The 70596-nt window shown below is 47.5% G+C and overlaps 1 protein-coding gene and 1 long non-coding RNA gene across 2 annotated transcripts; one reads left to right on the plus strand and one right to left on the minus strand.

Moving 5' to 3' along the window:
* Positions 1 to 32805: 32805 nt before the first annotated feature.
* Positions 32806 to 42320, plus strand: LOC126518194 (uncharacterized). Its single transcript, XM_055064730.2, has 4 exons — positions 32806 to 32959; positions 37256 to 37376; positions 39767 to 40063; positions 42089 to 42320. Exons 1-4 carry the CDS (start codon positions 32847 to 32849, stop codon positions 42263 to 42265), a joined length of 708 nt encoding a protein of 235 aa, XP_054920705.1. The 5' UTR covers positions 32806 to 32846; the 3' UTR covers positions 42266 to 42320.
* A 13541-nt stretch (positions 42321 to 55861) lies between these two features.
* LOC129381516 (uncharacterized) lies at positions 55862 to 60429 on the minus strand. The gene is made up of 2 exons (XR_008609691.1): positions 59962 to 60429; positions 55862 to 58591 (listed from the first exon to the last, which is right to left on the minus strand). It is a non-coding gene; the product is annotated as an uncharacterized lncRNA (long non-coding RNA).
* Between the last annotated feature and the right edge of the window lie 10167 nt (positions 60430 to 70596).

Raw genomic sequence — 70596 nt, forward strand, 5'->3', positions numbered from 1 at the left:
ATCTCTAAAAAGAAAAAAAAAACTACTTGCGTCCTCGTTACCGGATCACCGTTTGCAATGTAACGGGTTACTCCCTCGGCTCACGTTGGCGACCCTAATGGATGTCGACTCAAAACAGAGGTAGAAGTTGGCGGGCAGAATGCTATATCTGGACTTAATTGTAATTGGTTTATTTAATGTAAATGAGATATACGCCGGGCGAACGAAACCGCAGGCCAGTGCTATAGACATCAGGAGGACCGACTGTTGGGCTATATGGTTTGTCTTGTATTATAGTTAGGGTAAATTAGCGCAAATTAACAACGGACGCAAAGAACAAAGTGTACAAGGACGGGCGCTGGACACGGAAGCGCCCGTCCTTGTCCTCTTCGTTCATTGCGTTCGTTATTATAGTTTGCGCTAATTTACCGTCACTACAGTGCTATAGACACTGCCAGATTACTTGAAGCGCAAGTGTAATACAAGCGCATGCATGCTTCATTCGCAAACGTTGACGGAAAAGGATGACCACCGAAATTGACTCCTGGAGAGAGAGAGAGCACAATGATGTGGACTGTAGACTGAAAGTTACAGTATATTTGCTTCGTAGGCCGCAGTATTTCAGCCGGCTAAGTAGAATTATTAAGAAGGTAGCGGGCTCGAATGCCGGCGTGCGTAAATTCCGATGCGCGTAGACAGCTACAACCGTTCTAGGTCTTGCCAAGTGCTACGAAAGAAGTTGTAGCCGCATACCGCTGCTTCTTGTAGCGCGTGTGCGCTACAAAAACGTTTTTTTCTTTCTTTTTGCACGTGCTTCGTGACCAAGGCCACTTGCCTAATCACAGTACTGAACTGCTTGTTTCTTTCACGCAAACCAGCCACGGATGGCTTCATGCTAAAAATGAGTAAGTGACCCCCTCCCCACTCACGTCTTTCAACATTTCGAAGTTGCTAAGGTCTTACAGTGACAAGTGACGGTAAACGTGCGTTCAGCATGAAACTATGTAAGGCGTATTTGGTGGGCTGTCAACGTACGGTGGACGTCTTGTATGGTCACCTCCAGCAGCCCAAGTTGAAGCGAGTGCATGATGTTCGACTATCTGTCCGGAATAAAATTTCTCAAGTGCGCTTCCCAAGCCATTGGCAGAGGATAATTGCCGCCCAAAGAAGGACGGTAATGCTTGAGATTCAAGTGGGTACGTCTGGATAACTCACCGGCTATGATTCGTAAATGCAACGTCTGCCGTAAAGTAACTAATTAGGAAGTCAATTAGTGACTTTTTATTTAGATAAATATGTGTTTCCATTTCTTGTGCTGTTGATGTCCGTCTCCTCGAATAATCCAGCTCAGGGAAAAGAACTACGCTACTCGACACAAGCGATTTTTTTTTTAAATTCCGGCAAGCTTAAAATTGATCACCCCGTACTATATGTATACACAGCAATAAATAGGCTTTCTGATCGCTTTTTTTTTTATTAAAGTTCAGGAAGCAATTGTAACTGTGACACTCTGGTCATTCGTATTAATTAATGTATTCCCGATTTTGCATGTTGTGCTTCTTTATTGCAGTGCTAAAAGAGCAAATCAATAAAGTAAAGACAACTGCTATTGACTTAAAGGGGTTCCGAACCACCCCTCGGACTTGGTAAAAAAAAAAAAAAAGCATGCTCTGACCATCTCGGCCCAGTTTTTGGAGTCTTGCGCGGCTCCTGGAGCCCCGAAAGCGGAGCGCAAAGTCTGATTTCTCTCAAACGCTCTCTTTTCAACAGAAGCCTGCTCCTCACTCTATTCTGGACGCTTTATTTCGTCATGAAGCGTCGGGAAAAGGCGGCTGCTGCTGGCCAATAGCTGACATCAATCAAAAAGGCCTCGTGCTTGGAGCAGTGCGTTTCTTCCTACTGTTACTGAGCATAACTATTGACGCAGTTTAATAAACAGTCTGAAGTAAGTGAAAATCTGCTTTCGAATTTTCGATAACATAATTACGCACTTCTGGAAGAAACCGACGATCGTCTGCTCACGCTCGGCCGCGGCCGCCCGCGTGAGAATCAAAACTTTGGCCACCCTACTTATCGGTGTCGTAGCGGTCGGATCCCGCTAGTTTTGGCCTATAGCTTTGGACGCTCAACCAGCCCATAGCAAATTATGGCTATACGCTGGAAGTTGCTACGTGTTCTCTTGCGAGCGTTCTGCCGCAAAAATTTTTCAAATCGGCTCAATAATAACCGAGATAGAAATATTTCACTGCCGCGAACCCATGATTTCAGCAGGCGGGCTCCACTGCCAGCCGACACACTCTCTCCACTTGCCCCGTCTAGCCTCCGCAAGCGAAATTCCTTCCCTGCGTTCTCCCATACCGGACCTCGAGGACCGCGTGACGCATACGTCACAAGCCACGCCTGAATTTTTTTCTCCTCGCTTTTTTTTTCGGCGCTATGCACTTCCGCTGAAGGCGCCGCGTGCGAGCTGTTGTCTCGTTCGCGCAGCGCCCAATTTTGCGCGCTGTGAACAAGGAAACATGACTAGCGGTATAATTCAGTGCTACACGAATAGTGAGGCCGAACAAGCGGATCGCAGAGCATGATCACGCACTGGAACACGTTAGAAAATGGCATAGTTTCGGTACCTGCGCGCGTGACCGCACGACCGTGGGAACAAGCAGACGAAGCGGAAGTACATCTCTCTTGCTTCGGTGCGAAGTAAAACAAAAGAACACGCAAACATTCCGTTTGTGTGTTTTATTATTTCTCTAAACTTCAATTCGTCAATTCACGCAACAGATCGCACAGATAACAGCTGATGTCTTGAATAATTCTCGAGGGCACGTGCCACCGCGAGTGACATCACACTGCGGACACGACTACGTAGGCGCAGGCACACGAGTACGTCATCGTCCGGCTTGGAGCGCGGCGGCCGCGAGAAGGAAAAACGGCGTTCGGTTTGAAATTTCAGATCTTACCGCGGCGGGTAGCGAGGTAATATTTAACAGACACGATCGTTATCGCGCAATGAATGCTCTGCGCTTGTCAGCTCAAGATGGCCAGACCTGGTGAGGGGCCCATTAAGGCCAGACCACGCCTCGGCAGACTTATTGATAGCGCTTCAATGTGCACAAGTTGAATGCGGCTAATATCCTTCGTTCAAACTGGTGAAGGAATAAAGCCGGTCGGCACCACGTTAGCACGGTCAAACTGGAGCACTGAGCGTGAGTACGCACTCACGCCCTGTCGTACACAAAGCAAACGCTGCAGTTGCGCGTAGCTGCCGTCTGCTACGAAGCGTATATAACACGGCCGTCGCGGGGTGCCGCCACGAGTCCACTGGCTAAGCGCACTGCGGCTCTCTGAGAACAATCGCGTTCGGTTTACGTTTTGTTTCGTTTTGGCGTGTCGTAAGCGTCAAAATCAGACAGTGGTGGTGTCTACGTTAACATACAAAATCAAACTTGTACTGGGCATCACAATGATGTTCAGTAGGTGGAGCGTTGTGGGCACGACCCGGTCCGCGGATGCCTTCGCAGTGAAAATCATTGAAGGAGTGGAAGTACCGCGAACGTTGTGTTTGATTACAAACAACCCCGCTTCTGCTGAACGCATTGAACTAGTTTTTGCGGCAAATTATTTCTGAAATAGCGTATTTTAACTTCAAATGCATTTCTCCACTTCGATAAAAAGTAGTTCGGGACCCCTTTAAACAGAGTTTCTTCAAACGAAAGTAATTGCAGATCCAACCAGCTTTCTTCTACCGTGTGTTAATACAAAGTAAAATTATGTAAAATTTTAATAATGTTGACAGAAAGTTGAAAAGAGCTTTAAAGGAAGCAAGGGTGTATTTTTCATGTGCTCGGTGTAACCCATATAACCTGTGCCTGCTGTGTAACGTAAATTTGTGCTCTCTTTTGCTCACCAGTGAAGGCTGCCGTGCGTAAGTAAATAAAGAAGTTCGTTTCAGTCACTATGTGCATCCCTTGTTCAGCAGCTGCGCCGGGTGTCCTTTGTGGTTTACAAAATTCAAAAGATAATCGCCTGTTTCACAGACGCTGCCACATAGTTCCGATTATTTGAAGACGTGGACTTCGTTGATCTAGTAATTTCGCAATAACTCCGTAAGTTAGCAAACCTTTGTCGCTTGCCCAAGTTTTTACGACTCCCATCTAAGGTCATCATCAGGCCGCTTCACTGGCTCATCGTACGCCGAGCCTCATCAGCCATCAACGTGCAGTTTGCCCTCCTCCGGCGCGAATGTCTTCCGATGTATCGTCATGTTTTCGACAAGTGAACAAGAACCATGTGCCGAAAAAGCCCGTCGATCGAATAGCCAGCCGTCGTCCCTGTAGACCATTTTCACGGCGATCCCGTGGGCGCCGCCATGTTTGATCACGTGGTGACGCGTCCATTGCTTGTCTCAACTGGCTCCGTTGCCTCCGTGTTTAGAACGGATGTGAACGACGCCTGGTACGGCTCAGCAGACCTTTCCATTTCGGCGGATATCGTGGACTGTGACTGGGTTGGACGACACGAAGCTTTGGCCACAGCTTCACAGGACATGTGAGCGCTTTTGAAGCTCAGTATGCCTTGTCCAAGCGGTGTGGGCAGCGTATACGGTGCTTGTATACTAGAAGGGGGGCTAGAAATATATTGTAGGCTGTCCAAACTTTACGTTTATGAATTAGTTTAGGACCAGTGTCTTTAGCTCTTCGCTCTGATTTGTCTGACCCAATGAATCAGTGGCTTGCCATGTTGCTGACTCAGTAAGTTTCCTCGGTGTGGTCACCATCTGATAGTCAATTTTCTGCAAGATTACTCGAGGGTGTGCTCAGTTGCGATAATCAATTCTTGCTGCGCACAATGCTTGGACGGCCGATGTTTTTTTTTTTTTTCATTTTGTAATAGCTCGTAGCAAAGACGTATTATCACAAGTCACTCGCTTCCTTTACGTGCCCTCACGAAACGTTGAGCTTCGAACATTCGTTCGCTGTCGGTGTAGTCACCGTCACCCATGCTTCGGCGCATTGATTCAAGTGTGCGTCCTTTCAGGTATCCTCGATGCGTTGGCAATGTAGTGGACGTAAGCTTGCGTGTGCGTTGAGGTCGGTGTGCGTAGATAACGTTCAAGAGACTTACTATACCAGGAAGCGGCGCTCCTCTCTTTCTCGCTGTGTAATTAACAAGGGGTACTCACTCTCGCCGACGTTCCGGAAATCCGTGCATCCCGAAAGGCTTCTCAACACAGGCAGTCCTCGTGTAGCAGCGTTCCGTGGACGTGGTCACACAGGTTCATTTAATTTTATTCATTGATATGTGAGTCACTATACTTTTGCAACCAACACGTCATCCCTCTACCATATTTTGCAGCATGAATACGAGCGCAGTGCGTTCGCGAACATCAAGTTGCATTTTAGACAGCTGATCGCACAGCAGCGAGGCAGAAGCGGTGATTCTTTCGTATTCGTGCGCTTTCGCTGAGGCAACGCCTGGCGCGCTGCCGAAAGCGCCATCTCACTTCTCTAGAGCAAACTGCTCCGCGAAAAGAGCCTACAGCGTCGCAACCTCGCTCAAAAGAGCTGTTGACATGTTACAAAGCTTTCTCTTTCGCTATTTTTTTTTCAATACTGCTGATCTCATTCGAGAGCGTAGCACGTGGACAATACATGGTTACAAGGCAAATAATTAAAACAATAAAGAAAGTAAAGAAAGCGTGTCGGCCAAACCGATTTGGTGCTCTTTTGGATCCGGGACTCAATCACGCCAGTGCCGAAAGTATCCGCCGTTATCGACCGTTTGCATGACCTCACACCTTAACAAGAAAGCGCCAACAAACAAGTGACGTAGAAGGAACCTTGGCAAGCTTGATGACACTGCATTCTTTTTTTTTTCCGCTGAAAGCGGTAAGCCGTACGAGAAGTAATCGAAGCCACAGGCTTACAAAGGTTGACGAATTCGTTAGCTGCATTTTTGTACCGTTGGCGTCCAGAGAGGAATTTCGTTGAAGGGTTTGATGACGTTGCTATGAATCCAGTACCTTGTGTGTTCTATTTAATTTTGATCTGTTTAAGAGAGGTTGTGGTGTCAGCGCAAGCATCGTTGTACCTGTATACTCTCGTTAAACGGAAGCTCAGGGTACCAGGTAAAGGACTTTCGTTTATCACAAGTTCCATTTACCGAGAGAGTGAACTCAAGGGCACACAAGGTGCTCTTTTGAGAGGTGGAGATACTTTGTTTTCAACAGCAGATCATAGGTATAGCAGATCTGATTACAAAGCTTCTTCTTGCAAACTTTCTGTTTGCTCGCAGCCGCTGACTAAAGCTAGCAGCACAAAACATAACTACAAATATAAAAAAGTAATTTAGTAAAAAAAAATCACCGATGCTCCCTAATGTGAAATTCGAGCGCAGTTCTGTAAGTGTTTCGAATTCGCGATATATTGAGGCAAATTGAATCTCAACGGAAGGGTCCTCTCGGTGGTGGCGCTGGGCCTCTGCTCGGGCTAAAGCCCCTTAAACTTCGTAAAGTACTGCCACGCTTTGAAGAATGCCTCCTCCTCCTCGCGCACTCTGGCCTAGGCCGACACCGCGTCGCTATTGGCCTAATAGCATCACGTGGGCCCTCGCGCCGTGCATCAGCGCCATTTTTGCTCGAGAAGCGCCTACGGGGTGGCAAGGAGCGCATGTTGGCGCCGGTGCTACGCTCGAGCAGTGTAGGCGGCGCCACGGTCGAGGAGAGAGCGTGAAAGAGAGGAGAAACGAGGAGTGAAAGCGGAGGAGGAGAGTGTCGCTACTTTACGAAGTTTAAGGGGCTTTAGCTCGGGCAGCTGTCGCGCGGAGCGTATTCTCCAGCGGCGGAGGCGAAGTAGCGCATGCGCAGTGGGTCCGAAGCCCACGCAAGCACTTTGATTCCATATACGGTATCGGTGGTCGCGCTTGCCGCATGCCTGTGTAATGACGTCATCGGCGACCCGGTGACCGTGCACGCTACCACGGCGCGATCTTGTAGCGGGTCGCCAACGTAGAGCACGCCTCGTGCGGCACTCCGCATTCCTCCTCACGCTTTCGCCATACTCTCCTCCGATTTTCTCCTCGCGCTCTCTTCGCTATATCCACGTCTTTCATCCTCCGATGCTCTCCGCGTTCGTTCTCTTTTTTTTTCATCTTTCGGTGGGCTCGTTCGTTCTGCCGTTACGACGCTCAAGGCAGTAACGGGCGGCTAAGAGCTGCGCTCTAAAAATGACGTTTAAGTGAAACACCGATTTTCAAGTCATAATCAACTTTAATATTCGTCTCCAGCGTGAGCGCACTGTGCGGGCGTTTCTGTGCCGCCATCGGAAACGCTAAGCAAACTCTCAACTCACTAGCATAGCCAACACAAAGAAACCGCTTTAGTGACCATGGTAGGTTCGTAACCATGGTAACCATGGTAGGTTCGTAACCACAGCACCAACAAAAGCCAGGAAAAAATCGCCTTGGCGATAACGTAGAGAATGGGTGGGGATAACTTGCAAGGGAAAGGCGCAGGGAGGGACGCCTGTCGCCGTGCCGCTGAAATTGGGCGCTCAGCTTCATTTTCAGTGACATCTTTAGCTACGTTTAAGCGGAGTTGCAAAAAATAAATGTGGTTCCATTTAATAACTTTTGTTTGCCTTATTGCCATAACGCAAAAGGAACCAGACATAAGGCTGCTCTTCTGTTTAATAAGCGGTAATTATGTTTAATCGCTTCCCGTTTAACGAGATTGCACTGCATATGCACAACCGCGTATACAATACGAGCCGCAACACAGTATACCCGCGATTAAAAGGGCTCCAAGACTGCACAGCGGCGCCGACATAGGAAATGAGTCATTATAACGTTATTTCGTGCATGTCGGCGCCGTCGTGCAGTCTTGGAGCCCCTTTGAAGACGGGTACCGTGCTGCGGCTCGTATTGCACGGGACATGCATACGCGTTTTTTTTTCGTTTTTTTTTTTGTGTGTGTGTGTGGCCGTGACAGTCATCTCTAGGCGCGTTCGCACCGCCGGTGTCGCCGCCGCCGCCGTCATGCTGTAACAGTATCCGGCGCATGCCCGGCTCGCCCGAGGATGCATGGCTAGAAGGGAGCCCGGATAAGAGTGTACTGTCTGTTCACTGTTCTAATTGAATACACCATAACACCTGAGTTTTTAACGTTAAATTTGAGACCTAGATTCTCGCCTTCCTGCCCACAGATATTAGCCAGACATTGCATGTGACTTTGCTTGTTAGCTAGCAACACAATGCCGTACCTGCCTGTTCGTATGAGAGATTAAAGCCGATATTACTGCCTTCTAGCACCCTCTCCATCTTCACCATATACATCATAAACAGCAGTGAGGATAAAGGGCACCCCTACCTCAGTCCCTTAATTCTGGATAGCAACTTTCTCCTCGCTCCTCATTCCTTCCCATTCAACGCAAACGGTATTTTCTAGGCAAATCTCTCTCAGCTGTACACTCTCATTGCCCAAGCCTTCCCGTTCCAGAATATCCCACAAAATTTTGGTGTCTACGTCGTCATACGCTCCTGTAATCTCTGAAAAAGGCCACATGTAACGGTCTCCTTTCTACTCTGGATATTTCAACAGACTGAGTAAGGACAAATAAGTTACGATCCAGACGCCTACGTAATCTGAAGCCATTCTGATTTCTGATGAAGAGCGCCGGCAGCAACATCTGCGGGCGCCGCGCCCCTCACCGGTGCACCAGACGGAACAGAAGGAATGCCGTCGGCGTTCGCAGCTCGAAGTGCGTACGGTCCATTCCGTTCAAACCGCACAGCGCACCGCGATGTGGTACATAGTATATGCACGCGGCTGCCTCAGCAGGAGTGATGATGCCAGTGCGCACAGCGCCCGTTAGGGCAGCGGAATGCAGAACGCTGCCCCGTGGGCTTCACCGCAGGGACGATTGTGCGGCGGAGAGTGACGGGTGCTTCCACTTCGCTTTGCCGTTTTTTTTCCTCGTTTTTTTTTCAGCCGGACGCGCTTCTCTCGCGTCTCTGGGGCACAAAAAATAAAAGTGCTACAAATGTGGGATCGATTCAGGACCCGGAAATACCTCGGGTAAAAGAATATAAATAGCTTGGTATGTGGATAAATGAAGACGATAGATATCTGGAAACAGAGGGGGAAAAATAACAGCAAAGGGGAAGAGAAATGTGGCCATAATGAAACGCAAAGCGCTATGGTGATACAATAGGCACGAAGTGCTCCGGGGTATGTGGAAAGGTGTAATAGTTTCAGGACTTGCATTTGGAAATGCGGTTGTTTGCCTAGAGGGCTACTCCGGCGTTTTCTTCAACGGTATTACGATATTGTCATCTTCAAATGGCATTGACAGTCCTGTCACCAGTAGGGTGGCTCAATTTGCTTAGAAATTCATAAATAACTTTAAATAACCGATAAACGAGATACCGAAACCGAAACGGGTAGCTGCTTTGTGTGACGTCACGATGAGTTGATGACGTCAAGTCATACACTACCATGATGTAAACACGCAGAAAGCTTGTCAAACACGCAGTACACATGGTCCTAACGCCAAACAAGCGAAGCTGATGATGTCTCCTGACGACACAGGGAGCTTTCACGGATTTTCCGAACCAGACATCGGCGATTTCAGCGACGGTGGCGATGTAGTAGTCTCTGACGTCACAAACACAGGGAGGCCAGTAAAAGGTCATGAGGGGGAAAGCAACCAATCTTCAAAATTCATTTTCAGGAAAAACTAAATGACTTGCAGCCATATTGCTTGGCAAAGATAATCAGAGTGCAAAAGAGAACGTATATTCGAAATTTTATTAAGGTCATGCATGTGGACATCAAAAAATCGCCGGAGTTGCCCTTTACAATGAGGGGTACAATCAGGACTCGCTGGCAACCAAAGGTCAGTGGGACGCCTCGCATTGGGCGCTCACCAGAACACGGTAGTGTTCTGGTGAGCTGTGCAGAGTGATATGGACTGGGCAAGTTTTGAAGTGAGGGAAGCTCACAGTAAAATTGATTATGAAGAACGACTGAGGAATGCGAAAGAAAGTAAATGGGCTGGCAGAGTGTTGAGGTATCTGTGCAGGAAAAACATTGATTCACAGTGGAGGAAAACAATTAGGAAGCTTACTAGCAAGTATGCGACCTGTACGGTGAGCAACATAGCAACAAAGAACGTCAAGCGGAAAGTCAGAGAGGCTGAGACAATCTCATGGGTGGCGGCAATGTAAAAAACAAACCTGCTTATAGTAACTATTTAAGAAGAAAAAATAAACGAAATCAGGAAAGAAACAATTTATGATAACTCAAAGGGACGCTCATTACTTTTCGAAGGGGGATCAGGATGCCTTAGAACACGCACCTATAAAGCGAGATATAAGAAAGAAGAAGCATGTGCTTGCTGCGGTAAAGCTAGGGAAACTTCGGAGTACGTTTCATTAGAATGTGAAGATATCTGCCTGCAGCGGTCGATTTAGGAACCACTGGCCGCCTTGAAGCCCTTGGGTTCAGCGAGAGCAGGGGGAAAGTAAACATGCCCGCAGTAGAGATTAGCAAGCGGCGATTGGAAGATTGGTGAAAGTAGGGAAAGGAGAAACAACGGAGTCGTTCAAAAACAAAGTTCACAATAGGGGTTCAGAAAGTTTGGTTACGGGAATTCATCGTGGAGCTTTTCTTTTTCTTCCTTTTTCTCTTTTCTTTCCTTTTTTAACATAGATAGGACATTAGGCGATGTACTGACAACATATTGAGAATATATTGACAATGTATTGACAATGTATTGACAATGTATTGACAATGTATTGAGAATATATTGAGAATATATTGATAATATACTGACAGTGTATTGGCGACCCACCGCTATTGCGGCGCTCCTCATTGCAATGCCGTTTGTGAGGCGCTTGGTAGCGCTGTCAGGGCTGTGTTTCTGATGAGTAGTAGTGGCGCCATGGCGTGCTATGACGCGCCACCATGACCCCCCCCCCCGCGTATATTGTTGAACGCCGTCCGAAGAGCCTCTGCGCAACGTCGCTGTGGCTTTCGAAGTGTTTGACAGTTGAGCGCGTCTTTATATACGTAGCTTGTTTGTTGGCTCTTTGTTGTGAGCATGAACGCATACCGATACGACCCCGGTTTCTGTTCGTTTGATCGCATAAGTAGCTCTCGACCTTTCGCCAATGGCCGCCGGTCCAGCAGCAGTGTCCAGCTGCACTCAAGCTGCCGGCTTGAAACGTTTCTGAACTGCGACTTCATTATCCTGAATTGCCCATCGGGCTTTGTCTGCGGTTGTGGTATAGTATAACGGGAATGTGAACAAAAAATGCAATCGGAAGATGTGAAGCACAAGGTATTCTGACTACCAGAAGCTGTGATCTTTATGTTGTCAAATAAAACCATTTCAGCTGCAACATAACAAGGGGGAAAACAAGCCGTATTCAATCTCTGGCAGTTTCCTAGTTGACGCATCGTTGGTGTAAAGCCAACCGGCAAAATTATGAATCGATCCGAACGCTTTTTTATTTGCCTGGAAACTACCGTAACCCCCGTATTCGGAAAAGCATCTCAACTTGAAGCGCATATGCGCTTCGCTTGGTCTAGACAGTGATGCCTGACGTGAACGCACCAAAGAAAAGGCAATGAGCGTCTTGGCTACGTTCACGCCAGGCGTCGTTTAGATCAAGTCAAGCAGGGGCTGCAAGTCAGATGAATTTCGGAATACGGGGGTAAGAATGTCGCAAGCTTTACGCCTTGTATCCAATTTGTCGGCCTATTAGGATGAAGCATACTGTGGCAAAACAATTAAGTAAAATCTATAGCTTCGGCTAAAGTCGACTATCTACTATCCCGAAACCTTCTTGAAGTCTTTGACTGGGGTTTTATTAAAACCCTACGCTGTCTGGAAAGTGAAGTTGAATACAGAGACGCGAAAAGTACCACAACGTAGAAATGTGACAGCGCCTGCTGTGCTGGTTCAATCGTGCGCGTTCGTTTCGGTGGATGCGGTTCAAGCTAACATGTACTGAGTGATCCAGCAAGCTATACGCTGTTTAACTACTATTTCCTGAAAACGTCCATTGATAGCGAAATCTGCAGCACCAATTACAGCGCTTGAGAGCAAATAAGGAGTAAACTCTATTTACCGCGGAACATTCCGCTATGTGTTACAAGTTCCCGAAAAAAACCACCGAAGATTGTAAACTTTCTCGAACATGTACGAGCTAATTTAGCACGATATTCATCACAAAGCCTAGGAAGCGAAAACAAAAGAGCACTTTGATCAAGTCGTATACCTTACAGCCGAGTTCGTGACTGTGAGCCATTTACTGTTTTCTTTCTCTTTCTCTCTTTAGCTCAACAAGTACAAGCTGCTGCTGGTAAGCGGAATTTTTATTTTTTACCCATATACCTAGAGCGCTATTACAAGAACAACGCTATGTGTGCTGACGACGCGCATCAGAACGAGGCCTGCGAAATTTCTGAAGAAGTTTTAGTGAAACAGACGTGTTCCTGTGCTTTACCGTGGCGCGTTGAAGCAGACGACGAAGACCCGCGCTGTGATTACTTGGAGCGTGTCTGTTGCCGGCTGACACTCGCATTCACAGACCCAAAACACGGCTTTCAATCTTCACACCACACTCCCAAAGTAAGCTTGTCGAGATGTTTACTCTCCCTCGCGCGCGAACAGAATGTGCTGCGAGAAAGACATGGCCGGGAAAAAAAATGATCTCACTTTTCGGAGGCCCAGAGCAGCGGCGAGAGAAATGGCAACGTTGATGTTTGTCGCACTAGTCCCAGTGCTCCTTTGCAAAAAACACGACGTGGCTTCCGCCACACACTCTTCAACTGATGCGGGCTAGCCGGGGCCTGTCGTACGCTTTCATTCATCCATGATGTACAGTAACTCTGTAGTCTCCGCTAAGCCTTCACCCATCGAGGATCGCAGGGAACGTCCACTTTCCACGAGTGCTGGGGGTTCAAAACTGATAGCACCGTTCGCTGGTCGGCGATCGAGAGAAGAGACCGATAGAGCTGGGGTCATTACAGGCACAAGTACACTCTACTTGTGCCTGTAAGGCACCGTACAATAAAGAGATAGAGCCTTTAAATAACAGAGATAATATTAATTAGAGACGAGCAAAAATGCTAGTCTGAAAAAAAAAAATGCTGGTTTGCTCGAGCACGGCAGGTGACGATTTGTCACCGCTCAGTTTCAAAAGGGATGCACTTGGAAATCACTACAGCTGTCAGTTTTGGCTAGAGCTAGCAATATCTGAAGAAGGTATATAAGAATATCTGATGGAATAAACTGCTGGCGGACTGGTGGAAAAGAAAGGTAGTAGAAACATTAAACGCAAGGAACGTCGCCGTTTAAAAGGGAAATAAATACTTTAGGACTTTAAGCAAGAAAAGCGTACCACATTGGTGAGGAATGAAAGGCAGCGTGAATGTACAAAAACGAGCTCGGTATCGTCAGCTCCGAGCCTAGGACGAGCTGAACACGATCCTTGCAGCCAGCACTTTTCAGTGTGTCTAGCAGCTTTTACAGTGACATGTGCGTATCAGCTGCGAGCGCTATTTAATTAAACGTTAGACTACATATTACACTATTTGAGAAAGCGCATACTTCACCCACGGCACTTCGTCTGGCCCTGAGCATTTTATTGCATCAGCTGTTGTTCATTTCTCATAGTTTCTTTCGAACAAGGTTCACTGTATGCTGCATTTCTGCACCAACTTATTACGAAGGGAGTATATATACGCTGCGGCCATATGGCGTCCTTGCCGTTATGCAGTAAGTTTCTTTTTTATGCGTAAGCATTCTTTGGCGAGTATCCCAGCAAAATCTGTCTGTCACGCGAAAAGTGTAATGCCTTGCATCTGCACAACAATACGCAATCGGCGAAGTTAAAGCCTTTAATCGTTATATTAGTGTACATGCAATGGTTGGTAGTTTTATAAACGATAAAAAGACCAATTAAAACCCCAAAAAATGCCGCCTTGAAAGCATACTTTCCTGCATTACGAGTATACGTACAGAGAAGCCTGCTGCGGGAATGCTGAGGATAAAGAAAAGAATAACTGATTGGTACATGTGATAATAGGTTAACAATAATAATATATGATTGGTGGACAAACAAAAAAGGCACAGTCTCGCCCGAAAGGCGAAGCATCGATTGCGATAGCAAATTAGTGGTCAGCTATACCAAGTAAGGATAGTAGTTTTATCGGCCGTATGAGGTTGTAAACATACACGTACTAACTAAATTAACAAGCGTGGTGTCACGCGCACACAGGCAAACATGAACACATCTCACTCGATGACCGAGGAGGAAAGTTGCCGTCAAAACACTGGAGCGAGTAAGCGCGGCAGCCGTAGCGAGCGAATTGCATTAGCGCGAACGAAGCGAAAACATAAAGCCCCTGAATTTTTCAAAAGTAGCGCCATTCTTAGATCTTTCCGCCACCCCGCTCACCCTGGCGCGTCCTCCTCCACGCCTCCTGTCTCCCCAGCCTCCTCTGCTCCCCAATTCGCCAATCTGTGTCACGTGGAAGCAGGCGCCGCGCTTTTGTATATTTTTTTTTCCAGCGCGCTCCGACCTCCATTGTTGGGCCTGCGCGACGAAAGTACGGCAGGCGCATTGACGGAATGCGTTAGCGTAATAGAGTGTGTTATGGCCGAGAACTTAATTGCGATGCCGAGCTGCTGCGCCTTCGGTTGCCGCAACAAACACAGCGAGGGCAAAAAGCTTTTTGATTTGCCATCCGGCGGGCGCAACGCAAAAGTTGACTTTTTTTTTTCGAATGGGCTCTCTTTGTTTCGTGTAGTTTCGTCTTGCGGTGAAAGTGCACGCATCTGCAGCTGGCCTGTGACACAGAAGCGACTTTATCCTGGGAGTGTTTTGAGCTCCACTAGAAGTTAGCACATTCTCGTTGCTTTTGCAAGGCTCACTATGACTTATGGGTGCCGTCTTTTAGCTTCGAATGTACGCCCGCATGAATTGATTTGGTTTGTGGTGATTAACGTTTTTAACGTCCCGAAGCGACTAAAGCTCTGATGGAGGTCGTAGCGCATGGCTCCGGACAACCTTATCTAGGTCGCCAGGGGATGTTTAACGTGCGCTTTGATCGTAGAGTCGTACGTGAACCGGTAAATTCCTCGTTGGCGTTTAATAATTCTCGCGCGGGCGCGCTAGCGCTGCTTTAGAAGTTGGCGCCTCAGTGCGATTGTATTTCTTCAATATATTTTATTTACTAGTTGTAACAACGTGTCATTATTTCGTACTATTGACGGCGCCTCCAGGGCACCAAAGCTGCAACGGGTGCACCAATGCTAGAACCAGGGCTGGATGGGGCTCGCCGACGCCTGTGCATGCCAAGGGAGTATAAAATAGGCTGTCCGCTAAGCGGACAGCCGATTTTGTATGCGAACACTCCCTGCGCCGCCTGCTTTATTGTAATGTCACGTGCTCTTCAGAGGCCTCCGTTAGCCGTTACATGTGCCCTCCTGGAGCAGTAATAGTAAAAAAAAAATCATCACGATTACCAAAGCACCCTGCAATGAAAAAAGCGGCCCTGTTGCCAGGCATCGCTGACCGCAGACAGTCGGAATCTCTCACGCACTGGCCGAACAAAAGTATCCTGTAGGTACGTAAATGAACTTACGAAACCACATACACATACTTTCATGCTGTCAAAACCTGAAACTTTGGTAATATATGTATATACGCGCGAGTTTGAGCACACCGCGTGCTTGCGTCGTGTTTCAGCAACACGAACTGTCAACGTACGCGCACTTTACGCCTCAAATATGCCTTGAATAATAGTTCGTTTCTCTATTTCTTCCACAATTCCAACACGACATTTTTAAGGCCAGTTACCGACTGATGAAGCAACATCTGTATTAAAAAAACTGCTCCGCAGCGCTCGAACAAGCTTTTCCGCGGATTTCTTCCCGTAGCGTGTTAGCCGTCGTCTGCTACGGCAGGCTCACCACCGGCGGCGCCACCGTCGAGGCCGCGCCGAGCGGAGGAGGAGGGAAGTGAATGGCGCTGCTTTGGGAGATTAAGGGGCTTTACGAAAACACAGCGCGCAGCGAACTCTGCACACGTCTGCAGATGGCTTTCAAGACCACATCGCTCCGAGAGTAGAGCACGCTTACTCCCTCCTTACAGTCACGGCGGACCTTGTCCCCGTTGCAGATGGCTTTCAAGGGCGGAGCGGCCAACCGCTCCACCCCGAGTAGAACGCGCCGCCCTCTCCCTCGAAGCCACGCGCGCAACGAAAGGAGTGCTTCCCTCCCTTTCGTGAGCGAGATTAGAAAGCTTTAGTTTAGGGGACGCAAGAACTAGGCGCCACGGTACTGCGCATGTGCGGACCCCTACATCTGTGTTCGCGAATGCGCAGTACCATCGCCCTAGTTCTTGCTTACGGGTCTGCGCATGCGCAGCACCGTGGCCCCTAGTTCTTGCGTACGCAAGCCCCCGCTTGCGTCCCCTAAACTAAATCTCTCTATTCAGACGCGATCGCCGACTCGCCCTCGCACGCTTTCACTCGCGCATACAGCATACAACGCGCTGCGACGATTGTGTCGCCCTTGGACTTCATGCGGAACCTCACGACGACGGCGACGGCAGAAATGCGCTTGGAGTGTCCACATTATTGCTCTAGCAATAAATTTTTCTATTACTGGTGACATCGCCGTAGCCGCGTCAAGGTCGTAACGAAAAAGGAAAAAAATAGAAAATAAGATTTTAAAAGGGGGGGAAGAAGACAGCTATGGTGAAACCGGTTCTGACGGAGTTCCGGCTCAGTTGATACGATCGCCTTGAAGAGGCCATGCAGCTTCCTGGCAACTCATCTCCACACCGTTAAGTACACGGATTTCGTTTATTTGGCACCGGGGAAGCGATGGGTAAGACACGAATAAGCTAGAAAAAAATAAGAAAGCAAAAGTGAAGTAACAGCCGATCCAAACAATGCTTACACATTAGTATACAATTCTCATAATTCCTGTAGCATTTGTGCGTGCGTGCGTGTGCTTGTCTGTGTGTGTGTGTCTGTGTGTGTTTGTGTGTGCGCGTGCGTGTGCGCGTGTGCGTGCGTGTGTGTGCGTGTGTGTGCGTGTACGTGCGTGTGTGTGCGTGTAAGTGTGTGTGTGTGTGTGCGTGTAAGTGTGTGTGTGTGTGTGTGTGTGTGTGTGTGTGTGTGTGTGTGTGTGTGTGTGTGTGTGTGTGTGTGTGTGTGTGTGTGTGTGTGTGTGTGTGTGTGTGTGTGTGTGTGTGTGTGTGTGTGTGTGTGTGTGTGTGTGTGTGTGTGTGTGTGTGTGTGTGTGTGTGTGTGTGTGTGTGTGTGTGTGTGTGTGTGTGTGTGTGTGTGTGTGTGTGTGTGTGTGTGTTTGTGTGTGTTTCAGTGCTCTCCAATACGGGATCTGACCAAAATAATATGTGGCGCCTTAACACGTGAGCGTTCCACGCAGTAGCGCTAAGTTGTTGAACCCACCCATTGGTCGACTGCCCGTTTCTTAAAGACCGCGTTGTGTCGTGTTTGAATATTTGTACTGATTCTGGTAAACTTCGGCCGACAAAGAAGGGGACGATCCAAGTTGGAGGGAAGCAGAAGCCGACGGAAATGGTACAAAATGACGACTAATTGAAAGTAAACAGCTTAACATGGAAAAGTCGTGTCGGGCTATTATACTTAGCGCAGCCGGCTATCACAAAATGTGTGTTAACATATGACATAACCCTTTCAGTGTCACTGAGGTACCGGTACATTTCTGTGTTTATTTCCCACCATATCACCGACGTACTCGTACGGTCTCCACTCTCTATTGAGCACTATACTAAGAGTGCACTTGCCATTATCTGTGTAATTTTTCTTCCCCTTCGGAATAAGAAAAAGAAACGACACTGGAGGTTACGTCCCCTTCGAAATAAATTCGACACTGAAAAGGTTAAAAATGGGAGTAATTAAGATATTGACACATGTACTCATACATTCTTTTCTCGGAGACTGCATTACAGGCGCTAACAAAAATTATCGCTCAGTGCAAGACGCATCTGGGTGATTTCTAACTTGCTCGAAGGTTATCGTTGATTATTATCTGTTGTCGCCGAACCTTATGTAATCTGATTGTATGAACGACGCGAATCATGTAGTACTTTCTGGAAAGGCACGCGATCGAGCACCAGCAATTACGCTGGAACCTTCGACAAGTCATCGATAAAAGCCGATCCGATTGAGCCGCAGATGAGATGAGAAAGCCGCTATCATTGTGCTTTGAATGTTACTCGCCTTTAGGGGCACAAGTTCGCGCAATAAAGATTAGTTTCGTCATTCACAGTTTTGCTACTGCGTTCTTGACCATCACTTTTTCTTTTACGTTACACGATGGCCCTATAGGCCTCTAAACTCCAGAACAAAAAAAAGTACCAGCAAGCCGCAGAGTGCCAATAGTTTTTTCTACAGCCACTTTCGTCTCCCGCGAGTTTGTTGTGTGGTGACGTTATGACGCAGAAAGTCGTCACGTCGGGGCAAGAGATTTGAGATCTTCACACTGGCCTGTAGCGCACTCGGTCGCCGCCTATGCTGCTACTCTATGTGTGAGGACCGATGGCGTAGCGTAGCAGACGACTGAGCGAGCCGGAGCGATTGCCGAGGCGCCGCATTTTCGTACTCTTACGTCACCGCATCTTTCGTCATGACGTCACGGCACAGAAGAAACGAAACCGCGACTGGCTGTTGAAACGCCCTCATATTCAATTGTTTACATCGCTCTGAGGCTTGCGAGTATATTTTTTTCCCAGAGGTTTACAGAGGCTCCCGGACCTGCGTTTAATGTATAAAACGAACAGACGAAAATATCGTCTCAAGCTAAAAGCAGAGCTTCCAGTCGTTTATGTGGGAGTAACTTTTGTCCCCTTACTTTGGCCTGCTGGCACTGCGCCGAGACTTCGCTTGTGCGTAATCCACGTGAACGTACTCTCGCAGAAAGAGCTCCACGCGCTCGCTCTGCGTTTAAAGCGATATTACATGCAACAGCAGCGCGCGCGTCCGCACGGGCTGAGGGTAATTATGACACTGCCCGATATTTTCACGCGCACCGTAAGGGGTTATGCGACGCCATGCTACCAAGGACCGGTTACGACAGCAGCATCAAGTGGGCTGAATACAGTGAATCATTAACACCTGACTGTCATGTTATTGCGAGAAATGTAAATTGTTGCTGCAAGACTGCTCCTCTGACGCCCGTGGTTTTTTTTTCTTCTTTTTTTTTACGTTTCCGACATGTCGCAGTTGCCGTGGGAGAGATGAATGAAGCCGGTAAGGAGGACTGCTCGCTCAGCACAGTATACGCGATTTCAAATGCAATTGCTTTAGTTTTTCTTTTTTTTCAACGGCATATGTATGCATCCCTGAAGTTATGATCCGTTAAAGAGGCACCAAAGAGGGGGGGGGGGGGGGAGCAAGATTAGTTTAGCTGTATTATTAAATTACGCTTCTACAATGTCAATAGCTGCCATTATTATCGCGAAACACGTAAGCAATGATGAGTGGCGACGCTAACTTGAGGCTTCCGCACCAGGTCGCTGTGACGTAATGTATTTTCAGGACGTCTGCTCGGACCTGTAGTTAAAGGCCAACCGCAACGAAATCTTGTACTACGTAAGAAAAAAGCCCAGTTTAAGGTAGTGTAAACATAAACAAGCCTACGTGCAAAATTCTGCGTTTGAAATACCGAGCGAAAGCATCACGAAAAGCTAGCAAAAATAGCCATTCTCGATACCAAGAGCGAAAAAAAAAAGCACCGCCATTACCGCTTGCCGGAAGTGACGTACGACCTAACAACTCGTGCCTCCTCGGCGTGACCTCCGAGATAAGGTGGCGCCCGCGGTGCACGCTCAAAAATCTCGGAGGTGGCTTTTCCGGGAGCTACCGTCGTAGCGACAACCATTTTAGGTCTACGCGCCGTCTGCTTAGTCGCTGCTTAAAGGCGGCTGACTAGAAAACCGTGGTTTTACCAGCCCTTCTGTTTTGCCAAGATCGATTTGGTGGTCTGTACGTACCATGCTTCAATTCCGTGAGTCTTCCTTTACGGCTAATTCAACCCGAGTGAAATTTCGTTGGAGTTGACCTTTTATTGTCCAGCGGTAGAGACGGACCGCGTTGTATTCTAACGGAGCCATATTGATTGAAGCTCAAGAGCTTTTAGAACTTCTGTTACATGAAAACGGCCCAAGCAAAAAAAAATATATTGAAATCCTTGACGAAAAACAGACGTACCGGTAATAAAGTAGCGTCGCAAAATTTTAAGAATTGATAGCTTGGCCTTCACTTTATTTACTCGTAATCGACCTTTTGAGACAACATTGAAAGTAAGATATTTTTGTAAGGTTGACGAGTTTTACTTGATGTAGCCTTTCTCTTTTGTGCACCTTTAAAGCTTGTGCATAGACAAATTGGGTCACTGGGTAAGGCGAAACAGATTAGACACGTACGGAGAGACATACTGCAGTGTGGGCAAGTTCGAAGAGAATGCTAATCGCAATAATAACAAGGTTGAAGGGTGATAAGAGTAAGCGAAATGATCGCTTGCCGAAGGCGAAAGCCGAACCCACGTCTGCCACATTACGCGTGCGGCGCTTTAACAGTTTAGTGACTCTGTAAAAACAGAGAACAGCAATAAACAGCGTTTTCTATTGAGTTGTTTTAGTGTGACTCAACGAATGTATACTTCACGCCTGATTCCTCAAAAATATGTTTTCTCTCTTGGGAATGAAGTGTTCGTGGATAAATCACCCGACCATTTCAAAACGCTGACTAAAATGATCTTTACTGGCAGTAACGAGAAAGAGAGATCGGTTCACATGGCCGCTTTCTGACAACCGCAAGAACGTCCATGTTAGCTCGTGTTTTTTTTTCTTTTTTTTAAAGGTGAAAGCCTTAGATGGCTCACGGGTCGAAAAAATCCGACCTCCGGCGTTATGACACCTAAATTCATGGCGCCGAAATTCATGGAGCCACCGACAAAGGTCGTGGATTCGAGTGCCTTAATGAACTCTACATTAATTAAGACGGAGTTAACTGAGGCACTCGAACCCAAGACCTTTCGTGGAAGAAAACAATTAATACGAAGTATAGCAACGCATTGTAATGAGAATGTCAAGTAATTTAATGACCGTCTCGTGAACGCGCTGGATTCCGTCTTCATACTATTTAGCGTATGCTAAAGTGACTGTCAACTTTTCTGGACACTTCGTGTTGGATAACCAGTGACGAGGTAGGAGTCAATTCATCGTCAGGGCTGGATCGAACGCGGTCGACCTGAAAAAAAAATGCTTATCGGCTCTGCTTCGCTTCAATCGCAATATCTGACTCCGCAGAGCGCGGTGTCCTATCGAGATTTGTGAGTCGTCCGTAAAATAAAAGTTGCCACGCGAGTGTGACCTTCACTGCGTACCTGCGTAAGTGAATATCTTGTATATCGTCGGTTTTCCTTGCTCATGAACCAAATTTGTTTTTTTTTTCCTCTTGGAGAATCGAAACATGCAAATTAGGCCGGCAAGCATACACTTGGCTCGGATACGCATTTCGAAGTGAGGAAATTCTGAATGTCCAGCAGGTTCAAAACCATAGGGGTTCATTAATGTTACGGGTACAGAAATTATTTTTCTTCTTTTTCTTTTTTCTTTCTCTCTCTTTCGCACCCCCATTTTCAACAGCGGTGGGTGTGATTAGGTAAGAATTTCTGGCTCTACCTTGCTCCTTCGCTTCGTGTAAAAAAAAAAAAATGGCACGACCGTACATCTCAGTGAATTTTTCCCGGTCCATTATCGCGATGATGGCGTCTAAATGGCGCTGGCGGCTACAAGATTACTGAACGTCGACACATGGTTGTTCTACCCTGCCAGCATTACTCCTTTAAAAATTAAATTATGGGGTTTTACGTGCCAAAACCACTTTTTGATTATGAGGCACGCCGTAGTGGAGGACTCCGGAAATTTCGACCACCTGGGGCTCTTTAACGTGCACCTAAATCTAAGTACACGGGTGTTTTTGCATTTCGCCCCCATCGAAATGCGGCCGCCGTGGCCGGGATTCGATCCCGCGACCTCGTGCTCAGCAGCCCAACGCCACAGCCACTGAGCAACCACGGCGGGTGCCAGCATTACTCCTACAACGCTCAGAGATCTATGGGTTCGCATTTCGGCTGCACCGAAATGTAGAAACGCTGGTGGTACCTAGATTTAGGTGAACGTAAATGAACCCCGGGTGGTTGTTTAATGCGACGGTAATAAACAAACATATAGCTGCTTTCTTTTGAACTTCCTGGAGCAAATCAGCCAGGTTACGAATTAAGAACTCAGGGCTATTCTCGGTATGGAGCAAGAATGCGATTTTAGGCAAAGCCTGACAGGCTATACGCAATATACGCATTAAATTCATCGTCATTATTTGCAACGCGAATACGAATATTTTGTCTGTTTGTTTGTTTGTTTGTTTGTTTGTTTGTTTGCTTGTTTGTTTTATGCTCTCAAAGACGATAACACCGAAGCTCCGAAGCGATAACACTGAATCGAATTCTACATCCTTTCAGATATGACACGAAGTTAAAAGCGTTATTTTTTCCTAACGTCGATTTATTTCTTTTGCTAATTAGATGTGCGATTTATTGACATACATTTTGCAGCAGCAATTGCTTTCGCGCTGTCTCATTGAAAAAAAAAGATGTGAAACTCGTAACCTTCCTCACCATCTGTAAAGCTAAAACTGGAGGTACTAGTTTCATATGTACCATAAGAATGCTGGAATTGTGTAATACTTTGTTTTTAACGCGAATATTAAGTTCAAAAAAGTAATAAGGACTCAAAAGGATTTGCAGCTTGTTTGCATCTGTGATGCAAACTTAAGCTATGCCCATTGCAGGCGCACTACGTTTGGAACATCTTGCTTACATTCTGCAGGCTTTATTGCGCATTCAAGGAACAACGAATCGGCTTTTTTTGTTGTGTTTACAGACTGTTGTTTTCGCAACGGGTAGCCACACTCGGGTAAAGTTCGAAGTGCAAAGCAAAGGGAAAGGAATGTCTCCGTGCGTGAAGAACCCGGTTACTGGAGTGCTTTAGGGAAGTGCGTTGAAACTTGCCAGTTAATGTGAAATGTGGCTGCGCTGTTCTAGAATTAAGCTCTACGGTGAAAGAAAGCAATCACAAATCTTGGCATTCTGTCGTAAACATGGCATAATTGCCCCGGAATGAGTGCTTCAATAGCATGAATTGGCAAAGACCAATCGAAGGTACTGTGTGCGTCAGTCCTCGGCTCTCAAGTTTCCTGTATCTGACGCTCTCTGGCATCTTGGCAGTGTCAAGAGAGGCGCACTCGATACGACGAAACTAGTTAGGATAGACGGTGACCCTTTACACAATAAAAAAAAAAAAAAAAACTGGTCTTGCAACTCACGGGGTGCTCCATGCGAATACGTGCCGTTACATTATTGATTCCGCAAAGCAAGCTAAAAGAAAATGAAATACGAGTTTTCTCATGACCAAACTTCTGCTTCCTCCATACTTACGGCACGAAGTTTCAGGCAGTCGAAATCCAAGTCCACGAAGAATCAATTACAACATCTTACACGCGAGCGTCTCAAAACGCGCTACAAGTAACCGCACGCGGTTTTTGGACATGAAAGGGGTCTGTTCTTGTCACCCAAAACTGGAGAGGTGTGGTCGCGTTCCCCCGGTATCACGAGCATGCAATGGCGTGCCGATCAGTCCAGTATAGTGGCGGTTGAAGGCCACGAAAACGACCGTGTCGCCCTGCCGTATTTCCCCATTCTAACTGCGCGCGCTTCCCTTGGAAACACAGGGCAGAACCCGCTCTCCCCTCTGGTGACCTTCGAGTGCTGAATGGACTCTGCTTTCGGCAGTGCGATCGTAGCAGGGGGTGTCTCGTATCTTGAGACCAAGACATCAGATTTCGGTGACGCGAACAGTCTTGCTTTCCAACGCCCAAATCCACCGGACTTACACCTCGCACGCGTTTGGAACTGGTTTCTGTTAGCACTCCTTCTAAAGACAACGATGACGTCTGCACGTGCCACGACCATGGGACAGGCCTATAGGCAGCACATCTGAGAAGCTCCGAAAGCCAGTTTGTCTGAATCATCGTGAGTGAGGGCGTTGCCATGACTGTCCTATCTGTAGTGCTCTAATGGTAAAAAGGGTGGATTCCGTGTACCGCGACAAGTGAATCATGTAGAGAGAGGTTGGCTCCCTGAACAGCAAGCGGCGGAGATCGAGCAAAGCGCCATCATCGAAATTGTACGCAAACTGGATGAAACAATACGTCACCTGAGTGTTTTAATCACAAAGTGACGCTAATCAAAGTTTAGCATTATTTACACCAATGTATTCCATTTTATTGGGTAAATTCGACCCCCCCCCACTTTCTTTTTCCTACTCGTTTTTATGCCCAAAGAAAGAACGAGAAAGAGGAACAATCTTTCTCGAAATTCTTCTTTTTTCAGGACCTCGCATCTCTAGCAAGTTGACGCGGCAAATTTTTTAATGTTGCTTACCAAACTTTGGCAAAACTACTTTGCAAATCGCCGAACAGCGAAAATGATTTGTCTCTTTTCACTATTTGGTTGCGCTATATATGGCGCATTAGAAGCATGTATGGCATGTGTATGGCTGCTCCATAGCCTCTGTGTTTTGCCGGGACGGTAAATACCATTACTCGTTCCAGTTAATTTAATTAATTCAATTCGTGAGGTTTACGTGTCAGAACCGCGATCTGATTATGAGGCGTACACCACAGTGGGGGAATCCGGATTAATTTTTAAACCACCCGCGTAACTTTAACGTGCAACCAACGCAAGCTGCAAGAGCGTTTTTGGCTTTCCGCACCTATCGGAATGCAGCCGGGATCGAACCTGGGACCTAGGAGCTCACCAAGGCAGCGCCGTATCCACTCAGCTACCGTGGCCGGTTACTCAGTCCATCAGTGAAACAACAGCTTAACACGTACATTCACGCGAAAGCGTCAACTGGTCCCACTGAGCGAAAAAAGCCGGCGTTTGTCGTCTTTAGCAGCGGAGCGTGACACCTAAAATCGCGTTGCCCCTTAGCCGCGACGCCACGTCACAGGATCGCCTCGACGGATCAAAGCGGGCGAAAGGGAACAAGCTCATTGCTGCGATATGGCGTAACTAAAGCCCCTTAAACTTCGTAAAGTAGCGGCACGCTTTGAATAATGCCGCCTCCTCCTCGCGCGCTCTGGCCGATGCCTCGCCGCTATTGGCCTAATGGCATCACGTGGGCCCTCGCGCCGTGCTTCAGCGCCATTTTCGCTCGAGAAGCGTCTACGGAGCGCATGTTGGCGCCGTTGCTACGCTCGAGCGGCGTAGGCGGCGCCACGGTCGAGGAGGGCGCGTGGACGAGAGGAGAAACGAGGAGCAGTGAAGGCGGAGCAGGAGAGCGTCGCTACTTTACGAAGCTTAAGGGGCTCTACGCGCGACAGGTGTTACGTGAGTGGAAAGGGCTTCACCGCCGCGACGCCACGTCACTTTCACTCTCGCAAGCCCGCGTTACCCGCGCGTTGCTCGTCCACGCACACTCTCGCCTGCGTTCGAACTGCGCCTCGGTACAAGTTTCGAATCGAAGCGCGCCTAGCGTCTCAACGCGCTCGCTTGCCCGCGAGGAGTGCATAATTCGGAAGGACCGCTCAGCGGCTACCGGTTGGACATTAATTCTTTCGCATTCGCAACTCGTAAGTGCTTAGGTGTCCTCGGATTTCCTTTTTTTATTTAGCGGATCGGAAAGGTAAATGCCGTTACTCAATCCATCGGTACGTGAACCAACCGCGGCTGTTTGTGAATATTCACCCCAGGTTCGTGACTGCGCAGACCTTCATAGTGCTCACGTCAGTCGTCGCCGCAGCCCTCGCACTCATCCTGATTGGCTATTGGCTCGCCTTGTTCAGTAAGTGCTCGGGGAGGGAGGGTGGTGGCGTATAGTTTCGTACAATTATTACTAAGTGTTGTAAGAAACTCTATGGCGGCGGGGGGTTCTGGAAGACACACAGCGAAGCGTCGCTAGAAATGAATTTGAACATTTTTGGAATTTTTTTTTGCGTTCTTAAGCCTACGTTTAACACAGGCACGCCGAAGATTCCTGCTCAGCTGACAGTCATTCGTCGTCTAGCATGCACTAGAGCCTGTGCTGCAGACTGTAGCCGTGAACGCAGCCCAGTCAAGACAAAGGCGCACACTAATCGTTTATTACGCTTCATCATGCCCTACATTGGCCTAAATTTCAAACGAACTTATACTTTAGTGCAGAAAGTAATAATAAGAGTCTGCAAGCATGCATAATCGTTGCTAATTGCAGTGGCTCCGCTTGTCCATGCGTCCGTGGCGTAGTCGATTCAATATCGGGGCTTCTGTGCTAGAGGTCCTGTGTTTGAATCCTGCTGTGGGACAATTTTTAATAGCGCTTACTTAATTATTAATAACGCAGTACTTTCTTAAAGCGGTTCCCTTTGCCCAAGTCAAGAAGCCATTTAAAGCCAGAAGGACGCACTTTGGGGCCAATCCATGTGCTACCCGTCATTCCCATTCTAGCTGAACTGCCATGCTTGCAGTTCCCTTAGACACCATAGCGCCACAGTTCTTCCTAGTATGTATGAAACTCTATGGCCACAACGACACAGCACTGCTTCTGCGTTTCTTTTTCTCGCGCCTTTGGGCGCACACGTCACATACCATCTACAAACCTTCCTATACTCTGCCGACTATGGTGAAAATCGCATTACTGTTTTTTTTTACCACAACACATCCGCCTGCTCCTGTCTTTATTAAAGTTCATTCTTAATCCTATTGCCACAACAAAACTTCCTAATATGGTGGCGCACGGGCGAATTTGACGGCGCTTCTTAAGGGAGCGATTGGGTGAAGGTTCAATTAGTAACGCTATCTCCCAGAAAACTTATCGGCAAATGTCCGGTTTTGGTCAAACGTTTTCTGGGGCGAGGGCTCGCCTTTTTATTTAAGTTCCGCTTTTCTTTGTGCGTTATTTTATTTTATTGTACCCTCAAGACTGATGTATTACAGAGGGGAGTGGGTAAAAAAACATATGCAGAAGGCGAGCTTTCGGGAGAGGAACGCGGCCTCCTGCGTGGGCCGATTCTGGAGGTAGTGCACAGCCGCGCCAAAGTATTATACCATTTTCAGGTTTCTGTTATTGTTTCGCACTTTTAATATTTAAGTCTGAGAAGATTTAACATAAAAGGCATGCACTGTCGGTGTTTCGTTTCATGACATTTGTCTGTGGGCTGTCCTCAAAATTCCGAGGAATAACTTTGTCAAGAATGTAAAGCACGGTACGAGCAACTTTAATGATAGAATTGTGTGGCAATATAACCCGCATACACGGTGTGTCAATGTACATGTTCTCAAATATACGAGGCAATTTTCGCTCACGGACAACGCCACCGACGCCGACAGCGACACCGGATTTTCTGCGACACGGGGCCCTTAACGGAATCGCGTTTAAAACGTTGCCCGTACGCGATGTCTCAGTGGATGTGCCATTCTGCTGCTCAATGCGAGGTTGCGAAATCGTCTATGAGCCGTCCTTTTTTTTTATGCAAAGCTTGTCTTTGTGAATCTCTATCTGGGTTTTCGAGACCGTGGGTGCTACGGCGTGGCGGTTCTCTGGTCGAATAGGCCAACCAATCACAGCGGAGGACGCACGCGACGTCACCGCCGCTGTGTTCCGAGCTTGCACCACTGCCAAATGGCGCTCGCATCCGCGGCGGCGGCGGCCGTGCCGGGGAAATAAAAGCACCACAAAAACGCCAGGACGTCCCGCGATCTAGTGCACGTGTGTGTTTCCTTTACGATGCATTGCATTAGCATCTCTACATGGCCACCTGGGATTCTTTAACCTGCACATAAATCTCTAAGTATATACTGGTCTTTCCGCAGTTACCCCCCCCCCCCGCCATCGAAATGCGGCGGGATTCGATCCCGCAACCCCGTGCTTTTAGAAGCCCAACACCGTAGGCCACTAAGCAACCACGGTGGGTTCTGCTGGCTTTATAAGGGGGTCGCGCAGTAAATTAACTGCTTTCCGTCGCCTCGTCTCTCGAAGCCTAGGTGCCGATCCCCCTCGTTGTGTTAACCTTTGGTAACACCTGTCCGGCGCAGTCGCGTACCGCAACGTGCCATTATTCGTGGAAGAAGCGCCCCACCCAATGGCCCTCATCACCTCGACGACCACGCTGCGACCCGGAGTGCTCTACTGCTTTATCGGGGACCTGAAATTCGGCGAACAAGATCTGTGTTGCGTAGGCTGCACGTTCGTCGTTTACACGGGACTTACGTTGATCAACCAGCAAACCTACAGCTACCGGCCTGGTGGACAGGAGGCCTGGGACGCCTTTATGAATGTGAGTGCGCTCGTAAAATGCAATAGCGCAGAAATATCGCGCGCATGTGGGTATCGCACTGCCGAGACAGGTTTCTATAGGTTTTAACGAACAGATCGCTTACAGAAAGCCACGTAAAGAATGTAAGCAGTTTCACACGTTAGCTGAGAGCTTCTATTTCTGAAGGGCCCCTCACCAGGTTTTAGCATTGCAAGGAGACAAGCGCGAGGGGACGATCACGTGGCGGCAATCGTGACTGCAAAGTGTCAAGCGGCTGCGCGGTGACAGAGCAGCTCAATATTTCAAGCAGGAGATCCGCACACCCTAATATTCCTCTCGAGAAAGCGTCACTTCCAACGAGAGATCAAAATTAAACTAGACTCTGGTGTTTCAAGTGCCAGAACCGCGATTTGGTTATGGGGCACGCCGTAGTGGAGAACTCCGTATTAATTTTTGACCACCGGGGTTTCTTGAACGTGTCCCCAATGGACGGGACACGGGCGTCTTTCTTTTTTTTTTTTTTCGCATTTCGCCACCCCCCTCCCTCCCACATCGAAATGCGTCCGACCAGACAGTCCAAAACGCACTGCTTGCAACTTCCAGTTTATAAAAAATTTCCTATGCGGCCTGGTGAGGGTACTTAATGCAGTAGGCTGACGCGATATTTTACTGTTCCTTTCTTTCTATGTAGAGATTAGATGTCGAACCTTCAGTAACTATATTAACCCTCAATTCTTCTAGACCAAAAATAACAATTTCGCCTTTGCACAGTAGCGCGCCCAATTAAAAGCGCGTGCCAGGGGCAGTGCTGTTTAAAAGCATGCAGCAGGCACCCTCGTCACATCGCGAAGACAGGGAAGTGGTGGCGAGGCAAACCGAACGTGGGCGTGTCAGCCACTGTAGAGCTGCCGCGGGCCACGTGATATAGCTATGACGCCTAAAGCTTAACATGTTAAAAGAGTACCACATAACAATTTATACACTCCATTTCTCTTTTGGTTATAGCGGTTGGAAGTCCTAGACCTCCAACCGCTATATATACAAAAAAAAGTGACGAACCCTTCCTCTACCGGAAAATGAGGGTAAGCGAAGCTTGTTCCGCGTGCACGTGACCTTCGTCACGGTTAAGTAACCCACAGGTAGCGGTGCCGGATTGCTTCGGCCTCCCGCTCCTTCAGCTCGGGATCTCGTTGCTGTCCGATTGCCTGGGTTCGGGCGGCTCTAACGGCCCAATTGGCGCGCCGACGGCGAGTCCTTTCACGGGCGAGTTCTCGCCGCCGCTCGTCGAAGGCTGCCCATTCCTCGGGAGAATGCAGAACGCGCGGCCGTCCCATCCGTTTTTCCGAGACTGAACTGGGCGGAAACGAAGACAGCGCAGCACGCGCGAAACCCTTTCCTGCCCTTTCCCTCCTCGGCGGAAGCAAAACGGCTCTGACTGGTTGCGCGTGTGGCGTGAGCGCGTGCCTATGCAGCTGGAATTCTTGCTAATGACTAACAGTCTGGCGCCGGCGCAGCTGTCAACTCATCAAACCGCCCTTTCCCGCAGCTGCTCTGCTCTGGGAGCAACCGGGGTTCTTTCTTTTTTTTTTGCGTGACCACGACAACGCCGCCGAAACTTGTGAGCCAATACAAGCGTCGGCTGAAAAAGAAAGGTACTGCGAGCGTGAGAGCGCCGCGAATCATTTAATATAATCGCTCAAGTGACCTTGAGCCAAAAGCCAGAGCCATTATCCGGGCAAGTTTGCGAGAACGAAACGAGATTATCCGGGCAAGCAGTCAAAACTTCAAATAATGCGGTCTCTGGCCCCAACCCTTTGTACAGGACCGCATTACAAAGGCTTAGTTACTTCCCAAACAAATACAAAAAATATTGATTCCAACTTTTTCATAATGTTGGTTCCCAATATAACTCAAGCTGTAACTTCCAGTACGCTGAAGTTTTATCTACCAGTTCCAATAGGGCGACGTTCAAAAAGCAGATACAGGACACTATACACTTATTTGTCATTGTTTGGCGCTGAGCGCTGAACGCCAATGGCCCGCGAGTTCCGGGGCGCGGGTTTGGCATCGTCTCGAGAGATGGCGCCACGCTGCGTGCAGCCTCCTTCAGGCGCTTCTACCCGCCGCGGTGGCTTAGCGGTTCTGGTGTTGCACTGCTAAGCACGATGTCGCTGTATCAAATCCGGGCCGCGCCGACTGCATTTCGACGGAGGCGAAATGCAAAAACGTCCGTGTCCCATGCACTGGGGGCGTTAAAGATCCCCTGGTGGTCAAAATTATACCGGAGTCCCCCTCTACGGCACGCCTCACAATCAAATCGTGGTTTTGGCACGTAAAACCGCAGATTTCAATTCATTCTTCTCCTAGCTAGGCAGTGCGCTCTGTCTGCCTGGCTTCTTTCACTGACATGTCGTGCGGTCTTCAACGGTTTTTCTTATTCTAGCTGGACAGCGACCATATGGAGCAGTGCACAGTATGCCGCGGTGCGGTGTGGCGTGGTGGGGTGTGCCTTTGCCAACATGCACTACACCCATTTTAAGTTTGTGGCTAGTGTAATGCTCAAGCAATCTCCTTTGCGGGTTGCCATTTTATGCTTACGACTACTCTCGATTACGGGAGAGCGAGAAATTTTTTTAGGACTAGTTTTGGTTTCGTTAGCCGGGAGGGGCCTGCCGTGACTTCATGATGTAGAAGGCGGTCACGTGGGAGCAGAACATCGGGACGTTTCGGCATTTCACTCTCGTTCGCTCGATCGTCTGCTATGCTGTTACTTCAGCCCTAGCAGCATAGCAGACGACAGTTGAAGCGAGTGCGAAAACATCGCTATCTCCAGCTCGCACTTGACCACCTTCTATGTCGTGAAGTCGCGACACAATCCCCCTCCTGGGAAACGAAACCAAAACTTATTCCTAAAAAAAAGTTATTCTATTAAATTTACTGCGCTTATGACGCTTGCCAGTAGTTCTTGTAAGGTTTAGATGTCCAGGACCTTCACTTAGCGAAAGAGTTCGAAGAGTCGGAAATATCGTGCAGGTACTCCTAAGCCCTCGACCGCAGAGAGACAGGCATTCAGCATTTCCTAGGGAAGTGAGCGTCGAGACCTTGGGAACTCGCGAATGGTACACTGTGAAGGAGGAAAGAATGGCGAATACTGCTGTGCACGCCCTCTTCTCGCCTATACGCTCCGTCCTGCTCGTGTCTCCGATACTAGGTCCCAACAATTGTGCTTCGGAAGCTACATACTAATAGTGGAACAAGTTTTGAACTGTTCGCGTGTAAACATGACAAGTCATTTTTGCGCGTTCCAGCAACTCGATTTCATATCGTTCCTATGCCATCGAAAGCCACCTATGAAAAAACAAAAACTTTATTTAATTATCTGCCGCAGTGCTCCCCCTTACGTAGGCTGCGCAATTCAGTTACAGTTGGTCTTTAAATGTGTAGTGTCCTTTCTAGTACGTACTGTTTCGCGACTACCTCCTGCTTTCTCCGCCGGAAACTAGTGTCCGCACTGCCTGCACCCGCAGATGCTGCACGACAATAAAGGCAGCGACGGCGGACTAGCTTTCCCGCCGATCTCGACTGGCACTTACCAGTACTCCTCCACCCTGGACTTGATCGAGCAGTCGCCTGATCTCCCCAAGTGGTTGCAGGCGGAGCCCAAACTGCTCAGCCTCGGCGCCATCTGGCACGACACGGATAAAGTCAACCTTAAGCGCTACGAAGCTGCATACAAGGCACGTCATTGTTTGGCTTCACTGCACGGTACCCCACGTAGTACACCACATAGGGGTTGGCCAGGCATCTTACAAAAAACAAAAAATAAAATAAAAATCAGACATAACGCATTCTTCGAAAATGATTATCTACGTTGATTCGATGAGCATTCAAGGAGCGGGGGGCATGTGTCATTTGGCGATAGGAAATTCATTATTCGTAGAGATTTTAATTAATCGTGTTTATGTTACGTAATTAACGGAGTGTAAGTTGGCTGTTCGGGCACACAGTGGCCGAAGCTGTCTGCTAGGCCAGTCAGCAGCAAGTTGTATATTCGGGCACATAGCCAGGGGTCAATGTCTGCTCGGCAAGACCAGCCGTACTTAGTGACCCAAGCTAGTAGAGCACAGACGCACGGACGGACGGACGGATAGGCAGACAGATACTGCACACAGACATACCGACCGACGAAAGCCCGTGAAGCAGCCTAAGAATGCAAACGCATTAAAATTGAATATGCACCAGGGATGTAACTAAATCAATGTTTTCACGTAAGCCCGCTGTCCGCTTGCAAAGCACCGTAACCTTTCGGGCAGCTTCCTATTACTACACTGCGTAGACGCGGCCGATTCACCTCGAATGCGCGCCTGCTTTTCTCAACTTATCGTCTGGCCGATGACGAGGGCGAACTAAAGCGCACGCACTCTGTATTTCGCTTTTCCAGTACATGAAGAAACTCCTGACGGGCAAAGATGGAGCCGAGACGTTCCTCGGGGCAAAGGTCACCAGTCGCTACATGGCCGACAAGCTGATCGAGGAGTTGCTCGAATTTCACTACAGGTGCTTTCTGTCGCCTCGCTGGCGCGGCCCTTAATAATTAGCCGAGCGATCGTAACCGCATTACGCGTGTAAAATCTCGGAACGAGATTGAACCTCCAGTTGAATTCGATCTAACACAGCGTCTTCCTGAGCGAGCTGGGAGTTAGAATGGAGCGGAGTCACCTCGCCCGGCACTCTGACACGTCACCCCTAGCTCGTGTGATGGGAGTAGGAAGAGCATGGGACTGCTGAAATTTGTTTTACTGTACAATTCAACGAGAACAGCGGTTTTCGAAACGGTATTCAATTAAGGATCACGTCCATATGTTCTCAATCAGATGACTGAGAAATCTGCGGTGTATAACCAACCTGTCATATATGGGTTTCGTGGATTACGACAAGGCGTTCCTCTCCACAGAGATAACAGTAGTCATGTAAGCATTGCGTATATAGTGAACAGTAGCTTAGCAAGTATCTGTGAACACTGCGTGGCCATACATTTCCTCTTTCGAGGAAGAGCGGGAAAATACTGATTAAATTCGGTATCACGCGAGAAGACACAATCTCTCCAGTGCCATTCGCTCCACGCTCAGAAGTATTCAAGATGTCAGGCTGGTACGGATCAGGCGTGAGCACCAATGGGGAACATCTGAGCAACCTGAGCTTTGCAAATTCCGTTGTCCTGTTCAGCAACGTTGGAAATGACTTGCAACAATTGATCGAGGATTTTAGCCGACCTGTTGTATGAAAGTACGCAAAAAGCTAACGTGATTGGCAGTCAGCCTCATAGATTCCGGCAAGAGTATGTTCATAAATTCCAACCACCTAGTAAAATAACGCGCGCATGACAACAGTATCGTTGCCATTTCTGTGGAAACGACGCGCAGGAAACTTTCCTGTATACCCATACACAACAGCATGGGTTTCAGAGTGAGCACGGATTCAACAGCCAAATTTTCTGGATTCACGTGTGGATAAGTGACGACCATATTGGTTACACCATGCATCTGCAGATAGAAAACAAATACAGTTTATTTGCCTTTTAGTGTTTCCTGTGACCCCGCAAAACAAATCATACGAACGCTGGAGTGAAAACGGAATCCGAGGTGTTCAGTTGTCACGTATATAGTGGAAGCAAACAATTAAGAATGCACATAAAACATCCGGAACCAAACCTTATCATGCGTCGATCATGTGCGCGTTAAAATTTCATGTTTTTTTTTTTCGGGAGAACACAACAACTTGTGTGCTCATGTGAATTAGTAAAGATTTCATTTGTTAAATGTCAATGTTTGTCCCCTCCTGAAGCACGCCCCCAAGAAACATGAATTACGCCGATGTTCTTTGCAGGCAACTCCGTTTTGTATGCATCGAACACAACTGTACAGAAGCTATGAGAGTACAGTGCGGTCGTTAAATTTTTTTCACACGCCAGCACTTTCTAGGCTTCAAGTTCTAGTTTGCATTCGCCGCACATAAATAGATAGGAATAAATCTAACACGCGCATACAAATTATTTGTCATCTGTGGAATGACGCAGTTGGTCCTATGAGCTATCGGCGCCACTTTGAGCGCGGCATACATTATAAGTTGGGCCCTTCTCTATTGGCGAACATCGCGTTACAGAGTGTAGTACTTCCTTCGATCCGCTGGCATATTATTCCCTGTATTGTGTGTTTACGGTTCAGTGCTACGTTGTAACAGTATTAGGATATTTAAGCCCAAGAAAAAAATTCAACTCGGGCCTGTGCTTTACTGCTATTAGCTTCATAACTGGATGATGGCTGTGTTGAAAGCTCCAACGCTGTGATGTGTGGTAATGCAGGAAACAATGCAAATGATTGATGCAGGGGTGAACGTCTTGAAGCCGTGGCCGTAAGGACTACTCGCAAAATTTCCCTGAGTGAAGCACACCATCTTTCTTTTTTAATGTAGCGTATCTGTATTACACAAAGAAAGAAAAGAAATGTTCCGAAGTTCGTGCATCACAAAGATAACTAAGCAGGTCGTATTTCAGGCTTGGAAACACGCCATTATTACAGGCCGTGACGTTATGTGCAGCAGTGAATTTCACTCGGATGCGATACCCCACTGCAGCCAGTAGTTCTGTTTATTACACTTAAATTTCTTAGAATTTTTTACGCTAATGTAACTAGTCAGCAATATAAATCCGTCGGGATCGACGTAGAGTCTTCGTCAGAACATTATAATCAGCAATGCAAAGAAATAATTACACGGTCGGCAGAAGTAATCTATAAGTGATTGGAATTTTCAACATCAAGTCCGCGTCGGAAATTCCATCGCCATGAATGCTGATAAACTGTGCGAAGGGCCCGCTAAAAAACTATGTAAATTCTGCAAAAAGAACATTCCGGTGAATTGAGATTGTACGACAGCGATGGAAGTGTATACATTCAGTGGATCAGAGCTCATAAAGCCATTGTGAAGCGGGCTGTGTGGACGCAGAGCGGATCGTAATGACAGTTTTGATCTGAAACTCAAGTGTTCACATTTCCGAGGCACGTGTCTCTTTGAATTCATCGATCCCTGCTTCGTCACGACTCGCTACACTACGAAACACAAAAAGAAACACTAACTCAGTTTGGACAGAAATGTATCCTATAAAAAAAAATGACTCCACTTTCTGTAATTATCGCTTTGAGAAATTGATTTGTAACAGCGAATTTAATTTTGAATTACGCGCCGGAAACCCCAGCGCCGGGACGTCAGTGTGACGTCACGGATTTCCAAGCATATTTTTTTCCTTTTTTTTAGTCGAGCCATTGTCGCTCAGTGAACGTTCTTAAATTTGCTATGCGCACTTTTTTTCTTCTTCGGAATACATTGCAAGTCCATCTTTACCAATACAGAGTTAACTAGCCACGAGCAGACGCCGTTAAGCTTCATGACGTCACGGGAAAGCTGGTGCGGGAAATTCCCGGCGACGTCGCTTCTCGTCTTTCGTTCTTGCACGTTATTCTGGTTTACCGAGTGCCTTCTTTCCGTAAGAGCAACATTTTTTTAGGGGTGGGAGGGTATTGTAGAAGGGTAATTCAATAAAACAGCTCGAACAGTTTCTATTTTAATGCGAAAGCATTATACGACCCGTTAGGCGAAAATCCGCCGGCGTAGTCGGCGTGACCGAAAGATGCTACGAAAAAAATGGCCGACGGTGCAAAGAGTGAAAAGGCGTCACGAAATGCACGGATTGACGTCAAAATCCTCTGGGAGATTCAGGGTCAACAAAGTCGAATAATGGTTTTGAAAAGAAAATCTGGTAAATTACGGCTTGGGTTCGAATCGGACCCAGGCCTGCAAGACGAGCACGCTCTCCAGACGCCACTGCGGCTCCGCGGTTCTCGTGCACTAACGGTGTGCCTATAGCGCATGCGCCATTGCGCACCTGACAGCGCAGCCAATGGGGAGGAGGTGGCGCCACGTCATGAGTGTGTGAAGTGAGTGCACGAAGAGCGTTAATTTCAAATCGAACGGCGCTGAGCGGTCCTTCCAGTTATGAACTCTTCGCGGGCAAGCGGGCGTGTTGAGACGCTTGGCGAGTTTTGATTGGCCCTTACCGAGGCGCAGTTAGGACGCAAGTGAGGGCTTAAGCGGGCAAGGAACGCGCGGAAAAAGAAATTCACCTAAGGGACTATAACGCTTTCGCATTCCCACACGTAAGAAGTCGTGTCTCTGTCGATCTTTTTTAAATTTATTTGTGATGTCTCTGTATGCTTGTACGCTTACGTCGTTTCATAGAGTGGTTCTGATCGGTGCTACATTTCATTTTTTTTATGTTCCTTACTTTCTACGAGCATTGCTTTGCTACGAATCTCCGAACTACACGCGTCAACAATTTAGGAAGTAACCTGTCAACGTTTGCTAAAAATTACCTATGATAATTGTACATTTTAAGAATGTCGTATCGAGTTCCGTTTTCAGTGAAAACAAAAGCTGGTGCTGTTTCGATAAGGCCGAAATTTAGGAAATTAACCACTGCAAAAGCAAAACGACGAGTCCTCAGCAAAATGCTACAATCAACAAGTGCAAGCGCGAAATGATTAATTGGTTGCCGTAAAAAAAATCTTATATATTGCCAGGTGATAGCTTTCCGATAAGCGACAGGCGCTTCAATGTGCCGTGGCATTAGGTAAAAAACACGACAATGCCACTGGCAGAGCGAGTCGGGATACACAACGCAGCAATGCTTTGCTGTGCTTAACAACACAGTGGTGGAAACAACAGTGCAGTAAAAAAAAAAAACGATCCAAGTATGGGCAAGCCCTGCCTCGAGTGTGATCCGATTGCTTCTCATCGCAGCACGATCGACACGGTCATCATCGAGTCGTACATAGCGTTGCCCACCACGATAGACTGCCGCGTGTATCCTGTCAGCAGCAGGACAGGCGTAGAACTGAGCGTCCCCAACGTGCCCACATTGGTGAGTCCAACTTTTGCATTTAACCGCGGAGCTCTATTTCTTTTTCCTCACTGTATCGGCCCAACACGCGACGCTCCGAAACATCGAGCGTGTTGGCCGCGGAAATGTTTGGTCCCCGGTAGTTTTTAATTGATGCCAACTTGTTTGGCTCTCCTGCCATGCAGTTAGAGTGTGTTCGAATTCTAACCAGCACGAGACAGTCCACGTAGACAGCTAAGGATATAGCAGAGACAGCTTGGATGCCACGTAATGGAACGCGTTTCTAGCCGTCTGGAAGACGTACGTAAAACGCGTCTGCGACTTGACGCCACCTCACAGCGGCGAGAAAAAGTTGAGAAAAGCAAACATTATTTCCGTATTAGGACATTGCGCCTGAAAACCTACGAAAAACACGATGTAGCTGACATTAAGAGAGTAGAATCGCGTGTCTATGCGCGCGCGCGCGCGCGCGTGTATGTGTGTGTGTGTGTGCGTGCGTGCGCGCAGACGGCCTTCCTCTCGGCTTTGCAACCGTCCTGCTCAGCCGCCATCTGGTTTGGACAGGAAAGCAGCCTGCGTCGTTTTTGACTTCGATGCTGTATTCGCGAAGCTGTCTACTTTGACGTCTTCGTGAGAATTGGAACGAGACTTAGGATGGCCGCTGTCCACTTAGCCGTCTACTTAGGCGTCTACGGCGAGTATTGGAACACAGCCTTAGCATCGGCCGCGAAGACTAACGGAGTCGCCATCTGTCGGAAGCGCCTCGCTTGCGTAGTATGAGGGATAACGCGGCGCGCTCCCCATAGCTTCGATTGGCTGTCGGCGCTCAATAAAAACACCACGCGGGAGCCTTCCTGGACATTTCTGCAAGTACCTTCGGAACGAAGGAAGTTTCTTACTGTAAAAATAATAATCTTGGGCAAACAGAAAGCACAGAATGGTCTACAGACATCTCTTTACGGAATATCTACAGTGAACGCCCACTGACCGCAGTCGCCGCGATAGAGTCCCCCGAACCGGCTTCTTGCGTGAAACCATCTGAAATACGCTCTTGCAGTGTGCTGTCTGTATAACTAAATGGAGCATAAGAGAATGAAGCATCAGTGCTGCGATCGCACGGATTCGCAGCGACCGACTGCGCGTCTGCATGCATGTCCACGCACAATGTTTCGCTTTCGCTGCGAGCGCGTTTTCGCACCGTGCCGCGAGCTTTTTATAGTCCGCGGGATATGAGCATTTGACAGCACACAAGCAACCATTGTTGCGTGGACGCCATCAGAGCTGTCCAAAAATATTTTCGTTACGACTATAGGACTCCGACACCTACAGCAACTTTTGACATGCCGTCACGACGATTCAATTTTCTTTGTTTACTTTCTTCTAAATCCTTGGTCGTTTGAATATCATTATTTATCAAGTTGCGTCGCACTGTACGTTTATCGGTCTTCTCAGCGAGCAATTTCCCGCTGCTTCTTTTTCTTAATCGTGTACATTCCTTGTTTGGTGCTAACACGAACAGGAGCGTATGCCAAGCCTTTTTTAATAGGTGAAATAATGATATTGAAACTCCAAGAATTTAGAAGAAAAAGAAAGGTTGAATCGTTCCGGCGGAAATTTGGACCACCTGAGGGTTCCTTAAGCTGCATTGAAATCGAAGTACACAGGTGTTTCCCCCATTTCGACCCCATTGAAACGCGGCCGCCGTGGCCGGGATTCGATCCCGCGACCTTGTGCTTAGCAGCCCAACACCATAGCCTCTAAGCAACCACGGCGGGTCAACGCGTTTCCGTTTCCACGGTCTTCTGATGCACAGAAGAGCGTCGCGTCGCCTCTGGTAGGGATCGCCTCGGGATATTATCGGGACGCTCCCGACTTTTCAGTGAACGCCCCGCATCCCGACTTTAACATGTCGCGACGGCCAAATGTCCCGACTTTTGCTTTTCTTTTTTCTTTCTACTGGATAAAATCAAATAGACGACATTTCCTTTTTTTTTCATAATACGTGACAGCTCGTTTGTACATTCTTCTCTTTTCTTCTTCTGTTGCATTGTCGTAAACATACAGGCGGTTTCGTCTTTGTCACAGTTCTTGTTCTGTTGTACAGGCCCGAACACTTAAACAGTACACCTCTTTCCGTATTGGTGGCCGTGTTAGTCAAGCAACTGGGCCTCACATTTCTCGTAAATCACGGCACCGGTAGGACTAAAAAAAAATGAAGTTTACTTTGTCGCACGTACCTCGGCCAAGCACTGACAGAGTCGGTCGTCGCCAGCTAGCCTCCTCCTCTCGAGTACCCCACTCCCCTCCCTCAACCGACCCGAATTCAACTCGGGCGTTGGCAACCCTAGTAGATAACCCTATATTCGCGAGCGCATCATTGTCCTCTCTCTCTCTCTCTCTCTCTCTCTCAGGAGGTTGCCGCCTACATGTCCAACAGAAGCCGGGACGAGGGAGACGTGTATCGCATCCTGTTCGCCTCCACAATGGCGTTTATGATATACCGCAGAGGACCCCGACAACCGAACCTGACCGACCTTGGCGACGACTGCCAAATGAGCTACATGACCGATATGGGAGCGTACTGCTCTATGCACTTGGATAAAATACCGACGGCCAGGTACTCCAAGGACAACTATTCTATGTACGTCGTCGGTGATGGCGGAAACTACATGTACGCCTTCGAGCATTTCACGACACTTTTTCAGAAGGTACGCACGAACTTCATCTCCGGCGTCCGGGGGCTGCGTTTAAAGGACCGTACATGGTCGACCCGCCCGTCCGTTCCGCCCTAGCACGCCCGCGTGCGGACGCCCAAAAGGCGAATGGTGCCGCAAAATTCGATACACACTCAATCCGCATGAGCGGATCGCACGCGCACTCTTATTGGGCGACGCGGCCTGTTGACAGCTGGCAACCGTTCAGCGGAGCAAAGGTGTTCAAGGTTAGCAACCACCTTTGACAGCAGACGACACTGGCATATTTTTGCAGATGTGATTTCAAGTTTCCGCGTCCCGGTGAAAATGCGACTCCAGGCTGCCACATTCTGTTCTGCAGCCGTATGTGTTGCATTGGCACCGTCATCCTTCTTCGAAACATTGCACAGTCGTCTTATCTGCGCCACCTTTTACAGATGTATTGCAATCGCATCACGTCGCAGCACGCGACGTATTCTCGGATGATTACTTTCAGTTCGCGCTGCATTGGCTGGTTGAACAAAAGCCGATTTACGCTCGCGCCGCCCATCGCCGCAAGCCGCACCGCACGCGTGCGGTCGCGCGAAAGATTGCACGTATCGAACACTTGTGCACAAATTTCGGTTTACAATGTGTAAGGTATGCACTGTGCACACAGTGTAAATGGTAATTTGTGCACAAGTGCTGGATACGTGCAATCTTTAGCGGGACCGCACGCGTGCGGTGCGGCTTGCGGCGATGGGCGGCGCGAGCGTAAATCGGCACCCGCGTGTGCCGTGCACTGGGGCTGCAACGTTAACCCTACAGGTGGCCAAAATTATTCGCGAGTCCGCCCCCACCCCCCTCGTCCCAATCTGTGGCGTGCCTCATAATCGTATCGTGGTTTTGGCCACGCGAAACCTCAGAATTTAATTTCTTCGTTAAAAAAAGAAAAGCGCGAAGCGACATTGGTGCCCTCAATCCGAAAGCGATGCAATTTCGCCGGTGCCGCTCTATTACGGGCTGCGCAAAGACGCCTGTGTGACGCTATCGCACGAGATTACGTGAACGGCGTGTCTCAATGCGTTTAATTAAAAGAGCGCCATGAACTTTGACGCACCAGCGCACACTTGTAACACCGTCTGAACAGATCGAGCGCAGCGCTAAACCTCGCTATCGCTTGCAAGTGCTTCAGCCTTCGAGCAAAAAAAAAGTTTTCTTTTTCATTTGTTTTCTTTGGGCTTACTCGGTGCTTGTTGTTGTTGTTGTTGTTACTCGGCTGGGCCGATCAAACCCAGAGTCACGCGTAGGACCCGGATCGCGTGGTCCCGAGTCCATGTGATTCGACTCACGTGCGAGAACTTGCAGACCCATAAGGCCTGCAGACTGGGCGTGGGTCGGAGAGTCTTGCAGAGTCTTGCAGTGGATATGTAGATTTACTTATTTATTGTCATACTCTCAAGTTCCCGGGGGCATTACATAGAGGAGTGGTGATAATTGCAAATAAATTCGTTAACAATATTCTTGAAGTTTGTGGCGTCAGAAATGGCAGTGATTGAGGCAGGGAGGTGGTTCCAGTCATTCGTAGTTCTTGGCAAAAAAGTAATCGAAACAAACGTTGGTGCGACAAGTTGGAACTTCAACCTTAAAACGATGATCCGTGCGTGACGACATGTATGATGGCGGGGAGATTAGTTCATTCTTAACTGTTTCGTTAGTGTAATAAATCTTTTGGAAAAGGCATAGGCGAAAGTATTTACGACGTAACTCTAGGTTAGGCAAGCCAAGGGTCAGTTTCGTTGATGAGACACTTGCATGACGAGAATAATTCAAGAGAATAAAACGAGCAGCTCGGTTTTGAATGGATTCGATGGTATTTTTTAGCTTTAGAGCAGAAGGGTCGAAAATAGAGCATGCATATTCAAGTTTAGGCCTCACTAAGGATTTGTACAGAAGTAACTTGACACCTGCAGTTGCCGACGAAAAATTACGCCGTAAAAACCGTAAAAAGATGTCGACGATTTACTCGATTCATGTGTTTTCTTTTCTTTCTGCCTGCAGTACTTCAAGTACATGCCGAAATATTCGGACGGATGGGCTCTCTACGACGTGGAATTGGACAGGGAATTTGATTGCGGCACAAATTACGGACCTGGCTACAAGCGTGTCGAAACTACAAAAGACGTCGTCCTTGATCGGGCTGCGAAACAACCAACGTACCGTGTAGCTTGGTATTAAAAAAAAACGAATTTAGCCTGAAAGGTCCCGCACACTTTCCTTATTATACAGAGCGTCCAAAAATATATGTATCACAAACAGCGCTATAGGTATAATCTCCTGATATTCCGGCGTACACGTCTGTACGCCAGCAAGTCATCGCTATAGCTATTTTAAACCTTACATAGAAAGCGCGGGAAAGCCTCTTCCAAAATCGGACAACGCTGATATTCGGCCGCCATTTTTTGAGGGATAGACTGCCAGCAGCCTGCGCCAGTGCACGCTTGCATGTTTTTTTGGGCTGTTCCTCCAGCGTTGTTCCACTGGAACGGGGAGACAGAGTGCACTGGCCCAGCTAGAGGAAGAAAAGCGCTTGGAAGAGGCGCGACCGAACATCTCGGCAAATCTCGTTTCTTGCTCCGTGATCTCGACGCAAGAGGTCACGTGTTGGGGGCCGCCACTGATGAGCAAAGGGGGCTGGCTGCACGGAGCGCTCGGTTGTTGCCAAGGCTGACTGCCTGACGTAATGCTCTCTCCCAACTTTTTTTTTTCCTTCCTCCCCGAAGGTGGTGATGAAAACTTTTATTCAACAAGGGAGGGCGAATAAGCTCGTAGGCTCCGCTAAACTAGGTGTCGTCCTTAGTCCGGGACATCATTGGTCGAAGCCGCCGCTCGGGCCCGTGGGACCAGAGCTCGTTGTTCCTCTATATAGTCCGGAGCTACTGAGCAGGGCCGCCTCCCAGTTCTCTCGAGTGTTAAAATACATGTTTTTTTTGTCGCAAGTTAAAACACACGCAAAAGGAAGATGCATAAAGGCAACACGGGCGTGTTGTCTTTGTGTCTTCCTTTTGTATGTGTTTTAACTTGCGGCAAAAAAAAAAAAACATGTCTTTTAGCAAGCACCAACTATAGGCCAACAAGCAGTTCTCTCGAGTGTGGCGGGAAATAGGGAATAGCTTGGGATCCTGTTGGCAGGCCCAGATCATGTGATATATATCTGCCAAATCCCCGCATGCAGTGCTGGCATTGCCCGCCGATATTTGGATCGAAATGTTTAACTATAGCTGGGCAGAGCAGCGTATTAGTTTGGAGGCGCCGTAGGACGCGCTCTTCTGTTCCGGATGGGCCTTTTGCCGGAGGGGTATACACCCGGCGCTGCTCGCAGAAGTGATGTCGGATTGGCACTGAACCGTAGCATAGAGGGGTAGGACTTTTGGGCCGTTTAGGGCAACGAGGAGGTTCCCAGGGAATGAGTGCGCGGGCCGCTGCATGTGCAGCTTAATTACTTAGGACGCCCTGACGGCCTGGAGTCCAGATTACTCGTTCTGGCGCGGGATCTCGGTCCCTGACGCAGAGTTTGAGAATTTCGCTGGCTAGCGGAGAGATTTCCCCTGCCAAGTAGCTTTCACAGGCCCTTCGAGATGTAAGTATGTATTGCGATATTGGGTCTGCAGCCGCCAAGATGATAGCAACCTCCTCTGCTTCGTTCGCGGCTCTAAATCAGAGTCCATCCACTTGATTTCCCCAATGTATAACCACCACCGTGTAATATCCCCAGGGTGATGGTCCGGCTACATCAACATAATAAACCCCAGAACAGGAGCCAAGCCGTCTTTATTGCGCTTTGGCACGCGCGTGTCTTCTTACTTCATGTGTTTCCTTCGTCATATTACGAGGGAGAGGGGGCTCCCAGAGTTTGGTGCGCCAAAGCTCTGGGATGTGCCCTGTGCGTTCAGGTTCGCAATCGTGTTGAATGCACAGGCGGTCCAGCAGGCGACGCACCGGGGCAGTCTGCATAAGCCGTGTATTGGTTTGTCAGGTGGGCCTCCCTGAGCTGCTGAATAGAGTTGAGGACCCCCAAGGCACATAGTTTCTGATTGGAAGTGCCGATGGGCAGGTCTAATTAAGGCCCATTTGGTTAGTTTCCTGAGGATTGCATCAGCCCTGTTCTTCTCGTGTTTATGTCATTCTTAAACATGGAATCGAGTAAGGAATCCTGCTTGTTAACAAAGGCGTGGGCGAGCCGAAGCGCGCCCCTACCGCGTAAGCCCCCGCGTTTGGTTGAGACTTGGCGGATCATACGTCCTACCTATTCCCCAACTTTGCGTAACTTGTACAACGTATAGTTTCGTTTTTGGTTCTGTTATGTATGAGAAGGACCCAGACCACCCGGATGGAGCCCCTTGATAGAGTCAAGTCCAGGGACGTCCTGTCTTTTAAGCTTGCCCGGATATGTAGGAGTTCGGATTTAGCTGGAGCGCACTGGAATCCGCATTGAGTCGCATAGACGTCCACAATGGAGGCGGCCTGTTGGAGACGGTCTTCCATTTCCCCCATGCTGCCCTGATTTGCCCAAATAGTGATGTCATTGTTGTATAATACATGATGTAGCCCCTCCACCTGTGCCAAGGCACGCGGGAGCTTCATCATGGCTATGTTAAATAGTAGCGGGGAGAGTACTGCCCCTTGCCGGGTCCCCCGCGTACCCATTTCAAATGGACCGTGCTCCTCATCGTCTATGCGGAGGATCGCCAGCCTATCCGAGAGGAAGTCTCTGATGTATGCAGAGGTTTTCCTACCACAATGAGTGTCGCTTAAGTTGGTCAGAATGCTCTCATGCTTAACATTATCGAGCGCACCCTTAAGGTCGAGATCAAGAATTGGCCTGTCATTGTGCGTCGAATAGATGGGTTGGATGACGTCTCGATTTAGTTGAAGGAGGATGTCTTGTGCAGACACGCGCGGACCTAAAACCAAACATGGTATCCGCGAAGTATCCCGTACTTACGAGGCACAGAGAGAGGTGGTCTCGAACCATGGTTACCACGAGCTTGCTTACACACGAAGTGAGCGACATGGGTCTGAGGTTGGGAGTCTGTGCTAATTTGATTGCCGGGTTTGGGGACGAAGGTGCCTAATGCTGTTTTCCGATCAATTGAGAGCGGTTCGCCGTTCCAGATCGCGTTTATGTATTCCGATAGATGCCGATAGGTATCATCCGGCATATTTACTAGAAGTGTTACCGTGACATGACCCACGCCCGGCGCGGTGCCCCCCGCGCATTTTGGCCAGCGTCGCTTTCAGATCATGCGTGGCAAATGGAGCATCGAGTCGATCGTGTTCCCTGCCCGCGTATTCGTGAGCAGTTCTTTCCGGGTTCCGCGTGCGTCATAGGTATTTGTCACAAAGGGCATCAGCTAGCTTGGAATCGGTTCCACGAAAGCCATGCAAGGCCCGGCGGAGCTGTTCCTGTGTTTTGTCCTCTGGTTTGCCGCAGGGTCGATGAGACTACAAAAGAGGCGCCATGCCGCCTTCGAGTTCATCTGCTTAGCTATACCGCATTGCATCGTTCTGCCCAGTTTGAGCCGTTGACTTGCGCCGCGTATTCCGCCGCTTGCATACTCGACGTAGCTATTCGAAGTTTGAGCTTGCGGTTGAGTTTGTTTTTTTCCGCCAGCGTTTGGTTAAACTCCTGCGGGCCTCCCAAAGGTGGAGCAGGTGGTTCTCTACTGCAGGAGTGTCTTCCGTGGTCTGTAGAATTGTGAGACACTTTGAGTCGGTTGCAGTAAGCTGTTTCGTCCATTCTGTGTATTCTCCCGCTTCCAAAACAGAGGGGATTGTCTGAGAGCGAAAAGCTGTCCAATTTGTGAGCTTGGCTTGGCTCCAATTTTTGCAGGCTGCTTTAGCGGAAATGGTGATCTTGAGGAGACAGTGATCGCTACAGAGCGTCTGATTTAAGTTTTTCCTCGTTGCATGAGATACATTTTTAACCGATGATAGATCCGGGCATGTATCTCGGTTTACTGAATTTCCGATTCTAGTAGGTTGCGTCGGGTCTGTAAGGAGCAACAGACGGAGAGTGGAGATGAGTTCTGCCAATTGGCGACCTTTGGTGATTTCGCGGACGTAACCCCAGTGGTATATCTTGGGGCGTTAAAATCACCCACGATCACTAGTGGGTGCTTATCCGCTTCCTTAATTGCTTTGTAAAAGACTTCGCTGAAGACGCTTCGCTTGGACTTGGGGAACTGTAAACATTAAGGATCTATCTGGGGTCTCGTCTTCTATAAAGTTGTATCTTGACCATCCTATATTCATGCCCCTCCGAGAGATCGAGGTATACCTGACGAGCCGTGCGCTCCTTATGTACGCGAATACAGGTGGACGTACCACCCTGAAATGAATCAAATCAGGCAGTTTCGCCTGCAGTCCGGTCTCCTGTAACGTTATGACCACCGCTATTGAATTTAGCGTCTGCAGGTAGAGATGGAGAGTGGCCTTTTTCCCATCTCTAAATGCCGCTGCAATTCTATTGGATAATCTCTAATTTCTCTCGCTTGGACTTTTTATGACTGTTTTTAGAAATGCCTGCCATCATGAATTTATTGTTGAGGGGCCTGCGTGGAAGCCTGAGTAGGCATGGTAGCCTCGATTTGACATGCAATTGTTTGCGCCATATACACCCGATTCTGAGTTTGCGGGGTTACGATGAACAATTTTGCGTCGGCGTCGTTCCGACATCTTAATGCTAGCTTTGATTTTCTCCAGTTGGGGAGTAAGCCACTTTTGGACAGTCTGAAGTAAGCTGGCCGTGAATATCGGCACGAGACACTACTTCATGTCCTGTATATCGCCGCCTGAACTGCAAGGTTTACCTGTTGTGGAATAACGTATTCCACCATGAGTTTGCTTTGTTCTAATAATCGTTTTGTTCTATTCCTCAAATTTTGTTTCCAGCCTGCTAAAACGCGTCTCTATTTCCTTAGAGGTGGCCACTACGGTTTGCGAGACGCTAGTATAGCCTGATAGGTCCGACCCAGGCTACTGCTCCTCGTCCGAGATGGTCGAGGCCAGCACAGACTCCGGCTCCGTTCGTGGTGGAGCCTGGGTCGCTTTCAGAGCCTGGTTTTAGCGTTCTATAGTGGCAATCCATTTTTGCATGATTTCTAGTTGTTTACTCATTTCGATTTCGGAAGGAGAGGGGTAGGTGGCAATGGGAGATAGAAAGGCGACCCCTGACCAACTGCTCACCTTTTGCTGCGGGCTAACCAGTGGGGGGATATCCCCGGCCTGGAAGGCAGGCGGTTTAGACCTCGGCCCGGCCTGTACATCGCTCGGTTTGGGCTGTCCACTTTTGCTTTGCTTGGGACCCTGTGATTTCTTTACGCCAGTCTTGGGAGGTGTTGGAGGTCCTCCTTGCTTGTGATGTCCCGGTTGTCCGTGCTTCAGCTGGGGTGGAGCGGGCTTCCGCGCCTTCCTGAATTTGCCCACACACTCCGCAGAGCCGGTCAAGTGCTTTTCGCCGCAAATGAGGCACTTGGGTTGGCAGTTGTGCTCCGCTGGGCCGTCCGGCGTGATGTCCACCGTTGCACCGCAGTGAATGCACCTCCGATTGTCCGAGTTGGGGCATGCAACTTGGTCTGTGGCCCACTGTACCACACCGGTAGCACCGGTAACTGTCTTCGTATAGTAACGCACTGGCACGTTCTCTGAACAGTATAGTGAATGAATATTGGAACGCGACGTCCCTTGAAAGTCACCACGGCGACGTTAGATGTTCCTAGTTTCCGCAAGTATGTACACGATTTCGCCCTCGGTCCATCCGAGCTTGTGCCGAAGGGATGCCGAAGTTTCGTTGGCTGCAACGTTGGCTACGCCTTTGCGGGTTTCTCCAGCAGAGTTTAGATGTCTGTGAAACGGTATTTGCCGGTCCCCGGTCATCAGCGTGAGCTTCGAGGCCGAGGTTTCCGTCTTCGCACCCACGACAACGATATTCTGATCCCATACCGGCCACACGGAGACACCGGCACTCGCGGTACACTGCCCGCGAGGCCTTGCACTGCGGTACCGATCCCGCCTGGGCCGAACGCAGCGTGAGGATCCATGGTAATTGTTGGCTTGAGCAAAATCACCAACTCGTCCGGCCGGATCCGAGGTGTTTGTCCCCGGCGCCAGCATGCCCTCCTTGCCTCGAGGAGTCAGAGGTGGCACCAGCTGCGGGAGCCAATTTTGTTGCTGGGACGCGGCCGCCGCGAGTCTCGTGGCTTCGTCCTAGCGAGCTTCTCTCGCATTTGGCCGAACCATGAACTGAAGATATCCATCTTCTCCGGGTACAGGGTCCTGCCGTGCTTCCCGCCGCCTGAAGTTCAATACACTGCATCGTGCTGGGGTCGTAGCCTGCCATACAAAAATGCATACTTATATTTTTAGACTTCTTTCCAACTTTCTATCAACTTTATTAACATCCTATGTACTTTTACTTGCTATTAACGCTTGTTACAAGAAAGTTGGTAGGCTGTGTATTTACTTTCGTTTGAAGAAAGTTTGTTAAAAGAAAGGTTAAAGGAAGTTGGTAGGCTCCGTTCTTACTTTCGTTTAAAGAAAGTTTGTTAAAAGAAAGTTTTAAAAAGTTGGTAGGCTCCGTTCTTACTTTTGTTTGAAGAAAGTTTGTTAAAAGAAAGTTTTAAAAAGTTGGTAGGCTCTGTTTTTACTTTTGTTTGAAGAAAGTTTGTTACAAGAAAGTTTTAGAAAAGTTTGTGGGCTTTGTTCCTACTTTCGTTTAAAGAAGACTATACCAATTGTATTTGCTTAATTCATTTGTTCATTTATTACTGCGATAAAGAAGCATAATATGCAAATTCCTTCGCGGCCACCGCCATGGCTGGGGAGCCACGGCGTTCGCCTCGCCGGCGTTGGGCTCGGTCGTAACTTGCCGGGAAAAAAAAAGGCCCACCTCGACAAATAGCGTACCCAGAGGTTCCTGACGACTTCACGAAGACGCTCGAGACCAGTTTCGGGTGGACGTCGGACGAATTTCCGCGACACCTGGCGATTTCCGACGGAGCCGACGTAGCGTGCGTTCGACCGCCGCACCGCGTTTTGTCCACGAAGGCAAAAGCAGCGCTTCCAAACGCGTCCGGCGCCACTCAACACCCGCGAACGCGGCGGCCCGAGCACTCATCTAGCGGGCGTGTCACGAGTACCTGGAATCCCAAGGCAGCTAGCTATCTTGTTACATTCAAAGATATCACGACCTTTTACAAAGACAGGCATCGCCAATACCCAACTCCTGCAAAAGGGCTTGGCAAGGCTAATGAACGCATCTCGATCCGACTTTTCACTAACGCTTTATTGTGCCCGGCAATCTTTTTAAACATTTCGATTGTTCCTTCACTGTTCCTTCACTCGCTGTGGGGAGGTGTCTGCCGCCTACCACATGGTTTGGGCTTGTCAGCTCAATTCAGCTCTTTCCCTCAACCCTAGCCCAACCCGAGAGGAGTGGGAGGCGACACTGCTCGGTTGCTCGGACCTTCAGGCCCAAAAGGCCTTGGGCCGGAGGGCTAAGCTGGCGGCTCGTGCCAATGGGGTCCCGGAATAGGGACTCCAGCCATTGAGGATCCCCTTAAGGGCTCCACCTCTCTTTTTGTTTTCAATAAACGCTTTCAAGCAAGCAAGCAAGCAAGCAAGCAAGCCACGCCACACAACAGCTCGGCGAGCGCAGTAGAACCGCAGCAAATTACATTTCGAAGTGCATGGTGCCTGTATCTTCCTTTTGAACGTCGCCTACTGGAAATCACAAATAAAACTTAAGCGTACTAGAAGTTACAGCTTTGAGTGATATTGTGAACAAACATTCGGAAGAACTCGGAAGCAATATTTTTGTGTGACTTGTTTGGGAGCAGCTAGCGTATGTAGTGCGGTCCTGTACAGTGGGTTGGGGGATCTCGTTCTTATTCTCGCGGCTTTCCCGAATAGTGCTCCCTCTTTTGCTCTGTCCGAACAGCACTCTCTTTTCAGCTCTTCCACTACTAAGACTTCTTCCTGCGCTACGCAAACATTACCGTTATGAACGCCCAAGTATCTACTCTAATTGCCGGGATAACGACTCTGGCTATTGGCCCAAGGTCACCTGAGTTGCCGACAACGGGAGCTAAAAATTACAGGGTCTCCTAAAATCTCCCTGAAAAGGTGAACGGCGAAAGCCTACTCTTCTTCCTCTTATCATTCGCCTCTTTCTTTTTGCCTCTCTTCTTTCTTTTAGTCATTATACTGCTCACGACTAGGCATTTTTAGTCATTTGTAATCAACTGTGGTCATTACAAGCCGTCGTTAGACATGTTGGTCATATCATATATTCATTAGTAGTGATTAGAAGTCATAAATTTCAAAGATTACTGGTCGACATTATTAAGCACCTTCAGTCATTTCTAGTGAATTGTAGTCATTACAATCCATTGGTAGCAATTCTTAGTCATTACCTAGTCATTATTAACCTCTACTAATCTCTTTTATAACGTTACCATTCACTAACGTGTCACTGTCAATCATTTTTAATTCTTTATTAATCTGTCTTCATATGTTGTGATGACGCTTCGGCGGACACTCCGGCGGTCAGGTCTGCTGACACAAACTTCACCATGAGCCTGTGGGAAAACTTAAAATCTAGTGACTGTTGGTTATGAATTTTTAATTTAGGTCATACATTTTTTTATTAACAGGTGTCGAAAATCGAAAATTTTAAGACAACGAAACTATCAAGTGTACAACTCTGTAACTCAGCAATGAGAAATGATATCGCAATTAATGTAACTGCATCCAATAGTACGTCTAAAGCGGACAAAATTGATGTGTTGCACATCAATCTCAAAAAATTTAGTAATATGGACATGCAGCTTTTGCGGAACCCTTGTACACAACGTAACAAATTCACATAAGATATAAAGTGACATCAAATTTGTCCGCTTTGAATGTTCCAATAGATGCCGTTTACAGAACCGCGATATCTGTTCTTGATGCAGAGCTATTAATTTATAAATTTAGTGCTTCTATTCTTTTCAAACTTTCGAATTTTTGAAGATCATTTTAACGAAATTCGGGCCCTAAATCTAAATTCCGATTCCAACAGTCACTAGAATTTGACTTTCTCTCTCAAATGCAACAAATTTCATCAAAATCCGTCCAAGGGTTATCTCAGAAAAGCGTTCTTGCGTTTTACATGTATTTGAATAGGCCGCGTCGGAGTTGGGCCCGAGCTATATAAGCTTCCTCTTAAAAGCATTTCACGCTTAATACGAAGCGCCGACCTGCCAGTGCGAGCCCCTGTTTGGTTAGGTTTGGTTAAGGAGCCTATACATGCAAGCTCTGTTTTATGGTGGTGACAGCCTTCGTAAAGGGTACTTGCCGCCGCCAGCTAAATTAGCGGGTTAAACTTGCCGACAAAATTATAAGATGTGGGAACCAAAACGGCGAAAGAGCAGCCGACAGACCACGTTTCCCCCAACCTTTGGCGACGTGAAGCTAATTAACTTAAAATAATAATAATAATAAACTTTGGCCTTAGCAGCCAGGGACATATAGCGTGTCTGGGCGCAGCTATACACGGCATGTCTACGTTTTAGATGCAGGCTAGTAAGCACAGCCTTTTTTTACAGCTGACTTCGAAAAACGCGCTCCATATCTTACGTATACAAGTGGAAGGTAACGGCAATGCTTAATGCAGTTCACATTCTTGGCGCGAGATAACGTATAATGCCACGAGCATGCAACCGTGCCTTATAACTTGTCGCTTTTTACGTGTCGAACGACATGCTATAGAAAAAGAAATAACTTTTCATGCGTTAAAAGGAAAACGCCTAACTAGTATATTAAAGATGTATGCAGGTTTCGTGTACCCATTGGTATAAAAACTAAAAGAAAATTCAACAGATCGCGTGCCAATATGGGTGACCAAAAAAAAGCAGGAATGCACCGCGACTTCTAGCGAGATTAGGAATCGAAAATGGCTGCTCACTACATTTGGCTGTAAATAGCGTTCAATATTTTGGTGTTGTCACCACCCTAAAACGGAGCTTGCACGTAGGCTCCCTAGGTGTTCCTACGTGGACAGTTCTGGCTTTCTAAAAAAATTCTGGGCCCTCTAAAAAAAAGGGCCAGTTTCAGATCAAAAGTTTCAAAGTATTACTTTTCAAATACGAGTGGATGTGTCACAAAAGGCTCGCAAAAGTATACGTCTTTGATAGATAAACCGGGGGGAAAAGATAAAAGCCCATTTTTTTGCAGAAAGATGGTTGAACGCGAAGCTTTCCCCCGATGCAAACTTAATCAAACTCGAAAGTCAACTACCACGAAACGAACCCAAGAAATGCTGAGAGACCTTATGCTATGCACATGTGATTTGATTGCTTGTTTAGGTTAGTATTTTTCGAACGTTGAAATTGAATGAAGACGCATTTTGTTAAGTTGCATAGCCTTTAGATCACGTAGCCGTTGATTACACGCGCACACTCACACTTTCACGGACGACTCTACACTTGCACAGTATTGCCTCGTGATCGCTGTGGTAGACGGTCAGAGGCTCTGCTATCAGAACGTAACACACAGCCTGCTTGCAAATGCGAGATCAATGCAGGAATGGTGTTGCGTGGTGGGTTTCCGTAGCGCCTTCAGTTTCAACGAGTAGCGATTTAGCACGAAACTCTCGATCCATTCGCCGCGCTCTTTCGGCACATCGATGTTCAAGTCACCGCACGCGAGGATCGGCGTACTATGTGGCTTTAATGTCGGCATCGTTTCTGCCAGGAACGTTTCCGCGTCACAACGAGACGTGTTCGGTCTGATGTACACGCTGACGATCACAAGACCAGTATAGGCAGCTCGACAGCACAAGCGTCTCCCACAGGCCTTCTGCCATGCCGTTGCCGATACACGGGATCGGCCTTACAGGCACGATCGCGCTCGCTCTTACCTTCGCGTTTACGGCCGCCTCTTCTTCTGCCGTGCGCTGCACCGGCGACCTACCCATGGTGACGGCCGGGAATGCACTGCGTGACGCGCATAATGCAATGCAGATATATGCGGTTCCTCTGGGTAGCGTGGCGTTCAACCATCTTTCTTTAAGAAAGGCGCTTTGATTTTTTTTTCGAGATCCTAAGACGAGCCCGTGTTCACGCGCACTTGCCGTCTCCGATAACCAGGGAAGCTCAGTTAATCGCGGCAGGGGTGGTGTCATGCCTAGCAGACGCAACTTGCGCTTCGAGCTAACATTGTGCGCATGCGTTACTCTTGCTGAGCTCGTCGCTTCGCGCCGTTATCAGGCCTTGACCAGCGGGACAGCCGACGCTGGCGCGGCACTGCGAATGTAAACAGTAGTGTTCTACGCAGATGTGTAAGTTGGCTTTCCTGCAATGCGTTTTCGTTGCTCGCGGACAAATCGGTGAGACAGAAAGCTTCGCTTTCAAAAAAAAGAAGCGCCGTCAATACCGCTCGCCGAAAGTGACCCATTAAGAAAGCACACATTCTCGAAATGGCCTCCGAGAGTGGGCCGTCTACGGCCGCCCGCAGTGCGTCGAAAACTCTCAGAGGCAACGTGCTGGCCATAAGAGTTTCTCACAGAATTACTTAGGGGGAACTGTGGCCCCCCTGTCTATGGGAGTTTCCTATAACGGGCGCTCCGCCGTCATGGGAATGACGGTATATGGGTGTGATACAGGCTTTTGTTGGCTGTTGTTGCGCAGGGCTTAGTCTAAAACGTGAACATGACTGCACAGACTATGCGTTTTTTATGTATCTTCGTAGAATGCTTTCAATAACCTATATTACATACTTCAATTAAATTTATTCGCCTGCGGTGCACACTCAAGCGAACAAAAGCAAGAACAGACGACACACTGTCGCAAAGCGACAGTGCGAACCTTGTCTGTCCCAAATTTAGCGGCCCGTCGATACTTTTATTGCGATAACAATTGCATGGACACTCCAGGCGGATTTATGCGGTCGCCGTCGCCGTGATGTTCCGTATGAGTGAAAGCGTGTGAGGGTGAGCCGGCGAACGCGGCTCAATCTTGCGTGCCCGAGTGAGGAACGGGGCCCGGATGCGTGCACTCTCCTTTGGCGCGCGAGGCAGGGGGGTCAGGCGACGGAGGAGGGGCGTTCTTCCCCAGTGGCTGCCAGGGTGCCTCAGTGTCCGCCTCGCCCGCAGCTCCGTACAGAGTGGACACAACCGTGGCGTCTACTACGGCGTTGGCCACGCGATTCACGGAGGCCGTAGTAGGCGCCTTTGGACGCCGTAGGGACACGTTGCTGGCACTCGTGCGCACTATTCTTACATCGTGCTCGTGCGTCTTGAAAGCGGTCAGCGACGTGCCTAAAGTGGGCGCGCGCGGAGCGCTTCTTGAAAGCGATCTGGGATGTTTGCAGAGTGCGCGTAGTGCCGGTAGCTTCGTTATGCGCTGTGCTTTTCACGTTTCGTACGCGTTGAAGCGACATATGCACGGAGGTCAATTGGCTCAGGGCTGCTGCCGCGATTTCTAACTCCAGCGTTTTCACAGACAGTTTCCGCTGTCATCGAGCGATGTGTTCGTGTTTACCTGTGCTCGCGTGACACCGTTCTGGTTAATTTAGTTAAAACACGTTGACGGGCTAGTTGGTTTGAATCTGATAGAATGTGTAAGCGTGACTGAAAAAGGACGTAGGAAGAAGCAGACACAAAAGGCAGCGCTGTCTTCGTGTGTCTGTTTCTTTCTACGTCATCGTTGAGTCACGCTTACGCATTCTATCATTGTTAATTTAATTAGTATTTTACGTTTCCTATAATCGCGCATCCAATCGGAAGGCCTCATGATTGAATAGAACATGTATTTGAGTAATAACAGAGTTAAAACTTTCTTTTACTAGCTGTTTTAATGGGAAAGGAATTATAGTGACAGACGGAACGGTGCTAGCCAGGCGTGTCTTCAGTGTCCTATAGCTTTCCGAGAACGATGCCAATCCCGGCATTTCTCATGCATAAAAGAGCGCCAGATTTCGCTCTAGCTAATTTAGCGAGAAATTCTACATTGGCTGTCACTTACACGTCATAGCTGCCGACCTCCAGGTGCACGCATCGTCTGCTTGGTCTGTTTATAAGAAAATCAGGCAATTGCCAGCCCTACAGCCTTGCCAAGATTGATTCGGCAGTACACATAATACCCGTATGTACTCATCAGATTATTTCCCCCTGATTCTAACGTCAACACCGCAGCGACCGTTACAGCAGTGGTGATAAGAGTATCGGAGGTGGAGGAGGAGTGTTGCATGATAGCTGTTTGCAGGTACACACTGGTGTGCGCGCGGCGTGCGGGCTTACCCGTACAAAAAATATTATTGAGAAGGCATTGAATTATTATTGGTCAATGTTGAGTTTTTCATTGAGGATTTGTGGAAATTTTGTTGGAGAATTGTTGGGCGGATTGTTGAGTGGTCTTGAATATTGGCCACTGAAATTTAATTGGAACACCATTGGGTGCCTCAATGTTGAATAATTGTTAAGTTACAATTGAAATTCCATTGCGCTTAGACGGCTTGTGTTCATTTTGTTGGGTTACCATTGATAATGCATTGAACTGACGATGTGGTAGTTCTGTTGACCTGTTGTTGAGTTATTGTTGTCACAGCACTGAAAAGTAGGTTCTGGCCCGGTTGAGATGGCATTGAGATTTCGGAAGTGGCCATTGAAATATGATTGACATTTCGTTGGGCTAGTGGATTTTTATTCATATATTGAACTTGCTTTGCTATTCACACTTGCATGCCCCGGTGCCTGCTCATAACTTTCACAAACAAAAGCAAAGGAGACACTAGTCAATTTGAAGTACCTTTATTTACACTAAAGATGCGTGCCCATGAAACATTATTACAGTACATAAGGCACCAATACATCGAACCTGGAGACAGGCTAGTACCTACAGCACTCTTAACAGTGTAAATACATCTGAAAAAACCTATACATATGAATTAAATCAAAACGATCATTGTGGTCTTCCCTTGCGACTTCAGTTTATGACTAGAAGGCAAAGCGACTCAAAAGGCAGGGCTTAAGCATACCCTTTTAACAACCAACTTTGAACACATGAACACTTGAAGCTGCTTGCGTGTGAACACACACATCTGAATACGTTACATTAAAATGTTTCGCACACTAACCCATCACAGGAACAGTTACGGCTGATTGTGAGAAGGCAAAATAACAGACTTGAAACAAATGACTTCACGTAAATATATACAAGCTTTACCACACGTCTTTCACCGCGATTAAAATTTAATGAAGTACCAAAGTAGACTTGGCTGAGCTTTTTGTCTTCGAGATGTATATATTTTCAGTTTGCCCAATGATTTTATAAAATAACATCACTCAACTTAGCTATCAATTGATGAGACATCATTTAGAACGTTGTCTGGTATGGTGAACACCTGAATCATGTTTCTGACGAGCTAGGTTTGCAAGAACAGTACACCATTTGTATATCTTAAATTGAGGTACAGAAGAGTTTGTTGGTGGTATTTCCTCAATTTAGTGAGCTCATTTTCAGTAAATTTTTCTGGGCTTGCACAAAGCTAATTAGAGCACTTTTTGGGTCCTTTTTCACTATACCCAGCAACTAAGTGGTACCTCAGTCAATAAAGAGATACGGCACGGCTAATACCTTGAACGATAACAGAAAACATAATTATTTAGCACAGAAAATTGGTAGTAACACACGGCTAACACAATTCCAAAGAGCCAAATAGATGGTCACCTGCACTTGCAATATCAAGTACCCCAGAAATCGTCATAAAGGATGGGAAAAGGTTTCAATGACTGGACAGCCAGATTGGTGAGACAGTCAAAAACGCAAATATATGCATATACAAAAAACCAATGACTTCAATTGCGCAGGTAAAATGTTAAAATGCTACCAGAATTTTACTGCATAAAATACATAAAGGTTGCAAGAAAATTGGGACAAAGCAGTAACAAAGACGGAGGGAGACACAGCACCCGTGTTGAAAAGAAATTTCAAGTGATATACATGTATATTTAAGCCCAAGACAATTTTTTCTCCAATATTTACAAAAAGAGCCCATGCACTGACGGCATAAAAGAAAGTTCCTGCGCCTGGAGAATGCAGCACATTACAAAGCAGAGTCATGATAACCGAAAAGTAGAGCTACGAATGCTTGCATACCTACAAACAGGCATGTGACATGTCATGCCTTGAATGGTTGAAATTCATAAATCGTAGGCACAAAGGAAGTTACCATCACTCTTATTGGCTTCCTCAGGGGGCTCCTTGAAGTTGAACTAGAAAAATGTGCATCAGTTTTAAAAACAAAGAGAAGATAAGAGGTTACAGCGTTCTTCCTGAAATAAACAGCGCAAATAACTTCATGTATCAATTCTACGGACACTTCGCCAATTCGGTGTGCATTCATATTTGACAACCACCCAAACAGAGACGAGAAGGATGAATTAAGGTAGGAACACACATGAACGCTGACTCAACTAGAAGTTTATTCGTGAAGACAAAGATTTTAAACACACTGGCCAACTTCACAAAGAAAACGCCATGGATGCGCAGCAGAAACAGCCGGGCACAACAAAAAAGGACCGAAAGACGTCCTGTAGAATAAACATGTGCGTCAAAAACTACCAAAAACATGAAAACTGAAAGGTTTGTCCTGTAAGTGATATTGACGAGAAGTACTGCAGCAACTCTTTTCCACTAAGGGTCACAGAAATCTTGCTTGTGAATTTTTCTTCGTGATCAATAAACAATGCTTCCATAAGTCCTCTTGTGTTCTGGTCTTCCTGATGAAACAATCGTTCTTTCTGCTCTATACCGCAACACCAGAGGAGATCCAGAAGCAATATTTATTGATCACAAACGAAAACAATGCATAGCCAAGTTATTTGTTGCCCTTAGTGGGAAAAAGTTGTAGTTCTCAAAAGAGTATTTCTCGTTGGGTAGTATCAGTCATCGGGCAAATATTTCGCTTTTTCGAAAGATTTGTCCGATAGTTCTCGTTTTTCACGCACGTTTATTCTACATGACATGGCTTTCTCATATTTTTTCTCGTCCCTCTTAGCTGTTTCTGCCACGCATGCACGGCTCTTTACCTTTGTCAAGTTGACCAGCGTCTTTAATACCCCTGTCTTCAAAAATAAGCTTAGCTGAACTTGCGCTCTCGTGTGCTCCTACCTATTTCGTCGTCCGCCTCTCTTCGCGTTGCTGTTTCGAGTACGCACGTGTCACTTGGTTAGGCTGGTAAACATTCTCGCAAGCAAAAGGAAATACCTCTCTCAAAAGGTAGCCCGTCCTTCACTACTAAAAGCCAGAGCAAATCGAAAGTAAGCCTTTAGCGTCCATGCGGCAGCTAGTACACCACAGAGCAGCACAAAAAATAGTTAAAAATCCCACTTGATGGAGAGTGGCAACAGAGATGCGAGTTTGCTAGTGAATCAGCCACATATCAACGGGTGTCTCTTGCACGACGCCAAGCTGCTCTTGACGTAGAACACTTTAGCATCTGGGCATTTGCTACATGTGTGACCTGCGAGAAGGGAATGCGGACAGAAAATGAAGAGTGCGCGGATTCAGAATCTGCCACACACTGCACATAACTACGCACAAAAAAAGAAGTACACACTATACTGGCAAGTAAAAATTTGCGACTCTTTACGAGTGCTGTCTAGAAAAGGAAGAAATGGGTCACTACGGTAAATGTTAGCCAAGACACGCACAGCGATGTTTCACAGCGGGGAGAAATATTCCCGGCTCTCTCGCAGAACCAAAGACCACGCGACAGTGCATAGCCAAGACCAAGCAGATATCCAATCTTTGGGTAGAAGTCCAGCAGCAGGAATGACCTAAAGATACGCCGAGAGCGATGCGAGCGTGAGCGTGCCTGTACGAGTGAGAACATGCACTGCTTTCTCTATGCTGCTTCTTTGAAGCTAGCCGCTCCGGCGTGTCTCCGATCATCCCACGCGATTTGTGTGCAGAACGTCGCGTACACGCCCTTGCGCGTTTTGCGCGGTAGCGTCTGCGCAGTGAGCTAGCTTCATGCACGCATCATTGTTCACCGCGCAAACGGTGCTCGAGGCGACAACGCGCCGAGTGACGCTCCTTTCGCTTCTGCAAGCAACGCACATTCGGATCGGCCCAGCTCAAAGAGGCAGCAGAGAACAGTGGCATGTTTCGGTTATCGCCAATTAAAATTGTACAGTACGCCTTCAACAGAAACGCGCCGCGCTAGGTAAAGATGCTTACTGCGGTAGTTTTGGCAGTGATAAGCGATAAGGCGAGCCCGTCGGCGGCTGTGTTCTTTGCCGACGTCGTCACCACACCTCTGTTCATTTGCGCTGCGTATCCGTGAACAGCCACCGCGCGGAAGCTGCGACTTATCGGTTGGCCGTTCTCCGCCAATCCCAAAGAGGCGAAATATATTTTGCGGTGCGCCGCACCGTTAGGCGCAGCCTAAATCGAGGCACGCTTAACCGCTACGGCACAAAAGGTGATCACACTAACCGTATGGTATACGATGAGCCACTACGGATTAAAAAATATCATTATGATGTCTTACGTGCGAAACCAACGCTCTGATTATGGGCAGGTCGTAGTTGGGGACTCCGTATTAATTTTGACTTTCTGGAAATTTTTACGTGCATACAATGCACAATGCACGAGCGTTTGTCCATTCCGCTCCTTTGGAATGCGGCCGCTGCAGGGATCGTATCCACGACCTCGAGCCCCGAATTGCCACGGCGGCCGCCATAGTTACGAAATGCGTAAGCGTGACGTGCAACACCGCCTTCCGGTACGAGTGTGGTTGAAGAAAGTGAACGGTGTGCTTAACATCTCACACTTGTCAATGTCAAAATAGAAGAAAGGCTACGTGCCCAAGAAAACGAGATTACTTACCTATCTGCAGAAGCTCGGCTGCGACTCTTTCGGGGTGCCTTCTCTCCAACAGGCGTCATGACCTCTGCCGCGCAACTCATCAAAACAGCCAGGCTCGCACATCAGTCGAAGACTAGTAGCTGAGTCAGCCAACGACTTCAACGGATAAACGTCCCACTTATCGCCGTTAAAGCATTTCACTAAAATGTGCGTCATGATGTCCGAAAAGAAAAAAACACTTTCATCCAAAAGCACGAAACGTGAACCACCACACAAGGCAACCAACTAACTGAGTCCGAAAGCCGTTCACAGCTTCACTATCGTATGGAGTTATAAAAACATTTCAAACACAAAATAACCGCACGGAAAAACAACTAATTAATTTGTAATAATTTTTCATCCACTAACCTTCACAAAGTTTCAAGAACAACCTAATTTGTAGCGTAAACAACAAATACTACGACCAAAATATGAGGCTACGAAACTAGCGGTAACCATGTGTACTGTTGCAAAAGTGTGCTCAAAATGAAGCTACAACGGTTGCAACTGCGTGCGCACACACACCCGAACGCTGCCCTGACGTTGGTGACGCCACCTAGAAATAAAAATTACTACTAATTTTATTATTTTCACAAAAGTAACGCTACTAGAATAGTTTATAGCACCTTTGCAGATGACGAAGTGACAAGTAAGGTGTGATAAGAGTCCGTTACCTGTATTTCTTTCATTTCCCTTTGGTGTTCTCATAGAGTTAGTAGAACAACTCTAGAGGAAAAGCTGGGCCGGAAAAGTGGGAACCTCTAGGGCGCCGCCCTGTTGCTACTGGTCAATGTGGCCAGCGCAATTACTAATGAAAGGGCTGAAAACAAGTACAGGTCACCCTATGCTTTGTCATCTAAAAACGCATACCTGATGGCTTTATGAAGGTGGTGCGTTAATATTAAGTTTACAGAAATCGATCGCTAAGTCAGTGACTTATGTAAATCACGATGTACGCATTCATGCAATAAGAAATGATGCGAATTTCGGTTTCGAATCTGTTTTTTGGTGCGTAGTAGTTTCGTACAGTTTAGGTTTGTGGCGTTGGTTTGACATGCGATCGCGCGTCGACATCGGACGCTATGGCACACTCGTGCCTTATGTGCCACCGAAGCCCCGAAGTGCTGTGGCATATACCTTCAAATGTAAGTAAACGAATGTATCTATTGTTGAGAACATCACGCGAGTAGGCAGCTCTTGTCACGCGAGTAGGCAGCTCTTGTGGTGCATCACAATCGTTTGAGAAGCGTCACAGTAGAGCATTTTTCTACATGCGGAGCGGTGTTTTTATTTACTGGTTTCCATTCAGTAGGAAATTGCTGGACAGGCGGACCAGCGCACCGGAATTGTACTGGCGAAGCCACAAGCAACTCAAACAATCTGTTTAATTGTTCCACTTTGAACAATCATGCTTCTACAAAGGCCACAGCGGAAAAACAGCCTGATGCCGAGTATTTTTGTGCCACGAAGTAATCAAGAGGCGAATGCCTAATGCGGACGACATCGAGTGCATCGAGACTTAGAACGACAGAAAGCTGAGCTAGTTGGTAAGGATTCATTATGCAAAACAGAGGTGAGGCGTGCAGACAGGACACAAGAGTAGAGAAGTGGGCGGCGCTCGTGTTGTTTGCTTGTAAATACTCTACTCTTGTGTCTTGTCTGCACGCCTCACCTCCGTTTTGCATAACGAGTGCATCAACCCACATATTAATAGCGTAGGCGTTTTATTAACTGTGCAATATTTTCAACGCTTCCTTGCATGTCATCTCATGTGGAATATCTTTCTTTGTCACAAATTTGTGCAGCGAATCTATTTGCATGATCGACTCTGGGCCTGTGGGACCGTTCACTTGCACTTGATGCCGAGTCTTTTACATGTATCCATAAACTGCAGATATGCACATCAGATCCCTCCGAGCATTTTCAAAATTCAATTATTTTAGACAACAGGCACATATGCGATACTGACATAATCTCAAATACCACTGAGCAGCTGGCACACATTTTTGTTGACCATACTCGCAGGTAAAATAAGTAGATAATGTGGACAGCTCCAACTCATTTTTCTTAAATCAGTGTGTACAAGCTAGGGGTATGCAAAAATAATTTTTTTCTCGCGCATCAATTATTTTGCTGTGTAAGCAAGAGAACCCACCACGTTAGTGAACATATCTTGTACATCACACTAATATGTGCTTTAATTTACCAAGTGAGATGAGTTACTTTTATGGCTCATTCAGTCATATCACACTGCAAGCTGCATTCATCAATCTTCAATTGGATTTTGCAAATGTTTAATGAAACATGTTTCCCTTTTATGCAGATATGCAATGGCAAGCCCTTCCGTGTGTTCCAAAGGTAAAATTTAAGCTCTAAATTAAAGAAGACATTTCTAGACAGAAACAAGCAAAAATTGTGAATGCAGAGTATCAGAAGCCCAAGGTACAGAAATTATGAGAAGTGTCGAATAATATTACGGAAAGAGTCGTATTAGAAAACGCAAGACTCTTTAGTGGAGGTCAAGCAAGTCAATATAGGTAGAATACTCTGCAAAATTATGCGAGTGAGGGGATGTCAAACAATGGGTCAGGAAATGCGTTGTTTTTCTGCAAAACAAAAGCTGATTGTCATTACATAAGTCACTTTAGCATCATGAGACTGCTGCTTGATAAATTCAGAAATAAACCAAAAAACAAGACACGCAGAAATAAAGAAACAATTTAATGATGCTCTCTCTCCACACTGGGATAAATAAAAACAAACACATCACATCTAATGTGGACATATCAGACGCTTTGTGAAGCACTAAAGGAAAAATTCAGTTTTGAGCTATGGCACTTGCCACATAGATGTGGGGGGCCTTGCACTAATAGTGATAGTTACCACTGCATTTAGAAATTGAAAGCATTCATGCAGACAAGGATGATTCTTTATATTTTTGGCTAACACTTCAAATGCCTCCACCAAGTGTTACAATGCTGCAAGCAGCCATACTAAGGATCTCGCAGCAACACCTGCTGGTAAAAAGCAGAAGCAGTCAAAGTGCTGATGTGTACTGGACACTATGTTTGAAAACTTTTAGGCAAGAAGAGTGCAAGAAGCAGGCATAACAACTGCATTTATTTCCATAATTCCTCATTTGAATGGCCTTTTCTTTTTGCTTCAGCAGCAGTTCTCTCATACAGACTCCACAAGCCAAGAGGTCGTGGAGGCAAATGCAGGTAAGAGGCAAGAAGCAATAGCACTGGTATCGACATTCATCTAATTTCTTTCTTTTTCTTTCGTTTAGGCAGCCAGCACACCTCGAACAGCCATCTTGACTGCGGGTGTGTCACCCTAGTCGCCAAGGGAACATTTGAGGGAAAGTGACAGGCAATGTGAACAGCCACTTCTCCATGTAAACGATACTCTTTCTCTCGGATGACTCCTACGCCTCACCACGCCAGCTCACTTGTGCCCAAAGATGCCGCCGAGGCACATGCAGGTCAGAGGCAAGAAGCAGTAGCACTGATGTCGACATTCACCCAATTTCTTTCTTTTTCTTACACTGAGCAGCCAGCACACCTCGAACAGCCACCTTCACTGCGGGTGTGTCAGTAGATTCCTGTTGTACATATGCTCATAATAAACTTCAGTAAACTTAAACTTGGTAATAAACTTGAAGGCAAATGGGACATTGATGCATTGTTTTTTTGAACATTTATTGCACACATACAATATATGTTATAGTATGCAGTGCTACAGAGCGTATTTTCAAGCTTACCCCTATATTTTGCACCTTTAATTACGTATGTGTTGTGTGGCCCTCAATGCAGTTCATGTTGTAGCAGCTGCTTTGTCTGTGTATCGCACATTGGGTTAAGCTCGTGATATACACATACTTCTCTCACATGTACAAAATAAAGTTCTATGTAGTCCTCAGTGTTACAACAAAAAATGAAAGTAAACAATCCGTTCGTGGAATTGTGTTTATTACAGTGATTCCTATGACAGTTACTGACACGTTGACAACTTGAACTAGTCAATCCGTCCATAGCCTCCTCTATTTTTCAAAAATAAAGGAGGCTATGATCCGCTATGGCAAGGAATGGTATGTATAAATTAAAAAAAAAGGGGGGGGGGGTATCGGATTAGGGCGGTACGAAAAAATGTACCAACACCGTCCTCTAGACCCATTCCGTTAAGGTACCGTAACAAAGCGTATTATGCATAAAGTTCATACAACCAACTCTGATATTACTACACACGCCAGGCGACGCGAGCTACATTTGCCATGACGCATTCGCGACTGCACCAACTGCACCGGATGCCCTCCATATTATTTTCGTTAATCGTGCTCACTGCACCGAGGCAAAAGAAAGATCATGGGCGCAGGTGCCTTTAAAGTATCTCGACCTTGCGAGGCACTGCTGCGCGTGCCAGGGGAGCTGTCCGTGCGAACACTCCCTGGCACACACCTGCCTCGGCGGCCCCAACCTACATACCGTTCTGCTTCGAGCTTAGATCCCCCCAGTGTCCCTTGGGTGCCCTGGAGTTCCTGCGCCGCCTGCTTTATTATAATCTCAGGTGCTCTCCTGAGACTTCCGTTTGTCGGTTACATGTGCCCTACAGCTGGATCAGTACTTATAATAATAAAAAACCCGATCTATCATCGCGACGATAGATCGCGAAAGCGGGTTTCGCAACATACCGCGCCCGTGCGAAGAGAATTACGGAACGCCAACGAGGAATCTGACCACAGCGTCGAGCTCGTAACCTCGTCGAGTGACACTCCTGCAACAGGCGTGACCGCTGAAAACTGCATACCGCCGGAAACTTCAACAGGATCATCCCTCGGTTGCATAACTGCCACCTGTACGGCCAACATGAACCACACCCACACCGTTCCGCAACATAGAATAAAGAACCAACTTATAAAGCCCAAACACACGGCTGCACGCACACATCACGACACTACAAGCGAGACGCCATGCTGCTACGCTTCTACTGTTGCCGGATTAAAACTGACTACTGTCACCAAGTCTAGCAAGCGTCTCAGGAGCTGGCAACCTCGGCGCGTAGCAACATGGCGGCGCTCTTGCGGTTCCCGATTTCAATGCATGGGCCCTATGGGTAGCTTGTCCTCTAGAGTCAGTATAGTAACTCTATGGGTGTTCTTCTATTCCACTGAACATACGGGACCTGTCCTGCAGGCTTGGGAGAGGACGACAGTTCGGCGAGGCCACGGGCGAGGCTCAAATAAATCGCATGCTTCTTGCAAGGCGAGAGTCGGGAGCAGCCGCAGATGCAGCGATTAGCTGTGGTACTGTTGCGGCTGTTTCTGAATCAGAAGCTCCTTGAAGTCAATGGTTACAGCGACTACGCGCTGCGATCTCAAAGCGTGTTCGTTGTTTTATCTCTTCTACCACGGCCGTTGGATAAAAATAGCTATATTTACTTTCCGGACAGAGGGTGCGTCGCAGGAAATTCGAAGATCTCTCACGTGTATGTTTGCAGCGTGTGCGCCGCTTGCATCCTACGGTTCCCACAGCGCGTCGGATGCTCGAAGGCAGCGTCGTCGCGTGTCAGCGCCTGTCTTATCGCCGGCCGCGCTGCCGCCGTGTCTACTTTTGGGGAACTCCACATGCGCGTAGTCACCGTCTTTGCGAGTGAACTTCGCATTCTTCTGCTCCCCGAAACATGCTCATTTTGGATCGTACCAATTGCTATGTCATCTAGTCTACGATGGCATTTCTACACTGGTGAAGAAATAAGTCGTTATGAATTTGGGCGGTCATGAAGCTAGTCATAACGCTGCAGTTTTTAGAGAGAGAAAACGGCTACGAAAGTGGGGCGGTCCCGGAGACAGGCGCTTGAAAGCGCCAGCTTTAGCGACAGCACGAGGAAGTGGCACGCTGCGCACGCGCCAAGCATTTCAGAAGTTACTGGCTGTCGAACGAGAGGAGCATGCGCACGTTCGTGGCCTAATGGTTGGAGCACCAGGCTCGACGGCCGACGTTCAATGTCACCCCATCGGTCACACATTATTTTCTTTTCATGAAAACGAGGCAAAAGAAGAACCTACCTGCCGCAAAGCGACAGCAATGAGGTTGGAACACCTGGCATTAAATTTTTGGAATGTCTTCGTATGCGAGTCCTAATTATTGATACTGCACTCAACTGCTACACAACAAAAAAACAACTACAACATCAACACAAATTACTCAATAAATTGTTTATTGAGAACACTCAACGGTAATATTGTTGTGCAAGTGTTGAGCGAACTCAATTGCTTTTGAAAATTTGTTGAAGTCCGTTGTTTCAACAATTCCCCAACAATATATCAATGGTTAATCAACAGTCATTTTTGTACGGGTAGAATCCGAGGCCAAATTTGTATGGGCAGATCAGGGAGGGGAGGGTGGTATTCTGTAAGAGTCCACCTAGTGGAGTGTCCATTACAGCCGCTGCTGATTCGGTGCAGCTGTACGAGAGAGGAGGAGACGAGCGGCCCTAGCCAGTCAGCAGCGGCCGAAATTGACAGTCCACTATAGTGGACTCTTTCAGAATACACCCCTGTCCTGCGGCGCGCGAGAGAGCGCATAGTATCAGGGGCTTCTTACATTCACACCTCGACGAAACCATCTTCCATAAGCATCTACCATCAACCGAGAATACCATCCCTTCCCGCCTTAAACGTAATTTTATATCACTTGGCGATCTTTATCTACCTGGAATGCAATAGGACAACATGTCGACATCTCAACTTAACGACTACATATTACACACAAAGGATCCACTCTCCTTGTTTTTATTTCTTTCAGCAACCGTACTGGCCGGAGCACAGCACATCGTCCTCGTAGCACGAGATCAGAAGACGACATCCTTCTGGCAGAGCGCACCTTTAGAGCACACTCGCACACTAAAAATGTCCGCTTATAAATCAACCTGGGTCTCCCTAGATCTCAAGGCCAGGGAAACCCACGGTCACTCCCAATCAGAGCTCTCGTAGTCGCCTGGAGGGCGAGAGTGAGCACAATCACTCAGGCACTTTTCTTCACGCAACGTCATCGGAGAAAAACCCCGGGTACACACGGCTAACTGTCCCAAAAAAAGAATGGGATGCCCGAACACAGGGGTGTTGCGCTTGACTCCATTTGCGCGTCTTGGCTCCTGGTATGGCCCAGTGTAGCGACCTCAACAAAGCGGCATATAACGCACTTTCAAAGGATCGAGTTCCTTGGTCTTATAGCGTCGTAGTCGGCGACCATCAACCCCGTAGCCGTCAAACGTGTCTGGCCTTGCTGTCGCCGCTGGTCTGTCCGATACGACGCATTGTGGGCCTCACGAAGCGATTTGTCGCAGTATAGGGCAGGAGAGGCTAGAAGATCGCTTCCCCCGCTGGTCGATCGTAACAATATTCAGTAGAGTCCCCCCAATAAGATGAGTGACAAACATAATGCACGTATACGGAATGAATACAAGCGAAACATAATGCATATACAGCACATATAAAATGGAGGTATGTAACGACACAATTAAAACAGAAAGAAAAAAGGAGATAGCGCTAATTACGAATGCACATCACACGTGAATGAAATCAACAAATGCGTCACGTGACACATGCTGCAATACACAATTCGGCAGGTGCGTAGTAACAAGAAACGCGATTCTTTTTTTCCTTTTTGCGGGAACAAATAAAATAAAGAAGCACAATAACTAACGTTAGACAATGTAGATTATGTTTAGACAAGACTGTAATCTATAAAGCGCTACATTTGGTAGGTGCAATTAGCCCTTGCAAGTGGCATCTTCTCGAGCTCGCAACTGCACGTATTAAGCTTCCTATCTGTGCGTTTTGAGTTCGGGATAGTAATTATTGTGTTATCATTTCCGCTAACCCGTCTTATACCGGTGAATCAGTGTTAGCTCATAAATATCAGGCACTGGAGGTAAATAAATAAAAGCGGGAGCGTATGGGTGTTGTGGGTAAGATCCACATTACTACGGACGGCCACTTTTTTTCTTATTCTATGTAGTGTCGTGATATTAGTAAGCGCCGTAGTGCCTAAAACAAAATGGCAATAGTTAATTTGACTGAGAAATGAGGACTCGTAGAGGAGAAGCTTTATGCGAAAGACGAGATTGGGCAAACCTTTTACGAGTATTATAGTGCTTAGTTTTCGATAGATACTCTAGGTAGTGACCCCTTAAAAAGTCGTGGAACTTTCAGTCTCGGTAGGGGAGGCAGGGAGAGCGATCAGAGACCTATGTCCCAGAAAGACCCTTGGGCCTGACGGACTAAGTGCGGCTTTTTGTAAGGCCTTCGAACGAGAAATATCTCCAATATTGGTGCGCTTATTCAACGAAGCCTTTGAGTTTAAATCTCTGCCTCCATTAGTTCTCTCTTCACATATACTATTCTTACTTCTAAAGCGAACGATTCCGTCACACTTTGGCCTATCGGTCAGTCAGTCTAACAAACGTGTAGATTACAAAATTTTAATGCAAAATATTGGCTAGAAGGTTGCAGGGCGTAATCAAAGAAACAGTGGACAAACTTGTGGAATAAAGAGGAAAACCATATTTAACTAAACACTCGCAAAATGAGATGCGTATTCAAGTGCGGAGATGCTCCAGAGTGATTTTGAGAAAACCTCTGTCCGCGAGCCACAAGCATTGCTTATAGCTGTCCAAGAACAAGAGAATGTTGGTACAATAATAACATAAACTGTTCGTATGGCGTACAGTACGGTTGTAGTACGCGACAACTGAAACGTATCAGTCAGAAATGCTATACAGCAGAGAACATTTCCAATTGACACCTGAACACTTACAATGCAAAATATTCACACACAAGCTCAGTTTATAGCTCAGAGTCTGTGTTCATCAATCTTCAAATATCGCAATCTTGAAAGCAGCGTTCACGCTTTTTGGTCACAGTTCGTTCATTTAGTTTTCTAGTGATGTGCATGGTGTGCCTATAACCTTGAATAGCATTCTGACATGTTCTTGTAATAGGGCTCAGGCGCTCTTGTGTTGAATCCCAGGGGCCCTATAACGTAAAACTATTCCAATATGTTTTTATTCCAATCTCCTGACGTCAAATTTCCGTAACCGCCGACGCAAGCATCGGGCGGTCACCCGCTGAGTTGTCTGAACACTGCAGACCAGTCGAACGCTATTCTCGTTCATAGGAGGTCACTTTTGTTTGCTTGAAAAACGAATAACATTGCCTACACTGAGCGGTTTCTCTTGCCTAATTCGCTGACAAGAGGCATGCTCAAGTGGAGAGGGGTTCGATGCGGCAGAGCCACTGCACTCAAAATCGATAACCGGATGAAAATGGTGGTGCCGGCGTCTGCGATTGGCCCACTTTCTCTTACTTAGCTTGCGGTGGCTGCTCGAAAATCGCGGCGGCATGCGACGGAAGCTTAAGAATGAAACTAAAATGGATCCTCAGCAACGAAAAGTTGGCAGAACGAGGTCGTAAACGTGCCGAAAGTGCTCTAAGACGTTACACGGCTACGCAAAAAAGTTTTACTATACGCAAATAAATCTATGCTCTGCGACAGGTGCGAGTAGCCAGTGCCTGAGAGATCAGCGGCAGCCATCTTTTATTTCTTTCGGAACGGGGCAACGTGTGGCTATTCAGAAGGGAATTCAGTTTTGTTCGGCATATTAATCCTTCTTTAACGCGTACACGTAACTTTGACGCGGTGAGTTTTTGCAGTTTTGTGACGTCGCCTGACAGGCAGGTGAAGTGGGTCCAGCCCGAAAGCTTTTGACCAATAGCCGAGGGCTAATGGCGAAAAGACGTCGGATCAAAATAACTTTTTTTTTCTTTTGTTCGGTCAAATCATGCATAATCAGTGTGTACACGCCATATCAGATGGCGAAGTGTCGCGGTTTTCGTGACGTCGCCTGACAGACAGGTGAAGTGGGGGTGGTCCAAAAAAGTTTTTGGCCAATCGCGGAGGGCTGGTTTCAGAATTGGAATAGAAAAGTGTGGAATAGTTTTACGTTATAGAACCGCAGATTTTAAAAGAGAATTGCAGAATTGAACAGAACGTGTAGCCCATGCATTCGCTACATAAAAACCACACGCAGTGACGCTCCAAACGAGTATAAGTGGGACGTAAATTTATTATTGACATACGGGTACTTACGAGTATCTTTCCAAGCGTTGCCAACTGAAGCTAGTATCCACGACGTAAGACGGTCCTAAGCAGACGGCGAGGCCTTCTGTTACAAGTGACACGTTACACTCGGCGTCATCTTCACGTTACTGGTGCAGCTACGACCTACTGAGGTATGCCGTCGGAAAGCATGTCACAATCAGTTAAGCACTGTTGCAACAGCTCGCAACCTATAAGCACAGCGAACATATTCTGCCGCTACGGCGGTTCGGGCTTCTTGCCTCTAGCAAAATGGAGGCGACTGGTTGCACTTTTTAAGAGCCGCCTCCACTCCGATTTTCACGGGTCTGATTTCATTTCTGGAAATGGAAAAAAGTGTAAGAGCGTGTGCCGGATTGGGTGCACCACATGGAATCTTTGTTACACATGAAAAAATGTGAATTTGGCATTACGTATAGTTGGCCATTGTACAATTGCAATGAAAAAAGTGCCCGTGGCG

This window comes from Dermacentor andersoni, chromosome 11 (genome assembly GCF_023375885.2).
Source record: "Dermacentor andersoni chromosome 11, qqDerAnde1_hic_scaffold, whole genome shotgun sequence".
In the NCBI taxonomy this organism is placed as follows: Eukaryota; Metazoa; Arthropoda; class Arachnida; order Ixodida; family Ixodidae; genus Dermacentor; species Dermacentor andersoni.

Bases quoted from the DNA above. Each gene is read 5' to 3' on its own strand.
- LOC126518194 (XM_055064730.2), top strand. From the start codon at position 32,847: ATGAAGAAACTCCTGACGGGCAAAGATGGAGCCGAGACGTTCCTCGGG. The intron at 37,377-39,766 runs GTGAGTCCAACT...TCTCTCTCTCAG, and splicing joins TCCCCAACGTGCCCACATTG to GAGGTTGCCGCCTACATGTC. The intron at 40,064-42,088 runs GTACGCACGAAC...TTCTGCCTGCAG, and splicing joins TCACGACACTTTTTCAGAAG to TACTTCAAGTACATGCCGAA.